Here is a 72089-nt window from a genome sequence, read left to right as displayed (position 1 = left end):
CGGGATATGAAAACAAAAACATGAAATTTTAAAAAAGGTGACTACATAATACTTAATGAGGGAAAAAGAAGGAAACGAGCATTAACGAAAGAGTATTTAATAAACCATGCTATTTTAGTTTGAAACCATGCAAATTTTGTTTGAAAACATAAAACTATGCATACACGTGCTCAAAACACACCATATCGTATTTATAAAACGCTGATATATTCATATCCCGGAAAACCAAACTTCTCATGTCACGAATCACATGACAAGAACCATATTTATTAAAAACATGGGGACAGTATTGATATATAAGAAAACAAGTCTTGAAATTTCATTCAAAATATTTGATTCTTTTCACATTTCAAAACTTCGCCACAATTTAATCCAATCACACGACTCAGTAAATATATTTAAATTCCAATACGGTTATATAATTTTAAAGTAGTGAAAAGTTTATATCAAATAGTTCTAAGCATCATAATCAAAATTTAATACACTAGTGGAGCAACTTAAGAAGCACAAAATACAAACATATCACACATGATAAGTGGCAACCCATATAGTTAGTGCACTCCGGCTTACTAATTTCAACATCGCTTGTACCATCCTCTAGCCAGAAGGCTAGCACCATTTACCCCGCTTCCCCCCAGTAACTACAGTGGTCCTATTGTGCATAATAGTTAGTAGAAATTATTGTTATCCAAAGTTCTCACTTAAATGCTATACATTGAAAACATTTTTCTCAAAAAAGTTTCATATCCAAAATGAACAAAGACAATATAATCATACAACACATAATATTTCATAAAAAAAAATTGATCATGAAAACCATATATTCTTTCAACGCTTAATAGTTCACAAACAAGTTAATAACATTTCCAATTTAAACATAGTGGAAGGCAAAACATACAATACAAAGGTCTGGTTTCCCAATGCACAATTTTGAAAAAAATTAATCATAACATAATCAAAATATTGCTTGCAATGTTTCAAAAACAATTTAAATGCATATCCCTCACCTTTTATGCTACCTTACCAAAGCCAATACCAACTAGCTTAGTTCCCAAACTTGAACCTTGCAGCTACAAGAGAGCCTAACAATTTAACACGTAAAAATCAACTACAAGTCAACATTTTTAAACTATAACACCAACTAGGAATCCAACACCCCTAAGACCTTAATCTAAGTCAACTCTTGAAGTACCAATTGAACCTATAATTACCAATAAATAATATTAACCCTAAATATATTTTATAGCAATTTAAAATTAATAATTCTAATAATTATACATTGGCTAAATTACATCCTAACATCAATCCAAGTTGAGTCATACCAATCAATTGTTGTTGTTAGATTCTTTCCCTTTAGCCTCTTTCGTCAATGAATTTAATCATTTAATGATTATGAAAGAATCAAGGGGGATTTTTTAGAATCTTTTGGATTCTTTTACTTCTAATTATTTTCTTAAAAAAATACAACAATCATGAAGTTAATAAAAAATAAAATTAATATTTTCTTTGTAAAATTATATAAAATTGCATTAATTATTTAGAATAAATCTTCAAAAAGGAAATTTTTGGGAAACATTGCAAGTGACAAATTTCTCAAATTTTTCTAAGTACAAATAATTATGGGACCTTAACTAAAGTGTTGGGAGGATTCTCAAAGATAGGAATATTTAACAATTTTAAAATTGTATCATGATATTTTTTGTGTGCTTAGTTTAAAAAATATAAATTGAATAAAAAAAATTCTCTTATAATGGAATTTTAAGAACATTATAAGCAATAATTTTCTTAAATATTTTTAGAGGAGAAAATTCTCTTAAATTCTAACAAAAGCTTGGAGAATTTGGAAAAGATATTAATATCAAAAGATTTTTATTTATTTTTACATAAAAGGCAATAAAATAAATTTAAAATAAATAAATAAATGAGGAGAAAAATACAAATAAGTAAGAATCCTCCAATGATGGAACTTTAAGAAAATTATAAGTGATAGTTTTCTTGAAAATTCTTAGGTGAGAAAATTTTCTTAAATTCTACCAAACTATTGGGGAATTTGAAAATAATTAATTTCAGTATTAAAGAATTTTTATTTATTTCTTGAAAATAAATTTAAAATGAATAAACATAAAAAATATAAAATATGCATATAAATAAAAATTCCCCAATAATAAAATTTTTAAGAATTAGAGTTGATTTTTCTTCAAATGAACCTATTGGCGAGCCAGGGCGTGAGTCTATGGTACATAGGGATTGATCCTATCTATGCAATTCAAGATTTAATGGCGGCAAGTGGGAGTTTATTGAGTATTTAGCTACTCTTGCAAGGAGGTGTAGTATCTACAATTTAGAAAACCCTTGCAATGGCTAGGTAGTCTGCGTAGCAGAAGAAAACAAACTTCCCCATTGGTTAGAAGACCCTTTCCCTGTAGAATTCGATCCATATCTTTTACACAGCTGCAAAATAAATGTAGCAGCAAGGAAGGTGTTAAGTTTTTATAATCATTCAACCCCTTCAAATTTCTACGCAACAAGTATTGATCATTTTGATGTGTTGACCATTACATTTGCATGATCTAAGTTAATATGCATAACATCTAGAGCCTTTAATTTTTATCATCTGAATTCTCCTTTGAAATGTTTTCCATTAGCCTTCATTGGGAACCTTAACTTACTGCTTGGTGGTAGGTTATTAGCATGTAAAATTTTTCTACAGCTGTTTCTTGGTGGGTGCAGCGTGTAGTGACACCAACTATATATGCAGCAACTTCTTACTAATTCCCTTTGCTGTTACTTGTTAAGTGGCTTTTTTGCAACTTGTCTTGGGAATTACAAATTTTAAACTAATTATTTTTTATTGATAAACAGTTGTGTATACAGGTTCTAAGGCTGCTTCATTTTAGTATGAGGGAAATAGTTGTTGGTCACTGGATTGGTCTGATGGTCCTTAGAATGAAATAAGCTGGGCCACTTAAGGATCAATGTTTCAAAAAAAAAAAAGTTATACGTGATCATTTTACGATTTTTATTCAAAAACTAATAAATAATAATAATAACAAATAAAATATAAAATAGCAATTTAAAAGTAAAAGAAAAACATTTTATCCAAATATTCTTATGAACATACCAAAATTATTTTGCAACATCTTTAAACAACAATCATGTCAGCAAACACAAGTTCATTATAAATTGAGAACTTCTACAAAGTTTCACTTAATTAAAATTTCTACTCAAAATATTCTCCCTTTCTCAAAAAACTAAATAAACCCTTATATTAATGTTGATATGGTTTTTTAATTAAAAAATTTATGATTTAAAATACATAGTTCATCCACAATTAAGTTAAGACCCGTATGTAATAAGTTATTTAAATTCCTTTCTTTCGGATGTACAAGTAACAGGAAATTTCAAAAGTTATTTAAGTTGTGGCCAAAAAGAAAGTTACCACCCAAACAATTACTTTTTTTTAATCTTTTGCTTGTTTCAGATGTAAATATTTTAAAGAAAGATTAAAAAAATAAAGTAAAACTCTTTTTTTTTTTGTTTTTGAAAAGTAAATAAAGTAAAGTAAAATTCTTTGCTCGTCTTTCTTTGTCAAGTTCAAGGTGGTCCGTACATTTTTTATTTTCTTTAATAATATTCCTTATTAAGTTGACTAACTAAATTGAACAGAAAAAACATATTTTTTTTAATTTCAAATTGGGTGTTGATTATTATTAATTGGCTAATCTATGATAAAACTAATTAATTTATTAATTAACTAGCTAATGAATATATGGGTTGTTCACAATCTTACTGAATAATTAAATTCCAAAAATCCTTATTTATACCTATAATCACGAACTGTTGAGCTTTCAAACTCACATATTATAATATACGATAATTTTTTTTGTACTCCTTTCCTAGATCTCGGACACAATGTAAGTTAAAACCCTTACATAGTAAAGTATTCAAATTCCTTTCTTTTGGATGTACAAGAAACAAATAAAGTATAATTCTTTACTTGTTCCTTTTGTCAAGTTCAAGGTATTTTGAAATTGCAATCTATCCCAAAAAAATTTTTTGGTAGAATAATATTATTTCATGTATGATTTTCTCAGTTTTGAGTTTTTTTAATAATGTACAAGGTGTTTAAATTAATTAATTAATTATTATGTAAATTATTTGTATCAAATATGACATAATAAATGTATATATATATAGGAAAATTTTGAAATTTTAGCTACCAAATAATTCTATCTAATAATTATTTATGATTGTAAATTTGTAGTCAAAATATAATAAAAGATCAAATCTTTAGTCATTGTTAATTCAATAAATATTAGTAATTAAATATTAGTAATATTTTCATAGAATATAGATAATATTAGTAATATTAGTAATGTTTTCATAGAATATAGATAATTTCATAATAAGTAATCCTTAGTAAATTGAACAGAAAAACAATTTTTTTTTTTTAATTTTGAATTGGATGTAGCTTATTATTAATTGGCTAATCTATGATAAAGTTAATTAATTAATCTAGCTAATAAATGTATGGGTTATTCACAATTTAAATTGAACAGAAAAAAAGCTGAATGCCACACACGCAGAGGCAAAAAGGTTCTTTGTTGATGAACAAATAATTAAGTGACATCATTCTCCTTTTGACTCCAATCATCATTGGTCAAGTGTTGGTATGCAAATCTAGAGGCAGAGGCTCCTTATGTGATGGGGGTGGCCATGGCCCCTCAAAATTTAAAATTTTTTTTACATATTATATAATTTTTTAAAAATTTTAATAAATTTTCTTAATGACTCTCAAAATAATATTTTATTTAATAATTAATAAAAATAAAAAATAAATTAAATAATTTTATATGCATGACTCAATTTTAATGTTTTTTTTTGTTTTTCTTTCAATTTATTTATTATTATTTTTATTCATTTATTTATTTTTATTCTATTTACTCATATATTTTAAAATCTCTATAGATTTTTTTCACAAAATTTTATAAACCATCAATCATATTCTTTTTCTTTCTTTTTTATTATATCATATGTGGATTTTATCTTCTACTTGTCATTTTTTTTTCTGTTATGTAGATTTTATTTTTTATGATTTTAATCTTTATAAATAAATAAATTATTATGTTATTCTTAAATATAAGTTGCAGTGTTGCATTGTTATTTTGAATTTTATCAATGTATGATTTTTTATTCAAAATAACCAATGCGTTCTAGCATGTTGTTGCAAAATTTAAATAATAAGGATATACATACAAATTAGTAGAATGAAATAATTGTATTTCTTTCAGTATAATTTTATTTATTATATATTTTTAATGATTCTCAAAATATTTTTTATTTAATAATTATTTTTATTCCTCAAACTGTTTGATAAAATTAGAGTCATTATAGTTAGCATATTGCTGGTTAAACCCAACAAATATATTCTAAACTAATAAGTCTATCAAATTTAAAAAATATAAAAGTGAGTCTAGTAATCCAAACCTATTTAGTTTTAATATAAATTTAAACTTATCATAGTATATTATATTTTAACTGTCCAACTTAATAGCCTATAAGAATATATTACATCTCAATAGTTTAACTTGATAACCCAATATGTTAATTAGCAATTTAAGAAGTAAAGAGAAAATAAAAGGAGAGTTAGAACACACAAAGTAAAAAGACAATTTATTTGAATTTAAAAAATTATTTTCTCTTCCACTCTAATGCGTAGAGAGTGAGATAGACTCCTTTCATTGTTCCATTCAATCATATATATATGACACCATTATTATTGTTAATAGATATTTTTTATATATTTAATGTCTTGTTAATTTTATTTAATCTTTTAGATGAATAATAATTAAATTATATATAAAGTTCTATTTGATTGTTTAATATCTTTTTCTGTTTGACCTCTCTTTAAAAATGCTCTAGCTCCATCCTTGTGTAAATGTCTTGTATTTTGTGGGACACGTCATGCCAATAGGTTGCTGCTGTCAGATTTTTCTCTTTTACCTAAAGTAGCCATAGTCTATCGAGACTTAAAGTTTTAGAGCTGTTTGTAAACATAAAATTATTTCTTTTAATTTATTTTTATTTGTTAAGTTTATTTGGCCAAATTTTATTATGGGCTTTGGACTTGATTTGTAAAATGGAACTTAAAACCCAGTTAGTTAATTCCACCCAAAGCCGAGCATATGAATTGGATTTAAAAGCTTATTGGGTACAATGGGCTTGAGTGAACAAGCCCAAATTGAAAACAAAAACCAAACCGAAACAAAAAAGATAATAACAAAACAAAACAAAACAAATTATAAAAATGAATGATAGAAATATTTAATAATTTTAAAATTGTATCATGGTATTTATTTGTGTGCTTAGCTTAAAAATTATAAATAAAAAAAATTCTCCATTGATGAAATTTTAAAAATGTTATAAGTGATAATTTTCTTAAAAATCTCTAAGTGAGAAAATTCTCTTAAATTCTATCAAAAGAGTTGGGCCGGAATTTGGGAAAGACTTCAATACCAAAAGATTTTTAGTTATTCTTATGCAAAAAATCAATAAAATAAATTAAGATAAATAAATAAATGAAGCAAAAAATATAAATAATAAGATCCTCCAATGATGGAATTTTAAGAAAATTATAAGTGATAGTTTTCTTGAAAACTCTTAGGTGAGAAAATTTTGTTAAATTCTACCAAAAGTGTTGGGGAATTTGAAAATAATTTCAATATCCAAGATTTTTATTTATTTGTTGAAAATAATTTAAAATGAATAAACATAAGAAACATAAAATATACATATAAATAAAAATTCTACAATAATGGAATTTTCAAGAATGTTATAAGTGATCATTTTCCTTAAAATTTTTAAGAAGTTTTTCTTATATCTACCAAAATTGTCCGGAGAATTTGGAAATAAATATCAATATCAAACAATTTTTATTCAAAAAATTAATAATATACAATAATAAAAATAAAATAAAAAATAAAAATTTGAAAGGAAAGGGAAAAACATTTTATCCAAATATTTTTATTAAACTACCAAAATAATTCCGACATTGGAATCTATTGGTTTTTGTCAAAAGTGTTGGGAAAATTTAAGAAAAGTTTCCAAAATTTAAATAATGAAAAAAATCCTAAAACTTGTCTCATATTCAAATCTCACAATGTGTGAGTTTCATTTAATTTTATGTTGGTTTTGTAAATTTAATCTTGAACAAATGTAATTGGGGGGAGATACCGAGCTTCTAGAGGCATATTCTAGTTGCTTACAAAAGGGGCTAATCTCAAGCAAGAAAATAAGCTGAATTTGGTGTGTGGAAGGGGATCCTGTTGTATTGAATGGGCCGTTGAGGCTGAAAACAAATCTTTTACTAACTGAAAGCTAAAGACTTGTTTCAACATTATGTACTTCAAAGAAAATTAATTATATAACATATGCTTTTCAAAAAAAATTATTCTTCTTCATTGTTAATAATTATGCCGTATATATTTTGTAATAATGATGAATTGTAATTTTTGAATATTCATGTAATTTCATTAAAAAAAACCCACACATTTGTATATGGTGGCAAATCTTTTTTCTTTTGTTCATATATGTTTACCTATGAAGTTTCTGGACCATTTAATAGACTCCAATTTCTCAATTTTTCTCCTCCATAGCAAGCAACGGTGTAAGTGAGACTACATCATCACAAGTAAGTCAATCAACACTATGTAGATTGTTTTTTAAATTTTAAAATTAAATAAAGTGTGAAATGTGAATTATCATTGTACACAAATAAGAATCCTAATCAAATAAAATCTAAAGTTTTAATCAACTTAAAACTTAACAGACACTGAGGTTGAAAACAAATCTTCTGCTAACCAAAAGCTAAAGACTTGTTTCAACATTATGTACTTCAAAGAAAATTAATTATGTAACATATGCTTTTCAAAAAAATTTATTCTTCTTAATTGTAATGATTATGCCGCGTATATTCATGCAATAATGATGAATTGTAATTTTTATATATTCATGTAATCTCATTAAAAAAAAACCTTCGCATTTGGATATTGTGGCTAATCTTTTTTCTTTTTACTCATATATATTCACGAATGAAGATTCTGGACTATTTAACAAACTCCAATTTCTCAGGTTTCCTCTTCCATAGCAAGTAGTGGTGCAAGTGAGACTACATCACAAATAAGTTGGTCAGCACTACGTAAGTTATTCTTTAAATTTTCAAAATTAAATAAAGTGTGGAATGTGAATTATTATTGTAATTATTTCTTGTAAATTGCAGGTTGCCTATCCTTGGCTAATACTATTGTTATGAATCCTTGCTTATGTCTTCGCATATCTCCTATTGGTCACGCCACTCGTCATTCCTATTAGAAGGTATTGTTTATTTATTTTAGGCACTACTTTACATTTCCATGCATATATATATTACATATTTATTATCCTTCTTTTCCTCAATTTAAAACTTTTTTATAATTCTTTTATTAAACTTGAAATGCAAGAAGGCCCTATTACTCACTCATCTGGCTGATTCCGCAAACCTTATTTCAGCTTAACGTTATCTTTTTTAGAGCTTGAAGTTTCACCTACCCCAACCACATCTTTTTACTTGCTTTAATCCACCCACATCAAGTGTATGAAGATATTAAATTGTAATCCTTTGAACTACATTTTCCATCTTTAACAAATACTAGTGAGTGATCTTTTTTTAATCATTTTCTTCATGATCCTAGTGTAAATATTGGATGGATGAATTTTAATGTTAATTAATATCCAATGTTAGATGTAGACATCTCATTTTGTTTGGAATAATTTACTGTGAATGTCAAAATAATTCTTTATTATCTCATACTCTACCATCTTTTCTAAAATTGGAATTTAGGATTTACAAATTAAACTCTTAAATCCCCTTGAAGACTTGATCAAGGAAGAATAATTCCTTATATGCAAAAAATCCCAAGAAGAAGAGAATCAAATTATAAGTTTTATAAATATCGAGGATGAAAGTTACCTTGCTACTTGGAGTTGACCAAAAGTTGTTAGATGAGTAGTTTAAGTATTATAGAATCAAGATGCTTCGTCTTTTTATATAAAATTGCTATTACAACAAGTAAATTACACCATTAGTCTCTAAACTTATGCTCAATCCACATTTTAGCCATCGAACTTCAATTTGTACCTGTCACAACTCGATAATTCCCTTGAGCCCGTAACAACCGTCGCGACGTCCCGGTAGACATTCGTTACTCGAAGTACCAACCGGAACCCCGTAAGACTTTAGTATCATATTTCTCATCTCCCCTGTGAGTAATCATTGCCAAACCTCGTTTTTAAAGAATTTTAAGCTTTTTCCCTTTCAAAACCGTGAAAAAATAATTTTCGCCTCACAGGGGTGTTTTTGTCATTTTTCCTTGAAATTTTCCGAACCCAACTAAAAATGTAGTAAATGAGTGAAAAACGCATATTTCATCATTTAAAATAAATTTGAGTGTCTAAAACATTTATTAAAAATGATATTGCAACTATTTGAATAAAATAAAAATATTCAATAAAATATTCTAATTTCTTGTAAAACAATATTTATAGTCATCGATAATTAATTTTTTTTTAATGTAAAAGCTAAATAAATTCATATGTACTACAATACAGATAACCGGGATATGAAATTTACTTTACAGTAACTAGTGAGCCCATAAGGAACAAAAGTGCACAAAGGCAGTAAACCTACAGTTTTTGGAATAGTAAAGCCAACTATAGCTTTCGAAGATATCAGCTATCTACACACTATCCTGAGCTTGAAATGGGTGGAAAGGAGGGTGGTGAGATTATATAATCCCAGTGACTAAACAAATACCATCTAAAATATCTAAAACCGAGTAAATGGAGACAATTAAAATAAATCATCATACTGTAATTTCATTACCTTTCAACTTATTTCAACCAAATAAACAACTAGGCTTATGATTTCTTGAAAAGCTTGGCTCGTGCCAAAAATCATTCTCATACTCAGTTATCAGGGATGCCTTGATCGAGGGCTATCCCAACCGAGTCCACCAAGACTGTTAAAAAGTCATGTACGCATAAATTATGTTTTTATTTTGAAAACATAGTCGTTCCTTGGTGTTGGCTAAGTTCACCCTCACGTGGTGGTTTGGTGTGAAGTGAACTCTAAAAGTGTTAGCCTTAGGAGTTATCCACCCGCGCCTCTCATACTGAGGTAAGATATAACAGGGTTTACCGTGCCCCTCTAATAGGCTGGTCCACGAAAACCTGCCCACTACTGTAAGCTCATCATTATTCCACCAATCAATAAAATTCAATAACATGATATGGCAATTATTGTAATTCACAGCCTTTCAAGGCTAAATACATAGTTCATATATTTTAACACAAATACCAATTCAGCCATTCATGCAAATATTGTCATAAGCCATTCGATTTCAAATCATAAATTTACAACACCTCAAGTGGTCTCCAGTTACTCTATTTTCAAAGTCATCATTCAATTTCAAGACAATTTATAAAATCATTTTATTTAAACACGTTTTGTTTGTAAAACAAAAAGATTTACCATTTAAACTCATTTTTCATAAAATCCACAAAATCGAATAAAAACCACTCTAGATAATTAAGACGATAGTAAGGTTTCTCATTGTACTAAGAGTTCGATATACTCCTATTTTCGGTCTTCGGGCATAATCTCTTTACCCTTGTTAGAGGGCTTACCACCTATACATCATACGTGATACGAATTTCAATAAATTGTGTCAATTTACACTATTTCAGGCTCTCTAAATCTAAATGAATGCATGTGATGGGATGCAAAATGTCCGATTAATCACTTAAATGTGATATTCGACCTAAGTCACACTATACTCGGTCTAATCGGCTAAAATCTCCAATTTAACTCCAAATCAATTCTTCTCACTTTATACACTCCAATTATACCTAAATTACCTCAGTGACTGTGAATGAGATTCAATTTATCAGTCCCGGGTCAATAATCACACATGTCTATACGTTAAGCAAAAATTTAGATTTTCACACAAAAATTTCCCATTTAATTTCTAGCCTCACCAAACATCAAATATCACCAAAATATCATGAAATATCATCAATTTCAACCACAATATCCTCTCTAGAAAATTCGGCCAATGATGGGTAATGGGAGAAAATGAATTTTTCTTGTTGGTTTGTTTCTAGACATGATAAACTAACTAAAAACACTAACATAACCTAGAATCAAATCAATCTAACTTCATTCTCTCTCCATACCCATTTCAACCAGCCATGAATTTACCATGAAAACATGAAATCTAACCATGGAAAATGAAAAAGAAAGCATGGGTAGTGTAAATCAAAAGTCAAAATCAAGAAATTTTACCTTTATTAGCTTCATCCCTTGAAATCCCACACTTTTTCTTCAATTTTCCCACCTAGGGTTCTTGTTGTTTTATTTTCCTCCTTTGTTCTTCTTTGGCCGACCATATCAATGAGAAATGGGCTGATTTTGTAAAGCTAAATATTTAATGGTTATAAATATGCCATGTGTCACCATTTCATTAGTCCATTTTTATTTCTTAACTATCAAGCTTTCTCTCTCCACCATATAAATTCTTTCAATTATCCATGATAAAATTGGATAAAATTCATATGCTGGACAAGTGTTCTAGTGGTGAAAAATTACTGTTTTGCCCCTGGGGTGGTAAAATTACCATTTTACCCCTATATTTTGAAAAATACCGAAATTACAAATTTTCACTTCTCAACCTTAAATCACACTCCAATAAGTCAAATATGATAAAAATCTTTGAAAAAAATTTCCCATTTTGTCCCCGAGTGGCAAAATTACCATTTTACCACTAGATAGTGAAATTTTCGATTTGACTCCAAATTGATTCTCGAGCTCCAAATCACCATATTAAACCACTATGGGACTTTAAAATTCTTAATTTCCTCTTAAATTCCCTATTTGATCTAGTTCGAGGCTTAAATCAACTTTGTTGTACCTCTAGGTACAGTATCGACTTTTGTCGATTTTTCGGGGCTCTCCTAGTATGTAAACATTCAGTCAATCACATGCATGTCATGACAAGTATTTTACAGAGTCAAGCTTGACATCTTCTCCCCCACTTGGATCAACCATATGATCCTTCTTCATGATTGATTTCGACATCCGACTAAATATTAATATTTTAATATTATTTCATTAATAAAATATTATTTTATTCTAAAAATTTTATCTTGTCTCTTTGGTTCCCAAAGTTCCTTATTATGCCTCAATTCGCATCCGACCAACTTTATTTATCACTATATCAAAGTATAGGGCATTTCAGTACCATTTGAGTCACCATCATAGAACCCTTAACAAAGAATTAATTGATTCAAAATCTTTCTCCAAGACTTGTCTGTGAATCTCCTTCCCAAGCTTTGCAGCTATAAGCTCACTGCAAACGTTCAACATCCTTGCCATTGACATTGAGTCTAGCTTATATTTTGAGAACTGCATTGACCTAAACACATTGAGTGCTTCATGCAAACGCCCACACTCAAGTTATGACTCAATCATGGTTGTCCATAAAATCACATTTCTTGCCTCCAAACCATTAAACAATTTGAAGAATAATCTAAAACACCCTATTTTGAGTACATAATCATTAGAGAAGTAACATTAGATACATTGGATATTAGAAAGATATACGCCAACTACAATCACATATACCATCCAATCTTATTCTATTTTTTTGTCACACACTTTGTTCTCAACTTCATGCAGCCCAAGCTTGTAAAGAAACACTTTTTGGTTTATAAAATAAACCTATATTTATTGACAAAACCAATAACTAAAAAATAGTTTTTCACCTACATGCCTGAAGATCTCGACTTAAACATGGTAAATTTATAATAAATCACCTAAAATAATGCTTAATTAGATCTTATATTCCAACTATGGTAGGCTTTATTACCAATTCATAAATTTATGCATCATTAATTTGTACTAATACAAGATTTTTCATAGTTGAATTTTACAAAATAAAAGCATACTTAATTTTTGATCCATGATTTGATAACCAAAGCAATATTTGTCCGGTTTAACTACTAGGTGAATATAAGAGGAGACATAGTCATACATTTATATATTGAGTCCCTAGTCGCACTTGTCACAAAATTTAAGGTTTCTAATACAAGCCTACAGTCTTAAGCACACATTTAATATTGGAGTTTAACCCACTCTACTAGATCATATTAGGGATTATATTATTGTCATTTTATTAAGACCAAATAAGCTTAACCAATTTTTGTTTAAAGGGTAAAATAAATTAAATAATGTGAACTCTCACTTTATTATTTGAGAAAATCTAACAACTAATACCCAACAAGTAAGCAAGCATCCATTTCAACTATTTCTTGGGTTTTTTGTGCTTTGTGCTAGGTCGTCATGTTTTCTTTCAATTTATATATATTTCAATTGTATTAGTATATTAGGTTTTAAGTTTAGTGAATTAACTTGATATTATTCTGAATATTGACGGTAAAGTTTTAAAATTTTAGTTAGAAGTGGAGTTAGATGGTTGCCTTTTGATCTTTTAATAATTAATTAGTTCATTACTTTTATATATATTGGAAAAGCACCCGCGTTATACAGTAGGTTTGCAAAATTGTGCATTGATGTTAATAATTTTGAGTATTAAAATTATTATTAGATTGTTTAAAGAAATGCAGTAATTAATTCACTATTGTACATGAGTAAAATGACTGATTATTTTATACTAAAAATGGCATATATATATATATATATAAGTATAAAATAAAAAAACAAATTGCACTGGTTTACAATTTAAAGAGTTCTCATGCATCATTAAACACCTGTACCTCAACTTCTCAATTTACAACTAATAGCAAAATATCTACAGTAAAAGTAATCTTAAAACCCCAATAATTCAGAATAGGAACCATAAATTTGGATGCAATCATCATAACTTTCTCTTTCAGCAACTTTGTTTTTAATATTATCATTGACATAATTCTAGCTATTAATATTTGATATATGTACAAATAATATTTGTTACAGAATATAAAAAAATTATTATAAAATATACAAAAATTGTTCAATAGTAAATAATGAGAATGATGTTGTTAGGAAAACAGAGCAGACTAGTTTTCAGTACCAGTGATTCAAAAACACTTTTCTTCATTTTTTTGGACAATATTTTGCAAGTTGCTAGTCATACATGACATAACAAAAATCAACTCAACAACAATGCTTTAAAATCTTTTCATCAATGTGTAGCATTTTGTTAAAAAAAAAAGGCACACTCAACCCTGTCATGTTTTCAGATAACATTGCAAGGACAAAATGTTACACAATATATAACACAAACTGAACTAACAAAACCACCAAGCACAACCCACCAAAGCAGAAGAGAAATAAAGAAAAATATAATCATTAGAAATATACGTGAAGCAAACCATAAAAATTCAATGTGAATTTTCATATCTTATTTACTAGAATTTAAACAAGAAAGGCAACAAGCAATTTATATAAGCAAATTCTAAAAGACATACATTAAGATGAATCGTAAATGGCATAAATTACAAAGTAGGGAAAATAAATGAAGCAAAAATTAATTCGTACAAATGCATTAAGGTGAGGCATACCTATTATAGTCACCGACAACACAACTTCTTTCTATTATTTTGAGGTTATCTACAAACAATAAGAAACTACTCAAAAAATAATTTCCACTTAAATAGAATATATCAAGAAAATGTTTAGAGGGCATAACATTACTTCTAAAGGAATAATAGAAAAGAGTAAATAATGAAACTGTAGCTACACTTTAACTTCAAAAGGCACGACCCTAAGTTCAATTTCCCACACCCTAACTTACCCATTAAAGAAGAAAACAACTAATGTAAAGAAATAAAGAATGTTATAATTGTTGATAATAAAACCAAAGAAATCAAGAAGAAACAAAAGAGTATAATCATTAACACGAATATTTGTAGAACAAAATAATACCTTTTAGTTGAGTGAAGAAAGGATCCTGAACATAAAGTTTAAAATTGATGCTCTTCAAATTTGATGAAATCCAATGATTAGTTGTACACTTGTTGCAAACATAATAATGACAAACATATAAATTAAAGAATATATTTTTAATGACAGACATATTTTCACTAAAAAGATAATTAAAAATAAGAAATAAAATAAAACCATGTGTAAAAAACAAATCTTGCTTTATGCAGTAGCCAAATGCTTTTAGCTAAAGAAAGAGAGAAAAAGCAGAACACCAAAACAAAGCTAAAATAGCTAAAATCTAAGAACTCACTGAGAGCAAACAAAAAGAAAGGCTCAATTGTTTGTGGAAAATTGAAAATACACAAAACAAAATATCCCTAACATATAAATTGAAGAAGAAAAACAAAAAAAGAAAACCATAGGTGAATAGAAAGGAAATTTAGTAAAGAAGAAAGTTATAGTAGAAAAAGAGACCATAAAAAAGGCAAAGAGGAAATTGTAGAACCCAAAAAGATGAAAAAGAAATAGGAAATCAAAAAAGGAAGAAAGTCAAAGTAGAAAAAAGACAACAAAAGTTATTTCTTTCTAATTATTTAAGAAAGTTGAGCTAAGATTATGAGTAAAAATATAAAGAATTCTTTAACAATTTATCTAAATCTAAAACAACATGTAAAAGAAAGCATAAGAATTACCTTTTTTTTTAATTGGAGAAAAACAATATATACGGTCATGATTTGGATAAAAGTATAGAATCATCCTACCCAAAATCTATAATGTACCTACCATAAATTAAACACAACAAAAAAAAAACCTTCAAAAAATCAATGTCTTAAATCTCAAGGCTGAATCCGATCACAACATCATAGCTTTAGCTTCAATACACATCAAAGATCTGCATCTAAAAAAGAGCAAAAATTTGCAAACAACCCAGAAAATGTTCTACGATTGTAAAATACTACAAGAGGTTATAATCTTTCACCAGTATTGTCTATCCTTTTCAAGCTGCAAAATTTTTTTCTAAAACAATTAAAAAAAACAATTGAATGGAGAACAAACAGTACACAAACCGATAAAAATAAAGCCCAAAAAAAATCAGAACAATACAATATTCGATGTTGACAATAGACCATAAGACAAATAATACGAAACTCAATACTTAAAAAGCATATTCCAAGTAAGAGAAAAAAATCAAACAAATTTGAAGAAAAATACAAGGGTTTTTCTCATCATATTTTCAAACCCTAAAAAACACAAAATCAACCCAATTTTAGATTCAGGAAACTGTGAAGTAACAAAAAAGAAACCACAAACTAAAAATAAAGCAAATAAATCAAAACCCTACACTAAAAATAAAGCAAACAAAGAAAAAAAGGCTTAAACTCAACAGTTCTAAAATCAACTTCCAAGTCAAAAGAAAAAATTAAACAAATTTGAAGAAAAACAAAGTTTTTTTTAGCTCAATTGAGGTTTAAATCTTGGATTGAGTATTCTCCTCAATAGTGACACCATCATCTTTTGCATGCATGGTCAAGTGTCATGAGCCAATCTTGTATAAAGCTATGAGAAGATAGAATTGTCTAGGAGATTAAGTCTTTTGTACCTTCAAAGGATATATCCCCATTTCAAACATTGTAATGGCACTTAGTGACATTTCTAAAAATACTTGTTAAGTCTTTAAGGGGAAAACCTTTTAGGAAAGGAATGTCCCCATCTCAAGCATTGTAATAGCTATTGATGAAATACTTATAAACTCTTTATATGGGGTGAGTAGTAGACGAATTTTTGGGCTGCCTCACTAGTATAGGTATGTTTGTAACGAATCATCTAAGGCTGCCCCTATGGTTGGACGATGGCTTATCTTGGTCCCTTTGTACTTATCTCAATATTAATTAAACATTTTTCTTTACGTGGCTCTAATGGTTGTGTATATGGCATTCGATATGCTCAATGATTTCGATGTGTGTTACCTTAATCTAATTTGTAGCTATGGTTGATGTTTGTTTTGACATAAATGAGTTATTGGTTGGCTTGTGTGGAAGCACCCACTCAAGCGCTACACAGACTATCACATATTTAAGCGAAGGATCGTAGTTCATGATAGTTGGTATCAGAGCACAGGCGAGACCTGCTAAATGAAAGAGCAAACATGATGACCACATGGAGTGCACCAAAAGAACATCAGAGAATTGATGAGTTAGAGGCTGCAATGGCCACAATAAAAGCTTAGGTGGTCTCACATGAACAGATAGATGAAATTGAGATAGTCCAGCGAGAACTGTCCGAAACTACAAATACCTTGAATGATGAGACTAGGGATGCATTGAGCACTCTTCAAGCCAAGTTTCGAGAATTGAAAGCTCAAATAAACCTCTTGATTATTGCTGCAAGTAATAATAGTGCAAACCTAAGAGATCGAGGGAAAAAGGCAAAAGTGCCTAAGCCTAAGCAATACAATAGGACTAGAGATGCAAAGGAGTTGGAAAACTTCCTTTTTGTTATTGATCAATACTTTTGAGCTGTGTGTACAAAGCTGAAGGAAGACAAGATGGAGATAGTAGCAATGTATCTTGTAGAGGACACAAAATTATTGTGGCGTTTCAAATTTATTAATGGCGAGTGGCACATCCAAACATGGGTGGACCTTAAGCATGTGGTGCACATCCAAGTTTGGCTCTACAGAAGAAATAACCTATACGATTTTCAAACATGTGGTGAAGTACTAGGGCATACCTGAGAGCATCATCAGGGATAGAGATCCATGATTTACTGGTTTCTTTTGGAAAGAGCTTTTCAAGCTATTAGGTTCAAAACTCAACATCTCCTCCAGTTATCATCCACAAACAGATTGTCGAATAGAATATTTCAATGGACTATTGAAAAAATATCTACGACATTTCGTACAAGCAAACCAGAAAAATTGGCTTAATCTATTAGATGGGACTCAATTATGTTTTAATTCACCGAAGAATTTTGCCACAAGTAAAACCCGCTTTCCAGGTTGTCACGAGGCAACAACCTAGACTTCCTCACACCTTGGTGGAATTCTACAACTAAAAGAGCCCTCGAGGCTTTAACTTTGCTAAGGAGTGGAGACAAAATATTGAGATCATTAGAGCTTATCTAGAGAAAGCCTTTAGCCACATGAAGAAATGGGCAGACAAAGGTTTTAAAGTGGGTAACTTTGTGCTAGTGAAACTACTACCTGAACAACTTAGATTCTTAATAAAAAGAGATAAACGACTAGTGTGGAAGTATGAAGGCCCCATATAGAACACAACTAAAGTAGGAAGTACCTTTTACAAGATTAATCCACCTAAGTGGATAAAGGCACATCCGATGTTTTTCATCAGCAATCTGAAGCTATTCCATGTAGATCTAACAGATGCAAGCAAGAGTCAGGCCACGAGAGCTACCATCACAACCAAGCCACCATCACAACATTGAGTAGAGGAGATTCTTGTAGAAAGGACGACCATAATCAATTGACGACTAACATAAAAGTATTTGGTGAAATGGGAAGATCTGGGGACAGATGAAATCACTTGAGGGAAGGAAGCCGATCTTCGCACCTTCAAGCAAAAGATTGAAGAATTACAAGCCACCCAATCAACGAGGACGTCGACAGATTGAGTGGGGGAGGATGTCATGAACCAACCTTATATAGGGCTATGACAAGGTAAAATTATCCCGGAGATTAAGTCTTTTGTACCTTCAATAGAGATGTCTCCCTTTCAAACATTGTAATGACACTTAGTGATATCTCTAGAAATACTTGTTAAGTCTTTAAAGGGGAAGACCTTTCAAGAAAAGAATTCCATCATCTCAAGTATTGTAATGGGTATTGGTGAAATACTTGTAAAATCTCATAAACTCTTTATATGGAGTGAGTAGTCGGCCGATTGTTGGGCTGCCTCACTAGTAAAGGTATGTTTGTAGTGAATTATCTAGGGCTACCCCATGGCCCGTCGATGGTTTATCTTGGTCCCTTTGTATTTATCTAAAGATTAATAAAATATTTTTCTTTATATAGCTTTAGTGGTTGCACATATGGTGTTCGGTATGCCCTATGATTTCGATGTGCGTTGCCTTTATCTAATTTATGGCTTTGGTTGAAGTTTGTTTAGAAATAAATGAGTTATTGGCTAGTGACACCCAGTACCCTCGTATTGTGAAACCTCGACCTTCATAGACCCGTAACTAGAAGTAGGCGCAATAACACGAACCAAGGGTAATTTCGTTATTTCTCATGGTAAGCCCCTGGAATTAGTTTATAATGTTATTAAGGTCTGAGTAAGCCTAAGGAATAAACAAATGAAGGTAAAATAAATGAAGAAGATAGAAACACTGATAATTTCCATAGTAGCGGTAAAATGGTCATTTTACACTAAAGTATAAATTTTTACATTTTCGTGAACTGAAGTATTTTAAGACTATTATGGACTTTGTTTCAGTGTCAAAAGAATAAAAAGGTTGCACAAAGGATGAAAGGAAGACAAAGTGACCTTGTTAAGGGTATTTTGGTAAATTGCATGAAACTTGGATAAACTTTAAGCATGAGTATCTCATTTCTCCAGCAGCTTCTTCATTTTTCCAGCAGCTTCTTCTTCTTCTTCCTCTCATCTCACGTTTCTTTCATCCTCCATGAAAGCTTCTCTCAAAGCTTCCATAACCCTCTCAAACTAACATTAAATGTCATGCTTTTGCCCACTCCTTCATAAGGTCTTTCATGCTCTTCCACTTTCACACTTTAATAGCTTTCAAAAGTCTTTCTTTAGTACATTCACTCACTAGTTGGATGTGTAGAGAGAGAGAGAGTGTGTGTGAGTGATTTCCCTTATTAGCTTGAAGAATCTTGAAATAGAATTCAACTACAAAGACCATCAAGGTGAGTGAACTTGCATTTAAAATATTTTGGGAAATGTATTGGTATTTGGATGAAACATGTGAATGATTTTTATTTTATTTTCCTTAAAGATTATGCATAAGAACAAGCCTTTATTAAAATGTTTTATATGGTGAGTGTGTAATATGATGAATCCTTGTGCCCCTATAGGATGCTGATATATATATATATTGTGTATCAATAGTTAATATTGTGTAATAAATATAATCGTGCGTGTGCACGATGTGAAGGATGCACATGCCTGCGATGATGGGTGCGGGAGTGTGGATGATGATATTGCCTGTGCGCAATGTGGGGGATGCACACGCCGATATTAGCTCTGCATGATGTGGGGGATGCACACGATGACTCTAGCTATGTGCGTGATGTGAGGGTTGCACATGAGCTGGGTAAGCCGGTGGTGGTATTGGTGGTTATATATGTGTGTGTGTGTGTGTGTGTGTGTGTGTGTGTGTATTTATGCAATAGAAAGTTCATGAGTATGGTATATGGTTGTAATGTATGTGAAATCTTGCATGTTAAACCTTGAAATTTGTTAAGTATTTTCAAGTTGATTTTTATCATTGTAGTAGAATGGCCTTTTCTTGATAAAATGAGAACTTTCTTTTTGGTGTTTTGTTTCTCACTGCAGCGAGAAACTCTCTAGTTAGGAGACTGGTTACAGTCCTGTAACTCACTGCAGCGAGATGTTTACAGGTGTTTCGCTGCAGTGAGAAACCTTTTATCGTGCTTGCTACCTTGTTTGGTTTTTGCCCTATTTTCCACTTCTTTAACGTCATAGTTGATCATGGATTTCCAACATCAAGGAATTAATTAATTAATTAAGTTTGAAATGAGGGATTTTAGTGAGAAAGTCTCGGTCAACTGATGATTTGAGCCCAAATTTTGCTGCAACAAGAATGCCTTTCCGTTGCAGCGAAGATCAGTCATTTGGCTCCATTGGCTTGAATGCTACTAAAGTTTTCACTCTTCAAATTCTTTGTTGTGCTTGGATCCTTCATCATCAAGTGATTAACCAAGTAAGGGTTTAATGAGGGGTTTTAATAAGAACTAAACTAAATTACATTGTTTTTAAACAAGTACATCATGTTTTCAAAATGCTCTCCGTATCTTTTGCTTGTTCGCTTCCTATGTTCACTCACTGGGTTCATACTCATTTTTTTCAAATTCATGTTTTAGTTTTTCAGGTTCATAGAGAGTTGGATCTCAGGTGGAGGCTTTTTTCCCCCTGTTCATCATATGGTAGGTTTGCCAGAACACTCCATGATAGTGTTCGCACTAGAGTCACTCTGCTGATGGTCAAGGTCTTTTGTATAAGTATATCATTATTTAAATGTAATTGCATGGATTTGTTGTAAACATTGTATGCTTGGTTTACATGAAAATATTGCCACAGGTTGGCAAAGGGTATTATCAATTGTGAATGGTATTGTTCAATTACCATGACTTATTTTCAAAAGGAAATTATTTTTGAAATAATGAATTAAGAACCTTAGAGGTAAAAGAGAGACAAATGGTCTAACGAACAAGTTTATATAGAAAGGCTTACTTGGGCCCAGTGGGCCAAGCCTATTGGGTCCTTGTACCGATCATGGCCTGGAAATTAGGTTGTGACAACTAGCTTGTGTGGAAGTATCCATTCAAGCACCACACGGACTATCGCATACTTAAGTGAAGGAATGCAGTTTGTGATACCAAGCCATTCCTTCCAACAACATTACCAGTATCTTGAAGCCCAACATCCAAAATGGAAACTAACCTATTACTACTTCACCAAAAGCAAGCAAGTCTTTCTAAGTTTCTAGGGTTTGCCATTCGAAGTATTTTGTAACCATGGAACAAAGAAAAGAAATTCAAAACCATAACACCCAAAAAAAAAAATCATAGCTTTATTCTAACTCCATTTATTTAAGAAAAAGTAATATACAGTAAAGAAAAAAACCAGCACTTAATGAGAAAGTACATGTTACCTTTCCAAAAGCTTTTAAAAGAGAAATAGCATAAGAAAGAGAAGCAAAACCATTAGTGAGAGAAAACCTTTCAAGAAGCTTCCAAAAGAGACATAGCAAAAGATAAAGTTGTTAATGAGAGAAAACCTTTTATTAAGCCTCTAAAGAGAGATACCAAAAGAGAAAGGAGGATTGTGGTTAGCGATAGACAAAGAAACATAAAAGAACATTAAGATTTAAGGTTGAAAGCTTCTAGAGGGTAGGGAAAAGCTAGAAATACCCCTACTAGTATGAGCTAAAACCCAAATAAGCCTCTTATTTAGACATGCAAAATCGAAACCACCTCCAACTTTTAGGAAAATTACCAAATTGCAATCACAAATCCAAAAAAGCCACTACATTAAGACTGGAAAAAATGCCCCAAATACATGTCAAAATTACTACACATGAGACAACTTTTGCCAAAAAATCGAGAATGCCTTCCATAATTCAGGAAATGACAAACATGTGTCATATCTTAAGGGATTGTGTATGTTAAAATCATTGTATATAAGATGCCTTATATGACACATGCATGGTCAACCTTTTATTCTTACTTGTGGAGTTAAAGAACTTTATTACCAATGCATGGGATAATTTTATAGTGTAATCACATGTCAATTTAATAATATCTTTAATTTTTTTAATTTTCATAATTATATGTCACACCTAGTTACTTGGCCACGACCAACGTGAAGGCCCAACAAGCATGGCCCATGAGGCCCACACGAGCCTACAAACTTGTACATATTTTGCATCAAATTTATATCCATTCGCCTGTACAATTTCCACATTCATAACTTAGACACACATATTGTATTCCATTCGTAATAACCACGTACCGCATTATTATCTCATATATTCATATTGTAACTTTACAAACTTTCAACACATATAAACATAATGGTGCCTATGGCTATGAAGAACAAAAGTGGACATTACTACTGGAGAAAATAAGATGAGACAATGGAGCATATTTAGATGGTGTTGGTGCAACTAGTGAATGCCTTTAATTACCTACTAAGGTTGATGGAAGAAGATCCACCTTAAAGCTAATCTTTATCTAACTCGAGATTTAAAAACAAAAACATGAGATTTGAAAAAAGGTGAATACATAATACTTAGTGAGGGATAAGGAAGGAAACGAGCATTAACGGAAGAGTATTTAATAAACCATGCTATTTTAGTTTGAAACCATGCAAATTTTGTTTGAAAACATAAAACTATGCATGCACATGCTCAAAATCCACCATATCTAATTTATAAAACTCTGATATATTCAAATTCCAGAAAATCAAACTTCTCATATCACAAATCACATGAAAAAGAACCATTTTTATTAAAAATATAAGGACAGTATTGACATACAAGAAAACAAGTCTTGAGATTTCATTCAAAATATTTATACCTTGATGCTTTTCACATTTCAAAACTTCACCACAACTTAATCCAATCACACAACTCAGTAACAATATATCAAATAGTCCTAAGCATCATGATCAAAATTTAATACACTAGTGGAGCAACTTAAGAAGCACAAAATATAAACATGATGGGTGGCAACCCATATAGTCAGTGCACTCTGATCTACTGACTTAAATTTTGCTTATGCCATCCTCCAACCACAAGGCTAGTGCCATTTACCCCACTTTCCCTCGCTAGCTAGGGTGGTCCTATTGTGCATAATAGTTAGTAGAACTATTGCTATCCCAAGTCTTCACTTAAGTGCTCCACATCGAAAGCATTTCTCTAAAAAGCGTTCCATATCCAAAATGAACAAAGAGAGTATATGTCACAACCCGGTACTCTCTTCGAGACCGTGACAATCGTCGTGATGTTCTGATAGACATACCTTACCTGAAATGTCAACTGAAACCTCGTAAGGCTCTAGCATCAGTTTTTCGCCTCCTCTGTGAGCAATAGTTACTAAATATCATGTTTTAAAGGAATATAGACTGTTTTAAAATCAAAGAAATCAAAAAGTAATTTCTACCGTATAGGGGTATTTTGGTCATTTTTACCCAAAAATTTCGAAACCTGCTAAAAATATAATATATAAATGAAAAATATACATTTCATATCTAAAAATAAATTTAGGTATCTAAATCATCCATTTAAAGTGAATTTTTATCTAATAGAACTAAATAAAAATATTGGATTAAATATTCCATTTTCATATAAAACAATATTTATAAATATTGTTTCCATTTTCATGTAAACAATTACTGTAAGGTAATAACAAAATAAATTCATATACATAATAGCACACAGCGCCAAGGTATACAAAAATATTTTACAATGACATGTGAGCCCCAAAATAACAAAAATAAATAAGACTATAGACTTACAATTTCTAAAGGTGCAAATCCAAAAGCAAAACCTTGACAAAATCGACTGTCTACACACTGCTCTGAACCTGAAATGGGTGAAAAGAAGGGAGTGAGTTTTTATAAACCCAGTGAGTAAGCAAAGTTCATCTATAACATCTAAAACCGAGTAAATGGAGACAATTAAAACATCTCTTCATAATATGATTCATAACATTAAAACTCATTTCAACCATATAAAACAATTAATTTCATCAAAAATAATCAGTAATGCTTATGACTCTCTTAAAACTTGGCTCGTGTCAAAACTCGTACTCGGTGACACCTTGCACCAGGCATCCAACCGAATCCGTCAAGGCTGTTAAATTAACATATACACATAAAACATGTTTTTACGTTTAAAAATGTAGCCGTTCCTTGGCGTTGGCTGAGTATCACCCTCACGTGTTGGTTCGGCGTGAAGTTAACTCTAAACTATCTTAGGAGATACCCTCCGCGCCTCTCATACTAAGGTGAAATATAACGGGGTTTACTGTGCCCCTCTAATAGGCTGGTCCACGAAAACCCACCCACTGCAGTAAGCTAATCACTTACCCCACCAAATCAATAAAAATTTCAGCAGCATGACATGGCTAATATGATATTACCCAACCTGTTAAGGTAAAACAAAACAATTCATATATTCCACACAAACACAAATTCAGCCATTCATACCATCACATTGTCATAAGCCATCAATTCAAACCATATGTCAAAACATATATATAACACAAGTATATAGTCTCCATTTACTCAATTTCCAAAACTAGGATTCAATTTCAAACCAAATTATGAATCTCATTTCATTTAACCAACACTTCAGTTATAAAACATAATAGTTTACAATTTAAATTTATTATTCTTTAAAATCATAAAAACGAGTATAAACTACTTTAGATAGTTAAGATGATCGTCTGTTTACTCACTATAACGGGAGTACTCCTACTCCTGGTCATCGGGTACGATATCCTTACCCTTACCAGAGGGCTCACCACCTATACATAATACATAAAAAGTAATTCAATATATTTGTGCTAAACTGTTATAAAACTATTTCAGACTCTTTATGAATGTATGAAATTGAATGAGAAGTATTCGAATAATCATTTAAAGATGGTGTTCTACATAGGTTCAATTATTGTTGAACTTAAATGGTATTCGACCTAACTCGCATTATACACTGTTTAATTATCCAAAATATCCAATTCAACTCCAAATAGATTCATTGCACTTTTGGTACTCTAATAAGTCTGTATACCTCATTAGAAATCAATTCTAAGTCCATTTACTATAATTTTCTTATTATCGTTCAAGTCATTTACTAAAGGAACTATACTTTTCGATAACCGTTTTTGATATCTGACATCACGAATCATCAAATACGAGCTAGATAACATGAAAAATGATAAAATTCATCTTCAAAATATTCCCTATAGAATTCGGCCAATTAGGGTTTGATGAAGAACATGTTATTTTCTTACTTGTTTTTCATACTGAATATCACAAAAAACTAAAAACACCTAGATAGCTTGAAATCTATCCAAAACAACCATCAAAACCTTCCCCCCTTGATTCGGCCAGTATGTTTCCATCATGAAAACTTGAGTTTCAACCATAGAAAATGAAAAAGAAAGCATGGGTAAGGTAGATCTTAAGCTAAATAGTGAAATCTTACCTCCGATCGCTTCGTTTTTTGAAAATTCAATGAATTTCTCTTGAATTTTTCCTCCTTAGGGTTTTTCTATTCTTTCCCCCTTTGTTCTTTGGCTTGAATGGCAATGAGAGAGTGAATGGGAGAGTTCATGTTGAGTTTATAAAGGAAATTATAAAATAATAAAAACTTGACACATGGCAACATATAATTGGTTCACATTTAAAACTTAACTAAATGGCTTTTCCTTTCCATCACATATAATTCCATAATTATCCAAAGTACAAAATGATAATAGGTGAAATTCATGGGCTTGACAAGTGTCATGGTGGTGTAAAATTTCAAAAATTTCAAATTTTTACCCTCAGGTAGCAAAAATGATCATTTTGCCCTTACGTTATGAAAATTCCCAACTAGATTCCAAATTAATCCTCGAACTCCAAATCACCATTTTAAGACATTCTAAGGTTCAATAACTCTCAAATACATCCCAAAATCTCTATTTGGACTAGTTCGAGGCTTTAATCGACTTAATTGTACCACTAAGTACAATATCGACTTTTTAACGATTTTTCGAGGCATCCAAGTATGCAGACATGCTATCAAGTACATGAATGACATGGCAAGTATATTATAGAGCTGGGCTTGATAGCATTACCCCTTTTAAAATAAAATTTGACCTCAAAATTTCACTTACCGGACTTAGAGAAGAGATGGGGATATTGGCTTCTCATATAGTGCTCAACTTCCCACGTCATCTCTTCCATCCGTGCATTCTTCCACAACACCTTAACCATTGGGATGCTCTTAATCCTCAACACTCGATCCTTTCAATCTAGAATACATACAGGTTGTACCTCGAACTTCAAATCTTCCTACAACTCAATCGAAGGTGTCACGAGGACATGGGAGGGATCAAGTACATACTTTTTCAACATTGAGATGTGGAAGGCATTGTGAATCCGATCCAACTCTAAGGGTAATTCTAGTCTATATGCCACTGGCCCAATCCTTTCAATAACACGAAAGGGTCCAATGTATCTCGGATTGAGTTTTCTCCACTTTGCAAACCGAATCACACCTTTTATTATCCAATAAAATACCACAATTTACTACAATAGTATAATCAAATAAGACTTAATACCTCAAAGTATTCAAATCATTACCTTTCCAAGGAGAAACCTGAAGAAAAACTCTATCATCAATTTCAAATTCCAAGTCTTTTCTCCGTCTATCAGAGTAACTTTTTTACCTGTCTTAAGCTGTCTTTAATCGTTCTTGGATAACCTTGATCTTGTCATTAGTCAGATCAATCAGCTCTACATTAAACAATTTCCTCTCACCCACTTCATCCCAGCAGAGTGGAGTTTGGTGCCATCTCAATACTAGATTGAAAACTGTTGTTATACGCAAACTCCACCAACGGCAAGTGTTTGTCCCAACTCTCAGTAAAGTCAATGATACAAGCCCGTAGCATATCCTCCAAAGTCTGAATGGTCCTTTCAGACTGACCATTTGTCTGTGGATGAAAGGCAGTGCTAAATCTCAAATTAGTTTCGAGAGCTTCTTGAAATTTTGGCTAGAATCGAAAAGTGAACTGGAGGTCTCGATCTGACACGATCGAAACTGGAACTCCATGTAATCTCACTATCTCATATATATAAAACTTAGCTAGTTTCTCAATGGAATACGTGCTATAGATAGCCAAGAAATGGGTGAACTTAGTTAATCTATCCATAATCACCCAAATAGCATCCTTCCCACTCTGCGTTCGCGGTAAACCCAATACAAAGTCCATAGTCACGTGCTCCCACTTCCATTAAGGGATAGGTAGAGGCTGAAGAGTACCCGATGGTTTTTGATGTTCCGCCTTGATTTGCTGGCATGTGAGACATTTCGTCACAAATTCTATTGTCTCATTTCATATTCGGCCACTAGTAATTTTCCTTGATAGTCCTATACATTTTGGTGCTTCTGGGATGTAAAGCGTAGGCGGAAGAATGAGCTTCCTCCAAAATAGCCTATCTCAGCTGATCATCCTTAGGGACACAAACTTGGTCCCCAAGCATCAAGATACCATCATCACCGAGTATGAACTCATTAGTTTCTCCATTTCGTAACTTTTGAACTTCCCACTTCAACTCATCATCAAACTTCTGCAATTCTCTAATTTGATTCAACAGTGAGGGTTTCACAACAAAACTAGCAAGTAGGGTTCCATCCTCGCCATTACTCAACTGAATCCCTAGAGATTTCATCTCAAGTAGCATCGGAAGATAATAATTTCGAAGTGATGCTAATGAAGATGAGGATTTACGACTCAAGGCATCTGCTACAACGTTTGCCTTCCTCGGATGATAATCAATCACTAAGTTGTAATCCTTAATCAACTCTAACCAACGTCTCTGTCTTAGGTTGAGTTCTTTCTGGGTGAGCAAGTATTTCAAGCTTTTGTGGTCGATAAAGATCCGACAACATTCACTGTATAAGTAATGCCTCCAGATCTTCAATGCAAAGACTACTACTGCCAACTCCAAATCGTGGGTAAGGTAATTCATCTCATGTTTCTTCAACTATCGAGAAGCATAAGCTATTACTTTCTCATCCTGCATTAACACACACCCTAATCCCAATTTAAAGGCATCATTGTATACCACAAATTCTTTCCCACTAACAAAAAGTGTCAAAACTAGAACGAAAGTCAACCGGTTCTTTAGCTCCTGAAATCGACTCTCGCGACATCATCCCACTCAAACTTGATTCCTTTACGAGTCAGACGAGTCAGAAGAGCAATTATTAATGAGAACCCCTGAACAAACCTCCTATAGTAACTGGCTAAACCGAGGAAACTCTGAATCTCTGTCACCATTTTTGGTTGCTCCCATTGTAAGATTGCCTCAATCTTCTTGGGATTGACATAAATTCCAGCTCCAGACACAACATGTTCCAAGAAAACCACTTCCTTCAACCAGAACTCACATTTGGAAAACTTGGCATAGAGTTGTCTCTCGTGCAAGGTTTGCAGCACAATGCGTAAATGGATAGCATGTTCATCATCATCATCCTTCGAATACACCAAGATGTCATCTATAAACACTATCACGAACTTATCCAAGTACGAGTGGAACATGTCATATATATAACACAAGTATATAGTCTCCACTTACTCAATTTCCAAAACCAGGATGCAATTTCAAACCAAATTATGAATCTCATTTCATTTAACCAACACTTCAGTTATAAAACATAATAGTTTACAATATAAATTTATTATTCCTTAAAATCATAAAAATAAGTATAAACTACTTTAGATAGTTAAGATGATCGTCTGTTTACTCACTATAATGGGAGTACTCCTACTCTTGGTCATCGGGTACGATATCCTTACCCTTCCCAAAGGGCTCACCACCTATACATAATACATAACAAGTAATTCAATATATTTATGCCAAACTGTTATAAAACTATTTTAGGCTCTTTATGAATGTATGAAATTGAATGAGAATTATTCGAATAATCATTTAAAGATGGTGTTCTACGTAGGTTGAATTGTTGTTGGACTAAAATGGTATTCGACCTAACTCGCACTATACACTATTTAATTAGCCAAAACATCCAATTAAACTCCAAATAGATTCATTGCACTTTCGGTACTCCAATAAGTTCGTATACCTCATTAGAAATCAATTTTAAGTCCATTTACTATAATTTTCTCATTATCGTTCAAGTCGTTTACTAAAGGAACTATACTTTTTGATAACCATTTTCGATATCTGACATCACGAATCATCAAATACAAGCTAGATAACATGAAATATGACAAAATTCATCTTCAAAATATTCCCTGTAGAATTCAGCCAATTAGGGTTTGATGAAGAACATGTTATTTTCTTGCTTGTTTTTCATACCGAATATCACAAAACACTAAAAACACCTAGATAGCCTGAAATCTATCAAAAACCATCATCAAAACCTTCCCCCCTTGATTCGGCCAGCATGCTTCCATCATGAAAACTTGAGTTTCAACCATAGAAAATGAAAAAGAAAGCATGGATAAGGTAGATCTTAAGCTAAATCGCGAAATCTTACCTCCGATCGCTTCGTTTTTCGGAAATCCAATGAATTTCTCTTGAATTTTTCCTCCTTAGGGTTTTTTGATTCTTTCCCCCTTTGTTCTTTGGCTTGAACGGCAATGAGAGAATGAATGGGAGAGTTTATGTTGAGTTTATAAAAGAAATTATAAAATAATAAAAAATTGACACATGGCAACATATAATTGGTTCACATTTAAAACTTAACTAATAAGGCTTTTCCTTTTCACCACATATAATTCCATAATTATCTAAAGTATAAAATGATAATAGGTGAAATTCATGGGCTTGACAAGTGTCATGGTGGTGTAAAATTTCAAAAATTTCAATTTTTTACCCTTGGATGGCAAAAATGACCATTTTACCTCTACGTTATGAAAATTCCGGATTGGATTTCAAATGAATCCTTGAACTCCAAATCACCATTTTAAGACATTCTAAGATTCAATAACTCTCAAATACATCCCAAAATCTCTATTTGGACTAGTTTGAGGCTTTAATCGACTTAATTGTACCACTAAGTACAATACTGACTTTTTAACGATTTTTGGAGGCATCCAAGTATGCAAACATGCTATCAAGTACATGAATGACATGGCAAGTATATTATAGAGCTGGGCTTAACAGTATAATCATACCACACATAATATTTCATAAAAACAAATTGATCATGGAAACCATATGTTCTTTTAACACTTAATAGTTCACAAACAAGTTAATAACATTTCCAAGTTAAACATAGTTGAAGGCAAAACATACAATACGTAGGTCTCGTTTCCCATGCACATTTTGAAAAACATTGATCATAACATAATCAAACATCGCATGCAATTTTTCAAAAACAATTTAAATTCATATCCCTCACCTTTTATGCTACCTTACTAAAGCCAATTCTAACTAGCTTAGTTCCCAAACTTGAACCTTGGAACTTCAAGAAAGCCTAACAATTTAACAAAAAAAATCCAACTATAAGTCAACATTTTTAAACTATAACACCAACTAGTAATCCAACACCCCTAAGACCTTAATCCAAGTTGAGTCTTGAAGTACCAATTGAACCTATAATTGTCAATAAATAATAATAACCTCCAATATATTTTATAAAAATTTGAAATTAATAATTCTAATAATTATACGTTGGCTAAATTACATCCTAACCTCAATCCAAGTTGAGTAATACCAATCATGCTGTTGTCAGATTCTTTCCCTTTGACCTCTTCTGATAATGAATTTAATCATTTAATGATTATGAAGGAATCAAGGGGGATTTTTGAGAATCTTTTGGGTTCTTTTACTTCTAATTATTATTCATTTTTTAAAGAATACAACAGTAATGAAGTTCATAAAAAATAAAATCAATATTTTCTATTTAAAATTATATAAAATTGCATTAATTATTTAGAATAAATCTTCAAAAAGGATATTTTTGGGAAATATTGCAAGTGACAAATTTCTCAAAATTTTCTAATTACAAATAATTATGGGACCTTAACTAAAGTGTTGGGAGGATTCTCAATGATAGAAATATTTAACAGCTTTAAAATTGTATCATGATATTTATTTGTGTGCTTAGTTTAAAAAATATAAATTCAATAAAAAAATTCTCTCATAATGGAATTTAAGAACATTATAAGCGATAATTTTCTTAAATATTTTTAGGTGAGAAAGTTCTCTTATATTCTACCAAAAGCTTGGAGAATTTGGGAAAGATTTTAATATCAAAATATTTTTTTTATTTTGATGTAAAAAAGCAATAAAATAAATTTAAAATAAATAAATAAATGAAGAGAAAAATACAAATAAGTAAGAATCCTCCAATGACAGAACTTTAAGAAAATTATAAATGATTGTTTTCTTGAAAATTCTTAAGTGAGAAATTTTTTTAAAATTCTACCAAACTGTTGGAGAATTTGAAAATAATTCATTTCAATATCAAAAGATTTTTATTTATTTCTTAAAAATAAATTTAAAATGAATAAACATAAAAAATATAAAATATACATACAAATAAAAATTTTTCAATAATGGAATTTTTAAAAATTAGGGTTTGTTTTTCTTCAAATGAACCTATTGGCGACCAAAGGCGTGAGTCTTACAGAATGGAGTCCTGATGTGAAAATTTCCTTTTTGTCCTTAACCTGTCCAATTCAGATGCAAGATAGGGATGGATCCTATCTTATATGCAATTCAAGATTTAATGGCGGCAAGTGGAATTATATTGTTTATTTAGGGAATAAATGAAGTAAAAATGTAGTTTTGTGGTTAATGTATTAGTTGCGCATTGACTTGTTTGGATTGACTTGCTGTAGCTAGTCTTTCAAGGAGGTGCAGCATCTACAATTTAGAAAACCCTTGTAATGGCTTGGATTCTAGTTTATAACAATTGCCTTGGAGCAATTATTTCCATTTTAATTTTAAAATATGTACGTACAAAGCCTATTGAAAAGAGTGACAAGAAACTAGATTTAAGTTAAGTTTTTATAATCATTTAAACCTCTTGGAATTTCTGTATATGCAACTATTATTGATCATTCTCCTTTGAAATGTTCTCCATTGGTCTTTATTGGGAACCTTAAACTTAGTGCTTGGTGGCAGGCTATTAGCATCTACAATTTTTCTGCCGCTATTTCTTGGTGGATGCAGCATGAAGGGACAGCAAGTTTGCACTATGCAGCAACTTCATTTTACTACTTCCCCTTTGCTGATACTTGTTGGGTGGATTTTTTGCATTTTGTCTTGAGAATTACAGATTTTAAACTAATTATATTTTACTGATAAACAATTGTGTACACAGGTTCTAAAGCTGCTTTTATTTTAGAACGAGGGACAGGTTGTAATTTTGTTGCCATAGTTGTTGGTCACTGGATTGGTCTCATGATTCATAGTGTGAAATTAGTTTTTGGATCATTCAAATGTCAGCAAGCTGGACCAATTTAGGATCAATGTTTCAAAAAATATATATATATAAATAAGTTATAAGTGATCATGTTTCGTAAAAACAAAAAATTTCTAAGTGCGAAGTTTTTCTTAAATCTACCAAAAGAGAATTTGAAAATAAATATCAATATCAAACTATTTTTATTCAAAAAATAATAATAAATAATAATAACTATTAAATAAGAAATAACAATTTGAAAGGAAAAGGAAAAAGTTTTATCCAAATATTCTTATGAATGTACCAAAATTATTTTGCAGAGTCTTTAAATAATAATGGTGCCAGCAAACACAAATTCATTATAAATTGAGAACTTTGACAAAGTTTCACTTAATAAAAAATTCTATTCAAAATATTCTCCCTTTTTCAAAAAACTAAATAAATCCTTATATTAATGTTGATACAATTCTTTAATTAAAGAATTTATGATTTAAAATACGTAATTCATCCACAATTAAGTTTTTTTCTTTTACTTCAAAAACAAAGTTATAAGGCAACCACATCTCTATTTAGTAATTGTATTAAAATATTAATTCTTATAATTATACCTTAACGAATATGTGACGGTCCTACAAACTCTCACTTATAACATTTTAAATCTTACTAACAATATATATAAAAGAGTCTCCTAGCTAGTTGTTAGACACAATGTAAGTTATGACCCTTATGTAGTAAGGTATTTAAATTCCTTTTTTTTTTTGGATGTAGAAGTACCAACAAATTCCAAAAGTTATTTGCCATTCAAGTAATTAATTTTTTCTAATTCTTTGCTTGTTTCAGATGTAATTACTTTAGAAAAAAGATTAAAACAAAAGAATAAAGTTTTTTTTTTTTTGAAAAGCAAACAAAGTAAAGTAAAATTCTTTACTTGTTCCTCTTTGTCAAGTTCAAGGTGGTCAGTACATTTTGATTTTCTTTAATAATATACCTTATTAAGTTGACCAAGTAAATTGGACGGAGAAAACATATTTTTTAAATTTCAAATTGGATGTTGATTATTATTAATTGGCTAATCTATAATAAAGCTAATTAATTTATTAATTAACTAGCTAATGAATGTATGAGTTATTCACAATCTTACCAAATAGTTTAAATTTTGAAAACTCTTATTTATGCCTACAATCACGAATGGTTGAGTTTCTGAACTCACATGTTATAATAGAAGATATTTTTCTTTGTTATACTTCTTCTTAGGTCTTGGACACAATGTAAGTTAAGACCTTTACATAGTAAAGTATTCAAATTCCTTTCTTTTGCATGTACAAGGAATAGATCCTTATTTATTTTTCTTTGATCCTTTGCTTGTTTAGGATGTAAATTCTTTAGAGAAAAGATAAAAAGAGAAAGAAAAGAATGAAGTAAAAATGTTTTTTGAAGCCAAATAAAGTATAATTCTTTACTTGTTCCTTTTATCAAGTTCAAGGTATTTAGAAATTGCAATCTATCTCGAAAATTTTTTTTGGCAGAATAATATTGTTTCATATATTATTTTGAAAGTTTTGAGTATATTTAATAATATACAATTTTTTTAAATTAATTATTTATTCTTGTAAATTATTTGTATAAAATATGAAATCATGTATGTATATATATAGGAAAATTTTGAAATTTTAGCTACTAGATAATTGTATCTAATAATTATTTATGTTTGTATATTTATAGTCAAAATATAATAAAAGACCCAATCTTTAGTCATTGTTAATTCAATAAATATTAGTAATTAAAGTGTAAATTGACTTAACTAAACCTACAATTTAAGAATTATAAATATTAGTAATAATTTCATAGAATATAGATAATTTCATATTAAGTAAACCTTAGTAAATTGAAAAAAAAAACAAATTTTATAAATTTTGAATTGGATGTTGCTTATTATTAATTGGCTAATCTATGATAAAATTAATTAATTAATTATCTTGCTAATAAATGTATGGGTTAATCACAATTTTACCCAACAGTTTATATTCCAAAAAAACCTTATTTAAGCCTATAATCATGGAAATATTGAATAAAGACTATTATTTATTAACAATTTTTTTAAAAAATATAAATATAAATATTTATGTAACTATTTGGATTGGAAATTTAATTTTTTTACATTAAATACTACTTATAAAAGAAAAGTATATATGTTAATGCATATATTTTTATTTAATTTAAAATATTAATTCAAATTTTGAGTGTCCAAAATATAAATTCTTTAAAAATTAAGTAATTAAAAAGATAATTTACTCATCTATATGTTACAAATCTAGGAGCAATTATTGTTATTTTATTCAGTAAGCTTCTTTCCCTTCCAAGAAAATTATCTTCATCTCTCCTTAGAATAATATATAAACACCAAAATAATATTATTATTCTATAGATTATTATCATTAATTTTTTAATTCTCATAATTATACCTTAATGAATATGTGTTAACCCTCTTAGCTCATTTGTGAAGTTTAAAACTCCATCGACAATATATATAAAGATAATTTTCCTTCTCTCTTAAGTTTCAAACATAATGTAAATTAAGGCTCTTATGTGATAAAGTTTTAAAAATCCTTTGTTCTTGAGATATAATATATATATATATATATATTATATATATATATATATAAAATAGANCAAATTCAATATATAAAAAAAAGTATTCAAATTCCTTTCTTTCAGAGGTACAAACAACAACAAATTGGAAAAGTTATTATTTAAATAACAATCTTTATTTACTTTTTTCTAATCCTTGTTTTAGATCTAAATTCTTTAGAGAAAAGATAAAAAAAAAACAAAGTAGAATTCTTTTCTCTTTCTGAGAAGAAAATAAAGTAAAGTAAAGTGAAATTCTTTACTTGCTTCTTTTGTCAAGTTCAAGTTGGTCTGCCCTTATAGAAATTGTAATCTATCATTCCAAAAATATTTTTGGCAGAATCATATTATTTCATATATAATTTTGTAAATTTTGAGTCTTTTTAATAATATACAAGGTGTTTAAATTAATTATTTATTCATGTAAATTATTTGTATTAAATATAGGAAATTTTTGAAATTTTAGCTATCAGATACTTCTATCTAATAGTTATTTATGTTTGTAAATTTATAGTAAAAAATATAATAAAAGACCAAATCTTTAGTCATTGCTAATTCAATAAATATTAGTAATTAAAGTAAATTGACTAAGTAAACCAACAATTTAAAAATCATAAATATTATTAATATTTTCATAGAATATAGATAATATTTTCATATTAAGTAAACCTTAGTAAATTGAAAAGAAAAACAAATTTTTTAAGTTTTGAATTGGATGTCGATTATTATTAATTGGTTAATCTATGATAAATTGTCCAAAGCCAATTGACTTTGGTAGCAAGCAACAATATTGCCTACATTTCAAAAAAAAAAATACGATAAAATTAATTAATTAATTGGCTAATAAATGTATGGGTTATTCACAATTTTACCCAATAATTTAAATTCCAAAAAGCCCAATTTATGGTTAAAATCATGAAAATATTGAATGAAGACCATTATTTATTAACATTTTTAATAATAAAAATATAAATATATTTATGTAACTATATTTAGATTGGAAACTTAATTTGTTTACATTAAATACTACTTATTAAAAAAAAGAATATTAAATACCAAAAATAAAGGCATGTTGGAGAGGAGAAATTATAATGTCAAAATATTATACTCTGCTTTTTTATTTTGTTTTCAATGTCACTTTGGAAAAAGCCATTACCATTATTTTAATGCAAAAATTAGAAGTAATCATTTATCAAAATTTATTGTTGTAAGGATTACCTACAACTTACCGAAAAGAAACAAAACAAGTCTATCAAACAGTTATTATTAATAATGTTTAGTAGTGTCGGTGTTCCAAAGTTTGTTGTCTTGTTAACAAGCACAAGAAAAGAATAAAGAAACCTACACCGATAAAGTAAAGAACAACAAAAGAATAAGACGTTTTATTTCTTTGGTTATAAATATATTGATCAATTACAATATCTTTATCATTGTGTCTTTCCTTACCATCTCAAATTGATTATTCACTAATGGAGAAGGAGAAGGAGAAGGAGGGAGAGAGAATAGAGAAAATCAACCATTTTAGCCATCCACATCCATTAGTGTTCAATGGTGAAGAGCATAATGATAAAAGAAGAGAAGCTTGCTGCTCCGCATGTTTGGAATCCTTATTGGGCTCAAGTTTTAGCTGTGCAGAATGTGACTTTCACCTCCATAAAAAATGTGCCGAGGCACCTTCAGAAATTCATTCCCCTTTCCATTGTAAGCATGCTGCTCTTACTCTTAAGTCAAATCCACCATGGGGGTCGACATACTCTATTTGTGATTTATGCAAGGAAAAACGTAAGATGTTTGTTTATATTTGCCTTTCTTGCTTAGCTTCCCTTGACATTAAATGTGCTTTCCTGTTGCATAACATGGATGAAAATTTTTGTGAGCTCAAATACGTTACCCATGAACACCCATTGACCTTCATTGAAAATCCCACTGATGAATTGGTGTCAAAAACCCCTGGTAGACTCCCTATATGTTTGTCTTGATTGTAGATTTTACCTTCATAAGAAATGCACTCAGTTACCTGCTCAACTTCATCACCCTTGCCATCGTAAACACCCTCTTTATCTTGAACATTGTAACCTTGATTGTAAGGCATGCCATAAGAAACATTGGAGTTTGTTTTATCGTTGTCTTCCTTGCAAGTTTGATATTGACATCGAATGTGCTCTTCCAAGGCTAAAGTTTGTTGTTGAATGTAGTGAGCACTCATTCACTCAATTATTTAGGGATGACCCATTCGTTTGTGATGCATGTGGGATTGAGGGAAATCATATTTCCTATATATGTTCTACATGTCACATTATGATCCATAAAAAATGCGTTTCATTGCCACGCATCATCAAAACTACATGGCATCACCATGAAATTATTCACAACTACTTCTTTCAAAAACAGGAGCTTGAAAAACACGGTTGTGGAATTTGTTTCGGTGAATTGCTAATGAAGTATGGCAGTTACGATTGTTTAAAGCAAGATTGCAATTTTGTTGCCCATGTGGATTGTGCAATGGAGAAGTATCTTGCAACTGGTCAGATAAATGATCAAGATGAGGAGTCTAGTGAAAATTTAGCTTCCATCACTTGTGTCATTGAAATGAACCAACATGGAGAAGCCACAAAGATAAAACATTTCAGCCATGAACATGATTTAACATTAGACAACAAGATTAAGGAAGACAATGATAAACGTTGTGATGCGTGCATGCTATCCATCTCAACTTCCTTTTACTATTGTTCACAATGTGAGTTCCTTCTCCACAAAACCTGTGTCGAATTACCCAGGAAAAAACATCATTGGTTTCATGAATCTCTCTTCACCCTCCATGTAGAGAACACTTTCCAATGTGGTTTATGCTATCACTACTGTAGTGGTTTTGCTTACCATGGTAACAACACCTATAAATTTTGTCTAAGGTGTGTTGGAATTTCTCGTATCATCCCACGTCAACGACACAAACACACTCTCTTTTTTGACTTTGATTTGAATAAAGGGCAATGCAATGCTTGTGGTGATTACATTCATCGTGGATACAAGTGTAAAGATTGCACTTTTGTTTTACATGTTAAATGCATGGCACTACCACAAAGAGCTCGGCATAAGTGTGACAAACACTTTCTAGAACTTACTTTTCATGATGAAAATGCTGATCTAGAAGAATATTACTGTGATATATGTGAAGGACAAAGAGATCCAAACCATTGGTTCTATCATTGTGCAATTTGTGATAATTCTGCTCATCCAAAATGTGTTTTTGGAAAATATCCATTTTTGAAGAAGAAGATAGGAGAGACTTACAAGGTTTGGAATCACCATCATCCGCTCATTTGTGTTAAAAAGAGTTATGACATCTGTCTTAGGTGTGGCCTGCCTTGCCAAGATATAGCTCTTGAATGTAAATCTTGTAACTTTACCCTCCACTTTGATTGTCTTGACTTGGAAGATTTGGTAGCTTTCTGATAAAGTGGGGGTGAAGTTAAAAGGAGCGCTTGTTGTTTTTGATTGTAAGGGGTTGTTATTTTCCTTTGTTTTATGAGTGTCTGTCTGTTCACTTGTAGCCTTTTGTTCCTGTTTTTTTTTATCAATCTTGATCAGTTTGTAAGTGTTGCTTGATTGGGCTTGAATGACATTGCTTTTTGTTTCAATTATGCTGACCAAGTGTTCAAATAAAATTATTTTATTTCTCAAAAACGAGAAAGTGATGTTCATGTTATAAACATTTTTGCACAGCAATAAGATAGAATTCACAGCACGTGAATGGAACATCTTACAAGTTTGTTTAGATTCTTCTTTATTGCGAATAACGAATAACATGCCTATCCAATTTGATTATAATGTAATTCTCAAGTAGGAATTCAGTGGAGACTAAAAATTCTCATAATTCTTAAATATTTAAAATAAGTCCAAAGTTATGAGCATGTTCTCATGTCTTTCTAATCAAACTATAAAATGAATTTAGCTTAGAATGTGTCCTGCTTCACTAGAAAAAAATTATTATTATAATACAACTTTGAATGGATTAAAGCAAATAAGAGACAAAAACAGCTGCATCCTACACACAGACGAAGAGGCTACATGAATCTGAACATCGACTAACAATGGATAATTTCATTTAAATAATTGAGGTTATACACATATAATTAAGTTATAGTTATCTCCTATTTTCAAAAAAAAAAAAATTGTAGTTATCTCCTTTTGAAACGAATCATCATTGGCCAAGTGTTAGTATGTAAATCTCTAAGATTTTGTGGGACAAGTCAGGCCAAGTGTTGGTATGCAAAAATATTTTTGTATTATTATTTATAAATGTTATATAGTTTAAAATGACAAATAAATAAATAAAAATGAAAATATTAATATTAATATAATAATCAATAAAGTCGAACACAAATGCATATTTCTTTATTGTTTTTCTTGTCTTTTACAAAATTTACAATTTCTCTTTCTTTAGTATCTCACCCTCTCCATTACTACCATGCCATTTTCTCTCTCAATTCTAAATGTCTCTTCCATGTGCCTTTTATCTTCACAATTACCCACCACCAAAAGACATCAATTGATCCACAAATCCCTAAAATCCACCTTGTCATTAATAGACTTCGTAAAATTAAAAGAAAAAAGAAAAAAAGAACCACCATCCTCCATGTATTCGTCAATTATGTTTGCTTTTGCAAGAGTATTCAAAGCCCAATAACAATTCTATTCATGTACAAAAAAATCAAATATGAAACTTGATTGTGTCATAACGTGCAAGTCCAAAAACCTGGCTGCTCAATGTAAACGAGGAAACCTACTTCCTTTTTTTTTCGTTTATGTTAGGAATGAGTGTGAAGAAATACTGCTCGTATAGCCACTATTAAGAAATATAACCTTCTTTCTTTAGTTTGTGATCTCAAAAGTACAGCAAAGATCCTTGAATACACATATCTACATACACTTGAAGTGATAATGGCTAGCAATTTATTTGTTTCCCTCGTCTTATAATCACCTATAACATGCTAAAGTAACTTACAACAAATTATTTCCATTTACAGTACACAAAAATCCAATAAAACAAAGGGAGGTTCCAGGAGCTTACTTAATGCATTGAAACATGAGAAAAGAAGATTCTGCTGTCTCTTTCATCATGATAGAGAACTCATCTGCACAAATCCTTCAGCCTCCTCAAAGCAACCGCAACTATTAAGAAGTCTAATCATGCGACCGAAAGTATTAAGAAGTTCAATGATTATAGAGTAATGTTCTCCAGATGCCTTGAGTTCATATTTACAAGTCATTAGCTTGAATAATTGGCAAGCCTTATCAACAAATCCAGCCTGTCTGCAAATTGATAAAACCACTTTGAAAGTGAAATAGTTTGGAGTGAAACCGTCAGATGCCATTTGATGAAAAAGACTAATTGCATCTCCACCAAAATCATTATATCCATAAGCCTCTATAATGGCAGTTCACGTCATAAAACCCTTAACAGGGACTGCATCAAACACTAGCTATGCACTGCTAATTAATCCACAACTACCATACATCTTGACAATTTCTGCAGCAACAAAAGGAATTGATTCAAAATCTTTCAGGACTTGTCCGTGGATCTCCTTCCCAAGCTTTACAACTCTAAGGTCACTGCAAACGTTCAACATCCTTGCCATTGCCACTTAGTCAGGCCTGTGTTTTGAGAACTGCATTGACCTAAACACACTGAGTGCTTCATGCAAACGCCCACTCTCAACATATGACTCAATCATGACTGTCCATGAAATCACATTCCTTGCCTCCATATCGTTAAACAATTTCAAAGAATAATCTGAAACACCACATTTTGAGTACATAATCATCAGAGAAGTGACAATAGACACAATGGGCAAGAAACAATTCTTTATAGCATAAACAAGAATCTCCTTTCCGTGACTCAGAGCCCTCAACTCCGCACAAACAGGAAGAATCGTGGCAAACGTGATGACATTAGGCTTGAACCCTTCCTACTGCATCCAAACAACTGATCTCAAAGCCTGGTCAAGCCTCCCATTTGATACATATCCTGACATCAAAGCAGTCCAAGAAATCGCATTCCTTTCCCTCGAGCAATAAAAAACTCGCCTACCACGAATCCATATCACCACACTTGCAATACATATCAACTAAACCAGACTGAAAAACCAACTGCTTGGGCTTAACTACATAAGCATGGACCTCCCAACCTAGTTTCCGTGCCCAAACTTCCCCAATCACTGGAAGAATGGTAGTTATTATAACAGAATTTGGATATATCCCTGCACTTATCATCCATCTAACATAACTCAAAGCTTCCTTTTGAATCCTATTATGTGCGAACCCCGCAATCATCGCCCCCCACAAAACTATGTCTCTCTCAGGAATTTCCTCAAACACACGGCACGCTAGCTTAATCTTCCCGCATTTAAAATAAAAGTCCATCAAACCAGTCATAAGCATTGAACTATCAATGAAACCATTCTTAATCAAAAGGGCATGCGTCTTTAAACCTTGTCTAAATGCTGATGCACCAGCGAAGCTCTTAAGAACAGTAGAGAAAGTGTACACATTCAATTTGACTGCCAACAATCTCATTTCTGAATACGTAGAAAGCACATCCAAATACCGTTTCTTACCCGATATAACAGTTCCTCTAAGCAAAGCATTCCAGGAATGAACATTCTCGCTAGTACAATCATCGAATAACCTTAAGGCATCTTCGATGGAGCCACAAGAAGTTTACATATAAGCGTGTTTGGTACGTAAAAACTCGTTGTTTTTGAGCCCGTTTGTTCGAATATGCACGTGGATTTGCTTCCCATCGGCTAAGGATTTGGAACGAACGCAAGCGGCAAGAAGAGAAGAGAAAGTGGTGGGATTTACAGGGATGCCCTGCTGGTTTACGTAGTCTAAAATGGCAAGGGCTTCTTTGAGCTTGTTTTGTCTAGCGAATCTTTGAATGTCTTTGTAAATGGCATGTGGGTTCTTGGTGTGGAGTGGTAAAGGGGACGGGAATGCGTACTTCTCAAAGAATGGTGGTGGGCTTCTTCTGTGGGTAAATTTGGTTGGGTCTTTTTGGGGTTTCGGTGGGGATCTTGCGGAGGCTTTTATTTTGGAGAATTGGTTGTTTCTGTAGAAGAGAGGATTTGGAGGGGAAGAGTGAAGGCACAAAGAAAGGGAAGGTGACTGGCTGCACTCCATGGCTTCTTTTGTGAATGAGGATTGATGGAGGAGAAGGCCAAAGATTCAACCGGACTGGAACTTCAAGTGTGCCCTTGCTCAAGCATGGTTTGTTTCGTGGCAGCAAGTAGGAAGCAGGGAGGGAAATCATTCCAAATAAAAAAAATCGATCCAATCAAATTGAGTTCCATCATAATAATTTTCAAAGCATTTGATTTTGCAAGTTTGATTATTTTGGTTAATTAGATTCGCGAATAAAGTTTTCTATAGGGCAGATAAAAAATTAAATTTAAATTAATGGAAATTTAAACTATTATATATTAATATATTTTTTATATTATTAGACTTTTAGCTTTGGGTCTCCTAAATCTGTAATTCATCTTTAAATTTATATTTATATTTTACCTTAAAATTTGATAAAAATATTGTAAAATATTTACTTCAATTGGATTCTTTAAAATCAATTGAAGTAGTTTGATTTTTTGTCCGTTTCGTTAATTAATAATTATAATTATTCAATTTAATTTAATTTTTGCATAAAGTAAGTTTGGTATTTTCGATTTTGAAAATTTTAATACTAAACTGATTGAACTTTTGCACACTTCAAAAGAAATTATTTTAATTTTGTGACTATTTTTAATTAATTTTAACAAAAGCAGATTTATATTAGGTAAATTGATTTTCATAAAGACTTTTTTTTTAAGGGTAAAATCGAAGGTAGACCTTAAGATATTATGGTACAGACCTTCAGGCATCAAACTGTACAAACTGATATTTTGAAAGAAATACAAGTTACAGATCAACGGGTTCCTAAAAAATGGATCAACAGCATTTCTCAATTCCACAACATCAGATTCTGTAATTGGAAGCTTCTTCGAGTGGGAACAACATATTTAACTAAGCAACAGCTTCTCTTCATGGTCACATTTGGATATTACATAGTTTGGTGCATCTAGCACCCATCGCAGAAGATAGATAATCAAAGTATACAATCCAATCCAGTGACCAAAGATGGTCAAAAAACTCAGTTCAATAACCTTTTGCACAAATGTCAGATTGTGTTAATGCTGCCCTGCCCCTGCGCATGTTTACTGTACTGGCTCAGATGAGAAACTATGTCTATGCGACTACGCCTGCTTAATTATTACTTTAAGAAAAATTAAGGTAATGCATTCATAAAAGCAAGCTCATCTAGCTGTCTCAACACATTCATTACTTTTCTGCTCCAATTATCAATTAAAATAAAACCTACTAAATAGCCTTACCAACTGCTTTACACATGTTGTCAGGCAACAGACGAATGTAATTTCTCGTGCTTTAGCATTTTTAGGTTTCATCTCTTTTTTTTTTTTTTTACCATTCTAGTTATATATATATATATATAAGAAAGTGTCCTGTCTGCTTTTTGTCTTGCAATTATTAAAATTATTTCACTTTCCTTTAATTTTTCTGATTTCTAAAAACGGAAGGTGAGCCTTAATTTTGATGAACTAATATATTTGACTTAATCATTATTAAAGTCAAATACATTTAAATTTTAAAAAGAAGTCAAATATATTTGAATTCATAGTTTGAAGAGAAACAGGAAACTTGTTGTTGAGAAACCTATATACATTAGATTACGCATTCCTCAAGTCAAAGTTCGAAGGTTGAGGGGAGAGAGAAACAGGAAATCTTGTTCTACACACACACAAACACTTAAATGGCGACACACCTTCAACTTCAACCTGATCACTCTTTCCATCAATCAACCATGACAGAGCTTCTACTTTCTCCAACCCATGACGACCTCGACCATGAGTACCTCTATTTTGATCATTCAACCTCGACATGGGTTCCACCTGGTTATCGCTTTGCTCCAACCGATGACCAGCTCATTCTCCATTTCCTCTCCAACAAGGTCAAAGGAGAGCCTTTACCTTCTGAAGTCTTCACCGACTGCGAAATCTACGGCCACCAAGACAAGGAGCCCTGGAAGATTTTTAGCATGACCTCACCCAGAAAGTTCTACGTCTTCACCAATCTTAAGAACAAGGGTTAGGGAAAAGGATTGAATGAACGACTGGTCGTGGGACTTGGAAAGGTCCAAGAACCCATCCATTCAAGGATTCTGAAGGTAATCATATAGGCTTCAAGAAGCTTTTTGTGTTTTAAGTTAAAGGGGACGGTGCCAACAATGTCAATGGACATTGGCTCATGGAAGAGTATTCTCTTCTTACCCAAGTAAGTTTCCTACCTATTTTACAACCTCCATTGCATGCTTGATATGATGATGAGTATATTTATGGAACTCCAACAGTACTATTAACCATTTATATTTCTTCTCTTGTAGAGTGATTATGCCTTTTGCGCAATCAGAAACAAAAATGCCACTAAATCGACTGCTGAAGAAGTTGGATATGATCATGTTGAAGGAATTGAAGCCATGATAGAGGAGCTTGAAGATTGTATTGGGCAAGTCCAAACTCTGATGAGTGAGCAGGTTCAAGCCACCAATACTTGCATAAATAGCCAGCACACCAAAAGAGGCCTTGAAACTGAACAAGATGAGACGCAACAGAAGAGGATGAGGTTCAGCAATTCAGCCCAAGACAAGCAAACTTGTTTCACGGGGGCAGCAATACCAGTATCTACTTTAGCATCAGACAAGTCATTGGGTGAGGAAGGAATGACAGCTGAAAATTTTGAACAAGAATGGGTACTCGAAGGCTTTGAAGACCAAAATTTGGATGAGCTGCTGGAGGCGACCAATGCTCAAGAATACCAGCAACAACAAGAAATAATGAGATTTAGCGACAACTATGTGATGGAAGACATGTACATGCAGCATTCTTTCACGGCGCCAGCAGAAGCAATGCCTACTTCAGCATTGGGCTTTGATTCAGAATTATCTTATTCTAATCCTCAACCTTATACCTCACTTGACCATTGCCCTCACTCTTTACCGGACAGCAGCATGGGCAACTGGTCTGCTTGACCTCATGGGCTAAGTGTAGCATATTTCAAAGCATAGAGTGGAAGGCAAAGCCTTGCTCAAGAGTAAAGTAATGATGTAACTTTTCTTTTGATTATATATAATATGGTTTGTCATTCATTCTCGGTTTCTAGTCCCTTTTTTTAAAAAAAAAAATAATTTTAACTTTTGATTAAAAAAAACCAAAACAATTTAAACAGATTTTGAAAAAGTAAAATGTTCACATTAAAATGTATCATATCTTAAATGGTAGCCATAAATTAAAGGAACAAAATCTAAAGCAAACAAAATCACATTGTTGAGAGTAGGACATGTGAAATACTGCATCTAAGCAGCTCCAGCACCCTTGCCCTTCTTCCTCTGGATTTTCTTCATATAGAACTTCAGCTCTTTACCCTCCAACATGTATCCATCAGCCCTGCCACATGTGAAGAAATGCATGCCAACAACTTACCAGCACCAAATTGCACCCGAGCATTTGGCTCATTAGTTGGTGCATGATCTCCTATCTAAAGCAAGGTTCAAATTCCCCTCCCTCAATTAAAAATAAAAAAAAAAAAAAACCTACCAGCACCAAATTGTTCTTCAATGTGAGCATCAAGTTATACGATCTTTCTTACGCTTCTCAAGGTTCCTAAATCCTAACGACATGGTTGCTCTTCTTAGTTTCCTCAGCAACACTTTCCCCTTCCTCAGTAGCTTCTTTCGTAGCTGCTGTCTTCTTCTTCCTCCCAATGTCAATACCATAGTGCTGAAGGTACCATTGCTTAAAGGGCGCTGCAGCATGCACTTGAACAATGGCACTCTTTTCAAGAGTCTGCGTCCTGACAAGCTCATTGTTTGAGGCATTAGATACCGCATCAAGAATACGGGTCTTACGTGTGACAGCCTCACTACCCCATGAATCCAATCTCAATGCTCTCCACTTCACATTCTCTCTTCTAAGACGAATTCTCCTTAACAGTCTTGTTGCTTGAGAGCTTAGTATTTGCAGGCTGACGACCAAGTTTATACTTTCGCTTCTTCCTCCAAGCCTTCTTCTTGCCACCAGTGGCACGCCTCTTATGCATAGAAACCCTGGAAATACCTATGTTGGCTGAGCGGCGCAAGTGACACTCTTTCGGTTTCAGGCTCACTAGTCCCCTTTTTTTATTAATATAATTACTTCTCAATAATTATTATTTTATTTACAAAATTTCGGAACTCATCTCAATTTTGAAACTCAAATAGATTTTAAATATATAAATAAAATTTAATATTATATTTATAATATTAAAAAATTAAATAAAACTTATAAACCACTCGAAACCGAATACATAAAATTCTAGCTCAATTCAATAGAATTCAATACTTGACCCCAACCCCATCATACATGAGTTGAATTTGATTATTTATCAAGTCAAATTTGAATAATTCATTGATAAAGTGACTTGTTTACATCATGCTCCATGTTATACTTGTTATATTCAAACTTTCCAAATTTAAACATTTTATCTAATGTAAGGAAAGAATATGGAATACTTGTTACCAAATTTCAACTCCTTTTGCTGAGGGTATTAATAGGGAAAAAAACATTGAACAAATAAAATACATATATATTCCTCAAATCCATTTTCTTCTATTGTGGAGTAATTTTTTTTTTTTTTAGCCACAGTACTATTCAAAAAAAATTAAAATAAGTTATTATTTTTTAAGTTCAATACAACTTTGATTCATGAATTTTGCAAACATTAGATTTCATCACAGGAAACAAATTTATTAGTCTAAATCATTCATTCAGCTATGATAACCATAAGCTCACAATATGTTGTTACGTGGTAGCAATGGCACCAACACCACTAATATATGAAGACTGCCATGAAAATGGGCCATTCATGAGGTAGTCATTGCTGAAGATGGCGTGAAAACGCAGGCAAGTATATTGTCCCATCCTTTCTTTAATTGATAATAGCCTTGACCATTCATCAAAAGAGTACAACTTTACCAGAATTGAGGTATGAAGGGATTTGTAACTGATGAAAAAACAATGCTAAACAGTAGCATGTGCTAGTGCTAATCTCTCACTGTTCATAACTGATGAAAGCTATAATTGCTGCCTTATGAAGAACTGTTGTGAGAATCTATGCACTATAACTATGACTATGTGTTGGGTTTTACTTTTGAACTAAATGCATGGCAAGATCTTAAAGCTTTTGCAGTTTTTTTTTTTTTAAATCAGTGATTCATAAAAGGGGAAATTTCTTTCAAAAGTAGTGGGATTTTGCACCTATATGTTTCATCTGCAGACATATCGGTTCAAGAAATCAGCCTTGGGCAAACATCAATATGCACAAAAGCTCTCACAGGTATTAGGTTGAACCTGCAAGCACAACAATCAGCATAACAAAGCAGCTGATATAATAATCAACAACCTATACATAACACTATACGTAACAAAATTCTGCAAACTGGGGCGTAGGTCATAACATAAGTAGCACGTCAGCATATGGAAAGCATGTCCCTATCAAAAGATTCACGTGAATTGCGAATAATAACATCAGCGGCAGCAAAAGTCTCTCGGTTCCCTCTGTTGTTTGCATTAGCATGTACTTGAGTTGAGCATCCCTTAGCTTCTGGATGCATGTACGCACGTTCTAATTACATATGGGAAAAATGAAAGTATCCTATTTCTACCTTTTGTTTGTTTATTCATACCTGCAAGTCCCGCACCCTCCCATTCCTTGAAAGTTGAAAACTTGGCATAAATCATATCTACCATTTTAAAATGTGGATGGACTGGGAATCAGATATAGATCTCGCTGACATGAAATTCCTGTAAGAGAGATAAGATAGCACCAGAGTTGTAACTAGAGAATCCAGATACTTACATGTGCTAGTTCTGAATTTAGTTTGTACAAAGTACAACATCGTGGAGTCTTATGTAACTCATATGGTTATGTGGTGGGTGTTTTCTTTGGCCTACTTGGCATTCAAGATTCCAACTTTGCAAAGCTAATGGCCATTCTTCATGTATTGCATCTTTTCTCAGGCTCCTCCTTTACAAATTTTCAGTTGATTATTGAATCTAACTCCAAGAATGCTCTATCATGGGTGACCTATATTGATACGAGGCCATTGGGACAAGTGGTATTTATTTAACGAGATAGATACATTTGTTCTTTCACTAGGCATGGTGGTTTTTACCTATAGGATAGGGTAATTATTTTGCAGATTCCTTAGCAAAATTTGGAGTTAACAGAAATACGATGTTCTCGGCATAGTGGTAACTTTTGATGCTTTTATTGGGTTGAGCTGCTGACTTTTATTTTATGTGAATACTTTGATTTGCTTATGACTTTTGCATTGTCTTACTATATTAACGACCAATAGGCGAATCTTTGTTTAATGGCATCGAATACCACTAGGCTTGTACCTTGATTGTATATCCTGACCTTGATTTCCATATATGGGCTAATCTTTTCACTGTAGTTTAAGTGATTTTAATGCAAATTTCATTTTACTGAGAAAAAAATTTTCATTCTTTCTCTTTTAGCCTAGATACGAGGTATTGGAGAAGAAACAAAGTCAGGAGAAAGAAAGAATAGGAGAATGAGGGAAAAAGAATTAGAGAGAGATATTTGAGAGAAAGAAAAAGACTAATATTTTTGTATCTCAACATAAAAAAACTGAATAAAAACAACAATAGAAAATATATTGTTACAACCATGTAACTATTGTCCTCGATCTTTATAAGTTTAACCATTATAAAACCCCCTATTTGTCCTTGATCACTTAGTTATATCTTGGGATTCGTGTTATTAATTCATTAGCTTGAGGCTTTTGACATTTTGATTAGATTTCATTTCCATATTTTTGCAGAATGCAGATGGTGGCTTTGCAACATATGAGCTTTACTAGATCATAATATCCATGGTTGGATGTATCCCTTATTATTGTTTATGCCACTGTTTTTTAACAATATTTTTACTTGGTTTTACCTCTACGTGTAACGTCAATCTTTAATAAGCTCTTCCCTTAGCATTACATTTAGGTTAAAAAATTTTTTTAGCCCTACAATATAAGGTGTTTTTGAAAATAACCCTTCAGATAATTTTAACTGTTTTTAACCAAGAGATGGGATTTTGGGACAAAAATGCCTTTAATGAGAACTCTTCATTGACGAGCATATTGGAGAAGATAAATCTGCACGAAATTTATTCCCTCTAAGTTTGTGCAAAACATCCATTTTTTTTCGAAAAGCTTGTGCAAAACAAAATTATGTTGCAGAAGATGGTTTTTTTTTTATATTTTGGATATCACCGTAAGCAAAAATGCCGTGCATATTACACGACAGGTTTATTGAATGATCTTTTGATTCAAGGTTAAGGATAGGAAAGTGTTTGATCAAGTTTACAATTATTACACGGTAAGTCAGTCAGTGAATGTAGATTCTTTTGTGGTTTTAGTGATTTGAATGTGGTTTAATGTATTGTTGTTAAATGTGCATTACTGTATTCCATTGCAAACGAGTTTCATATAGTAAGAAAAGGTTGATAGTAAACCAAATGAGGAACCAATTGTGATGAATCCAAAGCTTCAAGAATGATGTGAAACCAGAAATCCCTAATATGGTGGTGAATCGAAAAGAGGAAGATGTGAAACCAAAACATGAACTAGTCATGATAAAGTAGGCCCTATGTGACATGGCTGGGTTTAGAGTTTGTGACATGCCATGGTGAAAATATGTGACACAACATGGTGAGAATGTGTGACACGGAATGGTGAGAATCTGTGACACAATTGTGATATGGTAGGGTTTAGAGTAAATGACATGCCACGGTGGGAATGTGTCACACGACATGATGAGAATTTGTGACATGGCATGGTGAGAACGTGTGACACAACATGATGAGAATATGTGACATGGCTGTGACACGGTTGGATCATGACACGACATGGTGGGAATGTGTGACACAGCATGGTGAGAATGTGTGAGACGGCATGGTGATAATGTGTTACACGGCATGGTGAGAATATATCACATGGCATGGTGGGAAGTGTGATGTGGCATGGTGAGAATATGTGACATGCCGGTGTGAGAATGTGACACGTCATGATGTGAATATGTGACACGTTATGGTGAGAATTTGTGAGATGGCATGGTGAGAATGTGTGACACGAGATGGTGAGAATTTGTGACACGACATGGTGAGAATATATGTGACACACCATGGCTTCAATATGTGACATAGCATAAATTTTAAAAAAATGCAAACAAATATGCAAACCGTTTGAAATTCCACGACATGCACATAAATTTAGCAGTTGAAGTGTCTACAAGGCCATTGCATTTTATTATATGTTCAACATTCACATATGGTTGTGTGAAATAAGTAAGAGAGTTTGATTCATTTGTTATTCCCAAAAGGACTAGAGTTTTTTACTTCGTTTTCAGCAAAGTTAACGACATCATAGCAATAATGTCGGTTCTACATGAAGAAGTCAGTCATTTGTCAATTAAAACTTTCTTCTGTTTGGTAATTTTTTACTGGGTTGGTTGCTCTATGAAATGTTTGTGTTTTTGCCTGTGATATGTTTTAACTGTTTTCTTCTTGGTTTTATGGTTTTTGGGTAAATTGTGGAGAGAACTACAGCATTTTTACTAACATGGTTGAGGGTCGTACCAAAATTTTTTAGGGGGTTTGCATATCGTGTAACAAGAATAAAAAGATCTTTGATATAGCGTGTAGTAGGTTAACTATTTTTGGGGTTTTTAGCTTTTGTATGGGGTTTAAGGTGCAAATCGCATAGTCGCCATAATCCATAGTGTGTCACCAAAGTGGGTATTTTAGGGTAGTTCGTGTATCGAAGCAATAATTATAGTTGGCATGTCATGACATAGCTCAGCGTTGACATGTGACAACATTTTACTTGGTCTACATAGCGTGCAACAACATAAATTTCTTCAATCTAGTGTGTTGTGGGTTAAATATTTTTGGGTTTAAGGTAGCATTACATGTATGGCATGTGGTGACCGCATAGTTGTCATGACATTTCGTGTAACAAAGCAGTAATTATAATTGGTGTGTCATGACATGGCATGGGTTGCCGTGTTACAACATTTTACTTGGTCTGCATAGCGTGTAAGAACATTTTACTTGGTATTCATAACGTGTAACAACATATATTTCTTTCTTCAATCTAGGGTTCTGCATATTATAGGTTAACTGTTTGTTGGTCTATCTCACACGTGCATATGTGCTATGTTTTGCGTATGGAGTTCAGAAAGTATCATAACCTTGATACTTTGCTTATTGTGCCGAGGGAGAAGTGGTGTTCAAGGTCTCCATTAACGCTTACTGTAAGTGGTCGTAATTATATTATATCAACAAGACTCTCTAAGAGAAAAGGGAGTACGATACATTCAAGAGTACGTGTTTCAGAATGTTGTTGGACATCTATCCACAAGGCTACTTTTGCGCTGGTCTCTTGCAAAACATCATGGTTTATCAAATCACTAAAACAAAGTTAATTAACCATGAGTTATGGTTTACCATTGGCAAAAGCAAGGCGTGTCTATCAAAGCAGGAGTTCTGCCTTATCACAGAACTAAAGTTTGGCCCACTATTCGATGTATTCACAAGACCGTATAGGGTTGTTCTCGACAAAATTCATGTGAGACACTAAAATGGGCACCAAAGTGTTAAGCTACAGTCGTTGCTTGATACATTCCGAGGAGGCAACTTTTAACTACTAGGAGATGCAACTAAGATGGCACTCATCTTGATCGCGATTAATATTTTATTTGGTCAAGACTATCGTAGACGGGTGACGCCTTGGCTCTTGTCATTGGTGGAGGACATCAACACTTGGAATGTCTTCCCCTAAGGTCACTATGTTTGAAGGCTGACCAAGGATTACCTATTGAAAGGGTTCGAAGCGCCTACCGCAAACTTGTAGAAGAATAATCGTCTATGCTACAACATTTACAGATTTGCGTAGGTGATACAAGTACTGTAAAGTAACATTTTTTAGTTTCCTTTTGATAAAATAATTTATGGTTGCCTTCGTTTATCATTTACGGTATGATAATGGTTACATTCGACTTACAGTTCTAGGCACTAGAGGCAATTCCTACTTTCCAAAAATTAGTTGTCCCATTTGATCTAAAAGACAATGTCTAGCTATATATGTGCAAATGGCAATGCAATCAGAAGCCAAAAGGCTTGTACAAGGTAGTTGAGAAGTTTGAGTCATCTCAGCAGATGAGTGAACAACTACTAATTTGTGCTATGAATCTATATAATATTTATCAAAAAATTTATCAAAATACGTTTTTTATAGTTATGGGCACACGAAACCTTGGAACTCACCCCGAATGAGGCAACACGAGAATATTGGGTGGAGATCGAGGTCCCCTTATATGAGGGGTGTCAATATGTGTCAATAAGGCACATAAAGGATCGAGGGGAATAGGGTTTAGGTGCGAGGGTAAAAAAAAAGGAACCTGAAGGAGAAAAGAGTAGCTACTCCCGTTAAACGGAAGCACATCGTCGTTTCTAGAGACGATGAGCCCTTAGGACCTAAGTTGATGGAGGAAAATGAGGACCATGGCAATGTCAGTGAGCCATCGATAAGAACAGTTCTAATGGTTTATGTTTAATAATTTCATATTTGATTATCAAATAATACAGTAATATTTGTTATTGAAATTGACCCATGCAACGACATCTCCTCAATGACTGACAGGACCTATTTAGACGTACAGTGGTAACGAGCTACCGATAAGGATGGTTATAATGGTTTATGTTCAACAATTCCATATATGATTATCGAATAACACAGTAATATATGTTATTGCAATTGACCCATGTGACAACAACTCCTTAATGACTGACATGACCTGTTTAGATGCATAGTGGTAATGAACTACTAGTGAAGATGGTTTTTATGGTTTATGTTCAATAATTCCATATATGATTATCAAATAACATAGTAATATCTGTTATTACAATTAACTCATGCGAAGACAACTCCTCAATGATTGATAAGATCTGCTCAGACACATAGTGGTAATGATTCGCTAGTAAGGACGGTTCTTATGGTTTATGTTCAACAATTCCATGTTTGATTATCGAATAACATAGTAATATTTGTTATTGTAGTTGACCCATTCGACGATAGTCAATGACAGTGCAGTCATAACCCGTCAACTACGACAACTCATGCGAAAACATACAAGAGACACGTTGGAGCTAAAAGCTTCAATTCAGTCATTGAAGGACACAATGTAAACATTTGAGGACCATATTGTTGGTCATTCTCTAGACAGCATGAAATTACAAGTACATTATTTTAGCTTCACTCATATATTAGTGGTTTACATTTAACGAGTGTAGTCCTATTTTTTATTTTTGGTTTAGGGTTTAAGGTATTTTATGAGTTAATGGATTTTCTCATTTATCTCGTTCTATAGAGCAGTGCTTCATTTCACCATGATGGTGAGCATCACGATGATCTAATAATGGGCAGGATGATGAACCTAGTGTTGATAGTGAAGACATTGACCATGACGTTGTTGGAGCTAAAAGAGACAATGTAACTCATGTCAATGACGTTGCCAATGATGATGTGGTAGGGGATGTGACCATTCAATCAGTTGATGTTGAAGGAGACCATGTTTCTCAAGCTGATGCAATTGTCGATGTAGTCACGGGAGGGGATGGGGACCTTGAATCAATTGAGGCTAAAAGAGACCATGTTCCTCAAGTCGATATAGTTGTCGAGACAGCTACGGGAGGGGATGGAAACCTTGAATAAGTTTAGGCTGAAGAAGACCATATTCCTCAAGCTAATGCAGTTATCGAGGCAGCTACGGGAGATGATCGAAACCTTAAATTAGTTCAGGTTAAAGAAGACCATGATCCTCAATGCACTCTTGAAGGCAGCTCATCACGGTTGTCATCACCAGAGTCGTCTGATGTCTAGCATTGTGAAACACTAATTTCAAACCCAACTGAATGGGCACGTGCCACAATGGCCATCAAATACATGGCAAACCCGTACGTCTACTCGTTGGTGAACCACCAAGACGTCAAGAACTCAATGGTGGAAGCATACGAAGCTTTCAAGAAAGACAAGCATGCAAGGTAAGCTCATAAATAACATTGCAAATACTATTTTTGAATGAAATATTAAAAACCTCAGTCTTTTGAAATTCCTATTACATGTGCAAGCGTAACATCGGAATCTTAGGGGATCAAAAGGCTTACTTTTTCACATTAGTAGAGGATCTTCTCAAGGAAATGACAAGTGATCAAATTGATGCATGCCTAAGTGCCCTATGTAATGGACTTACAAGGTCGAAGTCCAAGTTGAACAATACCCGTGCATGCGTGGTTGATACGATATTCTTCATAAGTTTATTTGAATACTTTTCAATTATGAAACTATGTGTGTGTTTTAGACTGCATGACGTGTAAGCTGATATAAACATATTTCACAACACACCATCTATATGTTTTACACCGCATATCCAGCTGAAGCTAAATGGTCGAGTATGAAAATTCTAGTTGAGTTGCAAATATACATAGAGGGTGATAGGCCGACATACGAGAAAAAATGGGATGATGTCGATTTCATCCTCGCTTTTTGCAATATGGGTGGGCATTGGGTTGTTGTGAAGATCGACTTTGTGAAGTGGACGATAAAGGTGGTGGACTCCGCAAAAACTTTTGCTACTAAAGATACCGGATTGTGTTCGACTCAAATGGAATCCCTTACGACGATGATGCCCATTATCTGCCACTAATACGGTTATTTCAATAAAATGCATTGCAAGACACGAGATTCTGATGCCATTGGAATTCATTTGCAAAATCATTAGTGCATTGCCAGAATGATAGCATTAGCTGCGGTATGTTTACGGTTGGGTACATTGACGATATTTTGCAATTGGGATCGAGTAGAGTTAAGTAGAACATGATTGCAAATATGCGTCACCAATACGTTTTAGAAACTTCTAGCAACAGTTGTGAAAGTGAACCCTAAACCCTGCCCCATGAACATATAGGAAGTTATATGTACATTTTTTGTAGATACAATTAATTTTAATATACATACATTTATACAATAATTTTTCATTCGTGACATTGTGCCTATATTGATCAAAAGATGTAAATTAAATTAATTGGTTTAGGGTACCTTCAACTTGTGGTTTTTTTTACTAATGGCGTGTCACAACAAGATGTCAACGACATCTAACAATTAAAGCGTGGCGTGTCACCCTATAATACTGCAACAACTCAGCGTCTCACGACAATATGTCAACAACATCTTTGGAGTGTGGCATGTCACCTTATAATATTGCAACAATATGGTGATGTGTCACAACAAGATGTCAATGACATCCTTAGAGAGTGGCATGTCACTCTATAATACTACAACAACATGGCAACATGTCACAACAAGATGTCAACAATATTTAACAATTAGAGTGTGGCGTGTCACCCTATAATACTACAACAACATGGCAACGTGTCACAACAAGATGTCAACGACATCTAAAAATTAGAGCATGGCATGTCACCCTATAATACTGCAGTGACTCATCTAGTCATGACAAGATGTCCACGACATCTTTGGAGAGTGGCATGTCACCTTATAATACTGCAACAACATGGTGGCATGTCATAACAAGATGTCAACAATATCTTTAGAGAGTGGTGAGTCACCCTATAATACTACAACGACTCATACGTATCACGACATAATGTCGATGACATCATTAGAGCGTGGCGTGTCTCCCTATAATACTGCAATGACTCAACGACAAAATGTTAAGGACATCTAACAATTGGAGCGTGTAACCACATAATATGACAATTAGTAAAATGTTGTTGTTGCTCGAAATCTGACTCTTGTGAGATGTTTTTTTTGTAGGGTGTCTTTCCATGACTTATTTATCTAAAATTATAAAACTTGTTAAAAATTCATTGACATAAATTAAACTATTAAAATTAAACAATATATGATCCTACATAGCAAGCTATCAGGTTCAATAGTAAACAATGTAGACAATTTTTTGTTCATTGATCAAAACTAAATACAATACAAAATTCAAATAATCAAATAATATATCTATAAAATAAATCAACAAAAGAAAGACTTATAATATATCTACACCACTCCTTCCAACATTGGTATGCCCATGGATACAACGACGACATTTTCTCAGTCCATTATTAAACACTAAACACAAAATATGAATGTAAGAAACTTTAAAAGAATATTGTGAAAAAGGTATTGTACATGGCTCACACATTTAGTTAGGCCAACAAACTGTCTCCATGTACAAGACAACCTATGTTCTTAGACATTGTCCTTCGTAATGGACAGGTGTTGCGCGTGTGATCGGTTTCTCTGCAAGTTGAACATGCTTTTTATCATCGACCTCGTGAAGGTGCCAATTGACTTGGAGATGGTGCTGGATGTATGGATGGAAGTGTAAATGGGAATGGACAATTTTGTCTATTATGCCTATACCTCTTGCATTGTGAACATCTCCATGCTTGACTGCCTTCACCAGCCAATGGAATCCTTTTCCTCTTAGGTTTTTCCACTTGGCCTTACCAAGGTTGTAGCAAAACGACGATTCGTTTCAAATGAGGGGGGATGTCCCAATCACTGGGATGCCTTACCGGGTGAATGGACCTTGCATAACCCTCCACCAAAAAGGTTGTCTTATAGTAGTTAACGCAGAATTCAATGGCTTTACGTTTGCATTTACTGAAAACTTTAATGAACTCAATGTTGAAGCACAATGTAAAAGTTATGTTAATTAGGGTTCAAATAAGAAATAAAGATATCCTTACCTTATTGTCACAATGGAATGGCTACATAGTAGTAAATCTATTTGGAACTCACAACATGAACACGTATTCCTTGATAAGTTTACAAGTTCGCCCTTTTTCTGTCTTTAACTTCGACCTCCACTCGATTGATAGGTTTAACTACAAAGTGACGTGCATCATTAAACCGTTTGCTCAACTATCTAGCAGCCCAAGGGATGACAGGTGTGGTCATCGTGACGACCTTCTCGTATTGGTCATGGAACCAACATTGGAACATGTCTTGATCAACTGGATCAGAACAATGATTGGCATTTGTCTTGCATGTTTCAAGCATGAGTTAACATATTCTACAATGTTAGATGTCATGAGTTGGTATTGCCTTATCGGTGATTGTGCACATGCCCATCTCTTAGGACCTATTCTCATAAAGTTAGAGTAGGCTCCCACATGAATCTCCTTGAGCTGGTTCATATGTTTATTGAAATAAAAAACCTTATAACAGTCTCGAGCAAGGTTGAAAATCATTGAAATGTCATCACGCTTGAACTTGTTTTTAAAGTTTTCTTCTAGTGGTAACCACATAAACCATGGTGCACTTCTAGGTGTGCATTTTGGATTGCTTTCTTAATGCCGAGATGCTAATCAGAAATGAACATAATGTTTTTAAGACAAGTAACCGCATCACGCAGCTTGCTGAGAAACCACATCTATGAGCTTTCATCCTCAACATGCCCTATGCCAAATGTAATTGGATATACACACTAGTTCACATATTTGCATACAGTAACAAACAGAACACCATTGAGCTTGCCTTTCAAATGTGTTGCATCAATTACAACAACAGGAAGGATGTAAGCATTACATCCCAAAACCACTAGATACAAGCCCTGTATGACCAGAAATAATATTTGAATTGTTATGCCTCATCAGTAACCACTGTAGTGATTGTGTTTAGATTTTCTCGTTCCAACATATAAAAATACGAGGGTAGTAATTGAAATGACTCCTAAAGAGGACTAAAAACAAGCCTCTCCTCATATTCTTTCTCTTGCCAAACCTTACCATACAAGCATTCCAATTCCCACTGAACTCTCATCTCACCAATTATGTCTTTAGGTCTCAATTCTACTCTATTAGCCTGAAGCTTGTGTGACATAACTTCACCAATTATCTTTGTACTCGCAGTTCGAAATCACCGTTGCAAACAATCAAGAGTACACTTGTGTATTTTGTGGAAGGTCTAAACTTGCCAAAATTCTCTTTCAAGTAACTTCATTGCAAGTACATCGAACTTGCATGCCTTGTCCTTATAAGCAATCTCAAAACGACCTGTACATAACCTTTTTACTTTTATCTCAAACTGCTCTTTTAGAGCCAACATGTTCAAAACTCGTTTTAACTCGACCTTTGAGGAAAACAATCTTCCTTTGCATAAGCGATCATCGACACATGTCAACTCCTCAGTGGTAATTGTTTAAAAGAAAAACCTTTTTACACCTGGAATTAGCCACATATGAGATATCCTTGCATTTCCCTCTTCCTGATAACTGTCATCGAGCAATGTCTCAGGCAAACGAATACCGTTGTCACTAGTTATAGGGTTATTGTATATGGGGTCATCACACTGAACATCTTTTACATCAACACCTCCAACATGCTCCGTTTCACCTTCCACATTATTATAATTTGGAAGGTCACCATCATAAAGCCAATCATCATCTAAACTGTCATCATGCCAGTCATCAGGCCCGTCATTTGAATTGTCATCAAATTTATCTTCATCAACAGGGAACAAATTCTTATTTCCCCCCTCAAATGAAACATTATCCTTGAGCATCGCAGTGTCATCCTCTAGCGTCATAGTATTATCCTCAAGTGTCGTAGTCTCATTTGAAAATGGCATTACATTTTTTATTGTTTCACTCCGATCGTTACATTTGTTGGACAGAAGCAAGGAATTGGTTCGATGCACATGCTGATTGGAATTGTGCAGCCAATTATTTTGGGAATGTTGTGTGTTTATTGAGCTACACAAACTTTTGTGCATACGTCAATTGCCATTGTTATGGGTTAGGAACCGAATGCTGCGGTATATGTGAAGCACTATAAATCTCATTTTAATTGAGGTGATTACCATGATGTACAACTTTGTCATGTGACATAACATTTGTATGGTGTCTTTAATGGTGACATACTGTCACGACCCGGAACTTCCATCGAGCCCGTGACAACCGCCGCGACGTCTCGATCGATATTCATTACCTGGAATGTCAACCGAAACCCTGCAAGGCTTTAATATCAGCTTCTCATTTCCTCTGTGGGTAACTGTTGCCAAATACCACATTCTAAAAGATTTTAAACTGTTTTTAACTTAAACAAATAAAATAATAATTTTCGTCTCATAGGGGTTTTTTTTTTTCATTTATCCCAAAAATCTCAAAATCAGTTAAAAATATAGTATGTAAGTGGAAAACACATATTTCATAATCAAAAATAATTTTGGATTCTAAAACATTCGTTTAAAATGGAATTATGACTGTTAGAATAAAATAAAAGTATTAAATAAAATATTCAATTTTCACATAAAACAATATTTTAAGAACACTGCATAAATAATTTTTATAGTGTAAAAGCAAAATTAATTCCTACATACTGTAATACAGATAACCAAAGTATAGAATTAATTTACAGTGACACGTGGGCCCACGAATGACCAAAGTATCAAAAGAAATGAACCTACAGTTTTTGGATGTGGCAAGTTCAACTGTAATCCTCGCCGATATCAGTTATCTACAATTTATTCTGAGCCTGAAATGGGTGGAAAGGAGGGTGGTGAGATTATAAAATCCTAGTGAGTAAACAAACATCACTCAAAATATCTAAAGTCGAGTAAAAGAAGACTATTAAAACATTTCATCAAACTGTAATTTATCATCTTTCAACTTATTTCAACCAAATGAGATCAATTTATTTAAAGCAAGTAATCAGTATGGCTTATGAATTTCTTAAAAAGCTTGGCTCATGCCAAAAATTATTATCATACTCAGTTATTTGGGATACTTTAGCCAAAGGCTATCCTAACTGAGTCTGCCAAGGCTATTAGAAAGTCATATTTTTATTTTGAAAACATAGCCGTTCCTTGGCGTTGGCCGAGTTCTCCTTCACGTGGTGGTTTGGCGTGAAGTGAACTCTAAAAGTTATACCTCGGGAGTTACCCTACTCGCCTCTCCAACCAAGGTAAAAATATAACAGGATTCTGTGCCCCTCTAATAGGCTAGTCCACAGAACCCAGCCCACTGCAGCAGGTCAAACCCACTATACAATAAAATTTTGACAGCATGACAGGGCGAATATATTACTACCTAGCCTGCAAGGGTAAAATAAAGCAATTCATACAATTCATAAAAAATACAGCCCAGCCAGTCATGCCAATACAATAACATAAGCCATTAATTCAATTTTAAATTTACAACATATCAGTGGTCTCCAATTACTTTATTTTCAAAATCGTTATTTCGTTTTAAGACAATTTATAAAATATTTTCATTTAAACTCATTTTGTTTACAAAACATAAAAATTTACCATTTTAACTCATTTTTATAAAATTCACCAAAACCGAATAAAAACATACTTTAGATAATTAAAGTGATGGTAAGGTTACTCACAGTGTCTAGAGTAGGGATTTTCGAAATACTCAAACTACTGGTCCTCGGGTGTAATTCCCTTACCTTTATCGGAAGACTCACTACCTTGACACAATACAAAATCGAAAAATTCACCACATTGGTACTAAATTGAAATTAAACTAATTTAGACTACTAATGCTTGATATGGAATGCAAAAATGTCTAAATTTTGCCTAAACGCGGTGTTAACCTATTTCGATCTTTTACCCAATAAATCGATATACGCGTCTGTTTAAACTCCAAATTAATTTTTTTTTTCAGTTTCTATACCTCAATTGCACCCAAATTGACTTAATGTCCCTCAGTGTGGTGCAAATTATCAGTCCCAGTAATAAATTACGAAAATACCCCTAGTGGGTAAAAATTCATATTTTTGCTCCGAAAATTCTCATTATTTTTCTAGGCTCATAATTCATCATTATTCATCATAATTTCTCAAATAAACATCAAGATCAGCAGCCAATATTGCCCTAGAAAATTTGGCATAATGGGTTTCAATGCGAGAAAATTATTACTAAAGCTTATTTTTGCTATATTTCAATATAACCTAACTAAAATCACTTAATTCAATTAAAATCAACCAAAACTCAAGTTCAAAACTCATCCATGGAGGTTTGGCCAGCATGGGTGTCCATACCCACTTTCTAATTTTGCATGGAAATGAGAAAAAAATGCATGGGTAGTGAAAATCATAAGGAAAATCAATGAAATTTACCTTTTTAATGCTTGATTTCTTGATTTCTCTTGATTTTCCCCAAAATTTTCAGGTAGGGTTCTTATTTCTTTTCCCTCTTTTCTCTGCTGGTTTGGACGGCTGAAGAAGATGAGAATTCTGGAATTTTGACCTTTTTAAAGGCTAAAATAATATAATATTATTTTATTCATTTTTTAATGTTTTATTAATTCCTTAAATTCTAGCCATCCATTTGTTTCCAAATTTTCACCATACTATTGTCCCACATATCCATAGCTTAGATAAAATTCTCAGACTTATCCAAAGTCTTGGTGGAGTAATTTTTTGAAATTTACACTTTTACCCTTGTAAAAGTCAAAAATTACATTTTTACCCCAAAAACTGAAAAATTGCCCATAGACATATTTTTCATCCCTTATACTCATACCATTCTCCAATTTGTCAAATTTGATCTAAATTCTCTCAAAATCTCAAATTTTATCCGCAAGTGGTAAAATTACGATTTTACCCCTACACTCTAGAAATCACCGGAATTAAACTTTATCACTGCCAAACCCTCAAATTATACTCCAATAAGTCAAATGGGGTCAAAAAAATCTTTTCTAAAAATTTCCATTGTGTCCCTAGGTGGCAAATGACCATTTTACCCCTGGACAGTGAAAATTTCAGTTTGACTCCAAATTGATCCTCGAACTCCAAATCACTATATTAAACCATTCTAGGACTTTAATATTCTTAATTTCATTTTAAATTCTCTATTGGATATAGTTCGAGGCTTAAATTAACTTAATTGTATCATTTGGTACATTGTCATCTTTTAACAATTTTTCTTTCGGGGCTTTCCAAGTATGCAAGCATATTGTCAATCATATGAATGACATGACAAGTATTTTATAGGGTCGGGCTTGACACATACATTGTCGGAACATTCTTCTATTCTAGCAAAATTAATGCAACATCCTCATCGTCTTTGATAATTGGGCGTAATAGCTCTCCAAGTGTATTAATCAATGTATGTAACTGAATCTTGTGAATTTCTAAGTTTACCCCAACAACATATTCTACCAACTTCATCAAGCTCGCAAACGAGAAATCACTCCTAACCCCCCACATTCGTGACTCACCACCTTTGTAAATGCCATCCACCCACTAACCATCGTATCTTGTCACAAGTTGCATAATTAGAACGCCCCTGAAATTTTTTTAAAAAAAATTGTCAATCATTTTACACATTACATGTCGTGTTTTAAAATTTTGCTAGATGCCATATTCAAAAAAATGTTAGACACCAAGTTGATAACGTGTTACATGTCATTTTCAATAAAATGTTCCACACCATGTACTAAAACATATTATTACAATTTATTTTTTACATGCCATGTGCATTAGAGATGTTACATGCATGGCATGTAACAACTCTGGGAAATGTTCTAATGATTTTGCTACACACCATGTTTATTACACATCATGTATGGACAAATTTTACTACAAGCCATGTACTAAAACATATAATTTTTTTTTGTTTTAAAATATTTTTTTCAAACATGCCAAACAACTCTGGGTAATATTCTAATTTATACACAAAGTTTTAGGAATTAATGTGTTGCAGTAATAAACTCAATAACATACCTTGATGTCATCTTTGCTTTAGGGTCTATATATCGACTACAATATGGTCAAACGTCGAGAGATAGACCACAGCACGATGATGATAGTACTCAACAGAAAGTTAAGAGAGCTAAGAGAGTTGACAAAGCTGATACAGTTTAGAAAAGTCGAGGGAGAGCTGATACAGTTTAGTTGAGAAAGTTGAAAGAGTTGAGGGAGCTAAAATAGCTGAGCATTTATTTTCTCCATGGTGGGAGGGAGATATCGAGAATTTAATTTGCCAGAAATGTTTTTAAGGGCATTTTGGTCTACTCATGTCAAATTTGGGTAAAAACAAATAACTTTATATGGGTGGATATTTTGAAATCACCTTGTGATGAGGGTTATTTCTCACAATTTTCTCTTGCATTTATTATTCATGATTGGAAGGGATATCTCTTGGAACCGATAAAATGATGTCTGTTTCCTTTTTTTCCTGTTTTATGGAGTTCTTTTTTCTTTCTTTGCTTTGGAAAAACAAGATATTAGGTCTTTTGTCTAGACACAAGCTAATGATAGCACAAAGCACTAGCTATGGAGCCAAAAAACTATCTAGAATTATGTCATGGTTATCAAAGCTAAACAATCACTGAGTATGCATGATTTAATATATTATGATACTGTTTAGTAAATTGCTAAAATTGAATACTGAAAAGTTAAGTACATAATTTTTGGTTTAGAAAAATTTAAGTGCTAAATTTATTATATAAAGATGAGTTAGCCTCATCTTTCTCACCGTAGGCCATGAAATGTCATGTGAATTGGCCTGCAGATGTGATCTATAGCCTGGAAGTAGATAGCTTGTTTATCTGAAATTATGAACATGGATTAGTATCTTGAATCAACTATGTAAATTTGGAAGAAATCAGAAAGATTATCCATTGATGAATGAAGGTTTTATTTTTACCTGCAATGCCTGCTTTTAGCATACGCTAGAATACATAGTGCAACAAGTATGTATTCGTATTTCGCTTACTGTATTTTTTCCTTAACAGCTGATCAACCCTGCAGAAACATTTGGTGATATTGTTATAGACTATCCGTAAGATTCCAGTGCTTGAGTTTAATACCTTTCCATGCTTTTCCTTTTCTTTTTTAGTTTGCTTGAAATATTTACTTTAATATTTATTACACTGGCTATTCAGTTATGTGGAATGTACCTCAGCTGCAATTCAAGCTTTGACATCTTTTAAAAATTCTCATCCTGGGCATCGCCAAGAGGAAATAGACCAATGAATCCAGAAGGCAGCCAAGTTCATTGAAAGTATACAAGCTTCAGATGGCTCATGGTTTGGCCCTACCTTCCTCTAAAACCAATGTTTATAAGACGCTTTTGGTGTTAGTCTGTAACTTCTGTCTACTGCTAAATTTATTGAAATATTAACAAGCCTCTGATGGCTCATAGTGATGTTTCTAGGACTCCTTTCAGTGTTGTCAGTCTTTCAAATTTTCTTACTTAAGCTATTCCGATGTTTCAGCTCTATCTTTTCCCCCAGCTTTGAACGCAATTTGATTTATTTATCCTATGTAACTAGGTATGGCTCATGGGGCGTTTGCTTCACCTATGGTACATGGTTTGGAGTGAAAGGATTGGTGGCTGCTGGAAACAACTTCAATAACTGTTCTAGCATTCGCAAAGCCTGCGATTTTCTGCTATCCAAACAACTTCCCTCAGGTGGCTGGGGAGAAAGTTATCTGTCATGTCAAAACAAGGTTGGGTTTATTGACTTACCATGTGACAGTTCTTAATTTCTACTCAAGCGTATATATAACATCTGAACTTTATAATCTTGAAGTTGTTTTGACTGAACTTAAATCAAATTCAGGAAGATTGGTTTTGTATTTTGTTTTAAAATCTCGATTGTGGCTGGTGCTCACCTATGTAGGAGCTTCTTTTAGGAACTACTCTGGGTTCTTGTACCATATGATCATTCGTGCAATAAAAAAACAAGAATTCTTAAAAGGCTTTTCCTTTCCCCTTTCAGTTGTGGTCTGACCATCAGCATCTTGAGCCATTGATCATCTTCCATCCTACCTAACAGCTAACAGCAACATCAATCATTTTCTTCTAAAGCTATGGACACATGTTGGACTCATTACGGTTGAATATACTGTTAATAATTTTCAAATGCTCTTGTGCACAAGTTTACTCAAATATTGAGGGCAACAGGCCACATGTAGTAAATACTGGCTGGGCTATGTTGGCTTTAATGGCAAAATTTGTAGTGCAATATTGTCTAAATGGTGAGATGGGGCCAGATATAATGGTTGCAGTTTTTTGGAGCAACACATGTTTGGAGATATTCTGAAGGTTACATTGTTTTTGTTTAAAATTATTTGAGCAGGCTGAGAGAGATCCAACACCACTGCACAAAGGAGCTAGATGTTTCATAAATTTCCAAATGGAGAATGTTGATTTTCCACAACAGGTAATGTATATGACTACCCATGTGCAGTCTTATTTGTTAGGTCAATTTGTGTAGTTGATGAATTGGAAACTGTTGATCCTTGGCAGGAAATTATGGGAGTGTTCAACAAGAATTGTATGATCACATATGCTGCATATCGAAACATTTTCCCCATTTGGGCATTGGGAGAATATCGTACTAATGTTTTGGGCATTTAGCAATCCTTAGAAATTAAGGAAGGGGAGGGGAGTTCGAGAGTTAATAAACTAAGGACACTTTCAACTTGTTTCGGTAATTAGAAAGCGGGATTTTTGTAGTAATGTTTAGATTCCGGAGAAGATGCCTAATCCAATCGAGATTTCTTATACTTCAAAACTCTCTTACTAATTCACCTATTAACCCATTTTTTTCTTTTGTTTCTTTTATATATCTAACTATATATATAAAAAAGTATCTTGGTTTTTGTCTTGTTATTATTAAAACTATATATTTCACTTTCCTTTAATTCTTCTGATTTCTAAAAGTGGAAAATGAGCTTTAATTTTGATGAACGAATATATTTGACTTAATGATCAAGTCAAATATATTTGAAATTCAAAATAAAATTCAAATATGTTTGAATTAATAATTTGAAGTGAAAGAGGAAACTTGTTCTTGAGAAACCTATATTTATAAAGATTGCACATTCCTCAAGTCAAGAGGAAAACTTGTTCTTGACACACTCAATGCCTACAACGACTTGTGTGCATTTGAGACCATTTGGATCGTACTAAAAACTTCTGTTACTACATGGCTTACGTAAGGTTGATTTTGTTTCAAGATGATTAAATGTTTTCATGCAAACACTCTCCTGTTTAATTTGTTCTATCTCCTTATGTTTGCTAATTGAGTTTTTATAACTCATAGTTTGTGGGATTAGCAAACATAAATGTTTTTATAACTCAGAGTTTTTATAAATAGTTTTTATAAATATTTTTATAAATGTTTTTATAACTCAGAGTTTTTATAAATAGTTTTTATAAATGTTTTTATAAATAGTTTTTATAACTCAGAGTTTTTAATTATGAGTTATCTTTTTATAACTCATAGTACCTAGACTTTGATTATAACTCAAAGTCGAATTTTTATTTGTGCTTACAAATGTTGGTTTCATTTATGTTTGGTCATTAATTTGGCACACACTATTGAATATATAATAAGTATTTACTCTGATGATGTTTGCACTTTCTCCGATGCTTCTAGCTATCTTGCAAGACGATACCTCAATTTGATATTATATGTGTGTGTATCCTTGTGTTGGTCATTACTCGAAATTGAGTCATGATATAGTATTACTCTATAAATTATTAAGCATACATCCACAATTGAGTTTTTTTTTTTTTTTAACTTCAAAAACTAAGTTATAAGGCAACCACATCTCTATTTAGTAATTATATTAAAACATTAATTCTTATAATTATATCTTAATGAATATGTGATGAACCTATAAACTCTCACTTATAAAATTTAAGATCTTACTGACAATATATATAAAAGAGTCTCCTAGCTAGTTGTTAGACACAATTTAAATTAAAACCCTTATGTAATAAGGTATTTAAATTCCTTTCTTTCGGATGTACAAGAAACAGCAAATTCCAAAAGTTATTTGCCATTCAAATAATTACTTTTTTCTAATCCTTTGCTTGTTTTGGATGCAATTGCTTTTGAAAAAATATTGATTGAAACAAAAAAATAAAGTAAATTTTTTTTTTGAAATGCAAATAAAGTAGAGTAAAATTCTTTAGTTGTTCCTCTTTGTCAAGTTCAAGGTGGTTTTCTTTTTTGATTTTCTTTAATAAAATACCTTAGTAAGTTGACTAAGTAAATTGAACAGAAAAACATATTTTTAAATTTCAAATTAGATGATGATTATTATTAATTGACTAATCTATGATAAAATTAATTAATTTATTAATTAACTAGCAAAGGAATGTAAGGGTTATTCACACTCTTATTGAATAGTTTAAATTTCCAAAACCCTTATTTATACCTATAATTAAGAATGATTTGAGTTTTTAAACTCACACGTTATAATATAAAATATTTGTCCTTTCACTTTTTTCTTATATATCTGACAGGATGGAAGATAGGATCTTTACATAGTAACCTATTTAAATTCCTTTCTTTTGGATGTAAAAAAAACAAAAATTTAATTAATTAATTAATTAATCTGGCCAATAATTGCATGGGTTATTCACAATTTAAATTGAATAGAAAAACAGTTGCATGCCACACACACCCACGCAAAAAGGTTCTTCTTTCATGAACTCCAATCATCATTGGTCAAGTGTCGGTATGTAAATCTCTTGTATTTTGTTAGACACGTCATGCCAATAGGTTGCTGCTGTCAGGTTTTCCCCTTTCACCTAAGGTAGCCATTGCCTATTGAGACTTAGAGATTTAGAGTTGTTTGTAAACAAAAAATTATTTCTTTTAATTTATTTTTTATTTGTTAAGTTTATTTGGACAAATTTATTATGGGCTTTGGACTTGAATTGTTAAATGGAACTTAAAACCCAGTTGGTTAATTTCACCCAAAGCCCAGCTTATTAGTTGGATTTAAAAGCTTATTGGGTACAATGGCCCTGAGTGAACAAGCCCAAATTGAAAACAAAAAAAAACAAAACAAAAATGATAATAACAAAACAAAACAAAACTAATTATAAAAATGCATGATAGCAATATTTAATAATTTTAAAATTGTATCATGGTATTTATTTGTGTGCTTAGCTTAAAAATTATAAATAAAAAAATTCTCCAACGGTGAAATTTTAAAAACGTTATAAGTGATAATTTTCTCAAAAATCTCTAAGAGAGAAAATTCTCTTAAATTCTACCAAAAGAGTTGGGCCCGAATTTGGAAAAGACTTCAATACCAAATGATTTTTATTTATTCTTATGCAAAAAATCAATAAAATAAATTAAGATAAATAAATAAATGAAGCAAAAAATATAAATAATAAGATCCTCTAATGATGGAATTTTAAGAAAATTATCAGTAACAGTTTTCTTGAAAATTCTTAGGTGAGAAAATTTTCTTAAATTCTAACAAAAGTGTTGGGGAATTTGAAAATCATTTCAATATCCAAGATTTTTATTTATTTGTTGAAAATAAATTAAAATGAATAAACATAAGAGACATAAAATATACATGCAAATAAAAATTCTACAATAATGGAATTTTTAAGAAGGTTATAAGTGATCTTTTTCTTTAAAATTTCTAAGAAAGAAGTTTTTCTTAAATCCACCAAAGTGTCTGGAGAATTTGGAAATAAATATCAATATCAAACCATTTTTATTCTAAAAATTAATAATAAACAATAATAAAAATAAAATAAAAAAATTGAAAGGAAAAAGAAAAACATTTTATCCAAATATTCTTATTAACCTACCAAAATAATTCCGACATTGGAATCTATTGGTTTTTGTCAAAAGTGTTGGGACAATTTAAGAAAAGTTTTCAAAATTTAAATAATGGAAAAAATAGAAATAAGTGAAAAATGAAAAGAAAAAAATGGATAATAAATAAATGACGAAATTATAAGTAAATATGTACTCAATGATGATTGATCAAGGCCAAGATAGGATAACACACAATTCAATGGTACTGTTCTTTGAATGGGCATCGAGCAGCTAATACTTTCACCGAACACAATCATACTTTCAAACTTGAAACATGTTTCGTAGATCAAAATTTATTTTTTAAAATGGGCTTAACTTAAGCTTATGGTAAGATTTTAAAAATATAGATTCAAATATGTGGTCATTAACAATTAGATAAAAAAATTGGTGACAACTCCATTCTATGTCGAGCGGCTGAGTTCCTGAACTCACATATATAACAAAAATATATTTTAAAAATTAGCAATATTGAGGTCAAATTTGATCCCAATTCCACATCCCTTAAATTTTTTCTTTGTCCCTTTCCCTAACTCTTCTCTCAATGAGAAACAATTGCTATCTCAAGCCTTCTATCACCTCTCGAGCTTGTTTGATTTCACCACATACATGAATTGCTATAATAATTTAAGATTGTTTACAACTAAAGTTCAAATTTGTTTGTAAAACTTTTTCTTTGATGTACTTGTTTAAGAAAAAACCAACTCCACCTTTGCTCATTACTACAATCAAGGCAAAGTGACATATAATCCTACACTTTATAAAAACTTTAATTTGTCAATTAATAGTAAATTAGGTTCGACTCCACCTTTTGTTCAAGTAATTATGTTCAAGTTAATTGGTTATTTTACAAAATATAAAATTATTTTGTGTAGTCTTTACGATAATAATGGTGCAAACAAAAACACAAATTCATTATAAATTAAGACTTTCTACAAAATTTCACTTAAATTTTCTACCCAAAATATTCTCCCTTCTTATATTAATTTTGATATAGTTCTTTAATTAAAGAATTTATTATTTAAAATACATCGTTTATCTTGCACTCCCTTTTTAGGTTACACCTTACATTTCAATATTTGAACTCTTAAATTCTGATAATTTCTAAAATTAAGAATATGATCTTCGTTAAATTATAAGTTGATTAGAAGTGACACTAAAAAAGCAATTAATTTTCCGACAAAATTAATTTTGCTAGAATATTCTTATGGACTTTCATGAGATTTGATCTATCAATGGGAAGCATTTTCATTAACTTTTTCTCTTTTTCTTTTTTTTTTGTTTTTTTGATTAAAGATAAAATTCGTGAAGATTTTAATAAAAATTTACAAAATTAAGGTCAAACCATGTATATGTTGACCAAAGTTAGTAAGTAAATAAATAAAATGTGAACAAATTAATGAAATAATAGTATCTATATGTAAAATATAATCCGCAGTTAATGAAAGGCAAAATTTTAATAATTAGTTTTTAATTAAAGTTCCTATCTAATAAAATATTAAAGTGTTAACCCATGATCTAGACAACAACTATCAATCTATTGATTTCAAATGAGTTTTAGCTTTTATTTAATTGCAAGAAATTAAAAACTTCACAAACTTTATTTAAAAAACGTTACCTACATCTTATCTTTGTTGTTTTCATTTTTCTTTCCTTTTGTGAAAGAAGGGTAGGTGTATCGAAATTTTTTTTTAATCAAAACTTGGCAAGTTTTCGAATTTGGTATGTGTGGATATGGATCAATCCTAATTGCAAAGGACAGTCGTGGAGTCAAATGCCTATATATGGTATTGTATGTAGTAAGGTTTACAGTGTATGCAATTAACCTAGCTAACTAGCTTGCTCGCTCGTTGCATCTCATCTTTGGATAACAGAGAGCTGACAAACAAGGCGAGACAGGTGACTCAAGCTCGAAGGTGCTCCATCTGTCGACGCCAAGGCCATTATTCAACAACATGTCAACTGAAACCAAAGGATCACGATATGCTCATTGGTTCCAAATTACTAGAAAGAGAACAAGGTATATATTGATTGAATGATTTTGTTTTATTAGAAGATATTCTTGATCGTTAAAAGCCCTATTCTAGTTGTATTAAAACTAATACTTGATTATTAATTAAAAATTACATATATTATTTTTCTTTTAATGTAAGATTCGATTTATTTTTCTTTTATTGGTTAAGGAAGTTCTAGACTGAACAGGAGCATAAAGCGTTTTTAATGGGTTTGGAAGTGTATAGACAAGGCAAATGGAAAAAAATTTCAGAGAATTTAGTGAAAACAAGGACTCCAAGTCAAATTGCGAGTCATGCACAAAAATTTAATCTTTGGCTGAAAGCAATTGCAAATGATCCTAAAAAGAAGCACAATTTTAGTATCTTTCAAGTACGACAGGTTGAATCTGTATTTTCTATATCCTTTTCTGACATACTAGAAAGGTGGTCTTCACTCGTTGGTCATTTCAATATATCTCGCTTATTTTATTCCATTATTCGAATATGAAACTTTTAAATTATAGTCTCAAATTTTAATCGATAGCTAAACTTTATGTATAATGTCGCAATAGTAAAAAAGAAGTCCTAAAACTTTTGTGTCTCATATTCAAATCTCACAATGTGTGAGTTTCACCTAATTTTATGTTGGTTTTGTAAATTTAATCTTGAACAAATGTAATTAGGGGGAGATGCTGAGTTTCTAGAGGCATATTGTAGTCGCTTACAAGGGGGGTC

The 72089-nt window shown here is 32.1% G+C and overlaps 1 protein-coding gene, 2 long non-coding RNA genes and 2 pseudogenes across 3 annotated transcripts; 2 read left to right on the top strand and 3 right to left on the bottom strand.

The window, feature by feature from the left end:
• LOC108663088 lies at positions 9022-11422 on the bottom strand. The gene is made up of 2 exons (XR_001929014.1): positions 11381-11422; positions 9022-9297 (listed from the first exon to the last, which is right to left on the bottom strand). It is a non-coding gene; the product is annotated as an uncharacterized LOC108663088 (long non-coding RNA).
• Positions 37588-39159, top strand: LOC18592875. The gene has a single exon (XM_007019799.2). It carries the CDS (start codon positions 37820-37822, stop codon positions 38972-38974), a length of 1155 nt encoding a protein of 384 aa, XP_007019861.2. The 5' UTR covers positions 37588-37819; the 3' UTR covers positions 38975-39159.
• LOC18592874 lies at positions 40341-42927 on the bottom strand (annotated as a pseudogene).
• On the bottom strand, positions 45925-48414 carry LOC18592872 (annotated as a pseudogene).
• On the top strand, positions 64507-65142 carry LOC18592871. The gene is made up of 3 exons (XR_001928985.1): positions 64507-64556; positions 64660-64803; positions 65050-65142. It is a non-coding gene; the product is annotated as an uncharacterized LOC18592871 (long non-coding RNA).

The sequence above is a fragment of the Theobroma cacao genome, chromosome 8, assembly GCF_000208745.1.
Source record: "Theobroma cacao cultivar B97-61/B2 chromosome 8, Criollo_cocoa_genome_V2, whole genome shotgun sequence".
Classification (NCBI taxonomy): Eukaryota; Viridiplantae; Streptophyta; class Magnoliopsida; order Malvales; family Malvaceae; genus Theobroma; species Theobroma cacao.
Note: the sequence above shows the minus strand (reverse complement) of the source record. Positions and strands in the feature narration are given on the sequence as shown.

Excerpts from the sequence above, each read along its gene's own strand:
- LOC18592875 (XM_007019799.2), top strand. The coding sequence starts at position 37,820 with ATGATCCATAAAAAATGCGTTTCATTGCCACGCATCATCAAAACTACA.